The following is a 70944-nucleotide window of genomic DNA, read 5'->3' as shown; positions in this document are numbered from 1 at the left end:
CTTGATAGAATTTATGAAAATTGGCTTGAAACAATATCTTTGAGTCAAGGTATTTCCTCATGCATATTGTCAGGATTGAATTATCATGTTTTCTACTTTACTAATTAGTATCTTGGAATCTGAAACCTTTTTCAAGGAAAGAGAAGGGAAGAAATTGAGAACTTTCTTAATTCTGGAGTTTATCAAGTTGAAAAACTTAAAGAAGAAGGTTGGATAACGAACATAATGTATGATGATGAGGTGAAGGTTTCTGACTGGCCAATTAATTATCTATACATGAGTTGCATGAAATAGTATCTTCAAAAGTCCTTTTTGATAAATCTTATTATTTTGTTAGTTTAATATTATTTAATTAGTAATCCTTCTAAGATCAATGTCTAGACTACAGTGATCAGTTTTCAAAGTGAGGTAGGTATCAACATAACTTTTGAACTGCTTTTCTGTGATTAAATTTACTTATTTTTTAAGTAGTGAGACTGCTAAAATGCATATCCATTGTTTTAGAGTTTTACCTCTTATCAGCATGCATTATGGAGGCACTTGGAGAATTCTTTATTTCCATAGAATAATTTTTCATCTTGATTATCTAGTTGTGGTTTATGATAAACTTTCTGTTTAATGGGCTTCTATGGTTTGGTCCTACATGTGGATCTATGTGATATTCTTTTGTCAAGACTCCTTTCAAAATGCTCTAATATATCAAGTTGCTAGCTCAGCAATTTAATTTAAATATTTGTTAATAATGTTGTATTTTGATCAAACAGAACGTACGTTTTTATGCCTTTTTCTAAATTTAATTTAAATGTTTGTTCAGAATTTTGTCTTTTGATTACATAAAATGTATGTTTTCTAGCTTAGGATGCAAGCATGATTTACTTCACTAGACGAACTGTAGAAATTTATAAATATCTTATGAAACTTCTAACTATTTTCTATAAAATAATCATCTAATACCAAATGTGAAAAGATACGGGCTTAGAAATACTTAAGCAAACTTACAAGTATAGAAAAATTATGTCACACGCCAGGTAGCTAACACTAATAAGTTATTATCAAACATATCTTTTATGACATCATTATAATTAATGGATATTCCTTTCTTCTTGAAACCGTGTTAAAAGGGTCAGCTTGCCAGCAGCCTGACTCAGCTTGATACATGATGGTCCATGCTATGCCTGACATAGCCCCAAGAACATAAGCCCAACCAAGTCAGCAGCCAGCAGCCAGCAGCCAGCACCAACAAACACTTCCTAGTATGGGCCTGGACTTGCATCAGGCTAGCACCCTCTTCAAGGCTACATCAGCAACGAACATGAGCCTGAAAGTCACTGAGTTGACATCTCCTGAGGTGATGTGCTCTGGCCAGATCAAGGTTAGGAATGGATCAAGAGCATGACCCAGGTCAATTGCTGGCAAAAAGAACTACAGGAAGAGGCCTCATCAGTTCAGCCTCAAGAAGGATTCCATTGTCTATCTCAACTCTGCTCCTCAGAACTCCACTCCAATTCCAAGAAGCATTGCTTCTACTCATTCCATAGTGACGTGGATTGCACCATCACAATCCTTAAATAGAACATAGCTATCTAATGTGCACTGCTCAGTCACAATTTGTAGCATTAAGATTGTTGCTGTTAATCTTACTTCTAATGACAGACTGTTTTCATGACTTAATCTAACTGGTAATCATTAAATTTAGTGTATTGTCAAGGATAATTGAATCAAACATTTTCATGATGGGTAAATTAAGTTGTCAAAATTACTGAATCAGGACATGCATCAATCTAATTATCAAATTTTGTTTGTAATGATCAATTTTCTTGCCTTTCTTGTAGACCTTCCACTTTAACATGTTTGTGTCTTCTCAAAATTGTTAAGTTATCTTTGAAGTTAATTTTACCTTGTATTTTGGTTTCAAATATATGATTGTTATTGCTACAGAGTTGTCAACCTTAATCCCATGTTTTTTTGCTGGCCTCCAACATTGGAGTGATACCTCTATCAAATATAGTTGTGATGTCTTCATTAAAGGAAGGCCCTTACATAGAAGGATGTTACCGACCAGGAGACATCACAAATGGTTGTGTATCTCCAATATGGAAGGTCCTTACAGAGAACGATGTGTGTGGGTCAGGAGACATAAAAAATCATTACAGTACATATTGTAATGGATTTATTTTAGGGATAACATGTAAAATTGTCTTTTCCATCTCATTGGCCTTGGAATAATTTGAATCACAAGCTGATCCTGGTATTACAGATATTTCCAACTTAGCTATCTCTTTCAGGAAGATGTATTATTCTTTATTCCAGTGGATAGGCTAGCAGAAAATTTTCTATATCTATTATAGTGATGTCAATCAATGTTAATTTTCCAGCTACAGAGGTTGTTGAAGGTAATAAGGGACCAGTCAAGGAATTTCTTTTGACAATCTCAAAAACGTTTGTTCTTCTTTACCATAAACTTTGGTCACTTTACGATGCTTGAACTAAGGAAAAGTTTCATGTTCTATGAAAAATTATTGAGATTTTAAACTTCAAGCTTATGGAAAGTTACCCAAACAGTATGAGTTAGTATTACTCCTATATTTCCAATGAAAAATGCTTTTCATCTTTTAGTTGCATCCATTCCATCTTAGATTAATGTACAAGCATCTTTTATATAACTCCTGTATCCAGAGTTCAAACAACTATGGAATTAAGTTTACAATATTCTAACAGTTTTTTCCTTTTTCTATTTGCTTTCTTCAATTTAAAGAATTTTTCTTAGTAAATTCAATGATTTTTTATGACATGAGGTAGGTCTTGTCAATGCTAAAGGAGAGATTGGGCCAAAAGCATAAGAAAAAGCTTCTTTTGGTGGGCTATAGGTAACAAAAATCTTCAAGAACATTTATGTTTTACTCTGGTTGGATTGCACTAGGTGTTCTTATATGTCAAACATAGTGTAGATGGTCACAACTTGCTCAACAATATGGAAATCATGAAAATAATAATTGTGGATACATAATTTTGTTTCTAATGTAATGTCTCTTTCTGTCCAACAATTGCAAGCGGAAACCAATTTGTATTATTTCCTTGAGATGAATATGCTAAAAGAGAGTTACACTGTTATGGTCTTTTCACTGTTTCAGTATTATTTCATTGTTATTATTTTTACTAACTGCGAACTAATGTTGTCCCCCTGGGGTCAATATTGCTTTCTTTTCATCTTGAAGCTTTGTTTCAAGCAGTGAAAGCAGTCATTTTTATTCTTTGTTGTTGCAGCTTTCACTGGACCATCTTAGAACTTATAGTTGTTGGGGTGCTTGGGGCTGTACTACTTAGACAATTAATAAGAATAACACATTGCCTAACCAACTAATCATACAAGTGTTTAATTTGTTGCTTCAACAGCAAATACGTGAGAGTAAGAAAATCAACTCTTGGTTTAGATGGCGGTAAAGAGGCAATCGCCATAATCAGAGCTTCTGGGGCCATTACCCGTACTAGAAACCCTTTCAGTTTTGCTAGTTCTGGCATCATTGCTGAACAACTAATTGAGAAGATTCGCAGTGTTAGAGGTTGGTTCACTAGCTGCGTGTTCTTATGCCAAGTTGTGAAATTATTGCTCTTTGTTTTGCAACACTATTTCACGCTTGTAAATTTAAAGGATTTATCTGTATATTTTAACTTTTTGCCTATCAAGCTGCCTACTTTTCATTTTTAATGGATTTAACTTTTCTTCATTTTTTTGCCAATTTATGTTGCCAGCATTTTTCGTTAGATAGCATTTGAGTGAATTAAGACTTCTATCATACACCAAACTCTTTTATTCAAGTTATGGGTTCAAGTTGAAATATCTTTACCACCTAGACTTCTGGATTCTGGTGCAAAGCTGGAAAATTAGCTTCAAGCGTGTCTATTGAGCTTCACATTCGTTATTCAAACAAACAAACAAAAAACTTTGTTTAGTCAAGTTTAGCTTTGTTGAAACTTGAGAGCTCAGGCTGGAATTCATGTCTATGATTATTCTAGTTTATGTTTCAAACTACTGTGTATGAATCCTGGATGATGGATAGTGTCAGCTTTAAAGAAAATTTGCATTTTTTTTTACTTTTGATCAATGTGAATATTAATGATTTTTTATGGATACATAATCTATGGTTCTTAAGTGGGAGCAATTTCTTTCTTTTCTTGCAGAGTCAAATAAGTTCAAAGCTGTTATTTTAAGAATTGACAGCCCTGGTGGTGATGCTCTTGCTTCTGATCTGTAAGTATTTATGGATAAACCTTTTTTAGTTTTACCTTTGTAGCACTATTGCTAACAGAAACTGTCATCAATAATAGAAAAAACACCACAAAAGTTGTTCAAGAACCTAGATAGTTGGCATAATTTTGTCAAAATCCTCATGGACATGGATCTTAGGCTACGTTTGTTTGGGTGTGATGTAATGGAGCTTGTAATGTAATCAAATTTGTAATGTAATGTAATGTAATCTTGATTACATTACTACGTTTGGTAATATAATGTATGTAATCTTTGATTACAAGGGTGATTACATTCTTTTGTTTGGTGTCCATTATTTTTTATAAGGAATGTAATTCATATTATTATAAAATGACAAAAATATCCTGCGACTTTTACCGACGGGCCGTCGCACCTCTGTCGAAGCTTGCGGCAGCCACCGGCAACTAGCGACGTCACCACTGGTCGCTGCCGGCGGCGGGCGGGCGGGCGGTCGGCGGGTGGGCAAGCGGCGGGCGGGCGGCGATCCGCGGCGATGGCGGGGGGCGGCAGTTGATTAGGGGTATATTCGGCATTTAAATTTTAGTTAAGCAGTGACCTCGTAATGTAATCGGATTACATAGTATTTACTTTGTAATCCAGATTACAAAACTTCACTACTTTTTGTAATCGAGATTACATTACATTACAAGTTTAAAGTTAAAACAAACAAAATAATCAACCTTGTAATGTAATCTACAAGGCAGATTACACCCTACCAAACGTAGCCTTAGTTATATTTATTACAAGTCTAGGATGTCACCAACAACCTTCATTATGCGGGTGCTATGATTTACCTCATTCGTGTTGGTACTGGAACGGATTGGCGGGGGTGCTGGGGGCGAGCGTATTGACCTTTTGCCATTATGATATAAAAAGGATGGACTTGAAGGCGCCCTACAAATGATAGATCACATGCACTTTGATGCATGATAAAAAAAGGGTTCTTAAATTGTTGTGGGCCAAGGTCCATCATTATAAGATTATATAGTATCTTGGAATAGAGGTACAGTTTCAGGAAATGGATTAGAATATGTAGATATGATGTTTAAGAGAAGAGTAGGCATAATATTGCAAGTTTTTAATTATGGTATATATATATATATATCTATATATATATATATATATAGCTTAAATACTATACCCTAAATTCTAAACCCTAAACCTTATGTTCTAAAAAAAATTACACTAGGTGTTCATGGGTGTGCACCATAAGGTGTGCGGCATAACAAAATCCATATATATAGGGGGATGTTATGCCGCACACCTTATGGTGCACAACCCGTGAGCATTTTAGGTATTTTTTTTAAAATTTCTTTTGCTTAAATACTATACCCTAAACCCTAAGCTCTAAAAATAAATTCAAAAAAAAAATTACACTAGGTGCTCACAGGTTGTGCATAAGGAGTGTGGCATAACAAAATCCTATATCTATATATCTATATATATATATATATATAATAGGTGTGCTCTGGTGGGTAAAGATTGTAAGAATAATTTTGTCAATGTTAAGAAAATAATCTAAAATTATAACCTGAAGTCTATTTTTGAAAAAGAGATACTAACTGCCCCTTAAATAGGAATAACTGATCAAGTCAAAATAAAATGAAAAACTGCCACCAATCGAGACTGAAAATATCGTTAGCATTGGGATTTCAATGGAGAAATAAGATCCATATAGCATATAGTAGAGAAACTTAATAGTTGATACTCAACGTTGTTATTTGTTGTTCTAAGTTAATGGAAATAGAAAATACATGATGAACTCATATGTCATCCTGTCAGACGTTAGTTGTAAGGCTGACATAGGACATTAGTTTTTGTTGATCACATACAATATCAAAACTAGAGTAAACAAGTTATTCTACAGTTAGCAATATATTTGTAGATGACAAGACCTATTCCAGAACAAAAATGGACCATGTCTTTTTCAATAACTCACTATACCTCTTGCAGTTGATAGTCAATGATCGCTCATATTAATGAACAAGAAATTGTGAAATTTTGTTTGGATCAATACATGAATAATGTATGTGCATGATGCAGTATGACTGACAAGTGACTATGATTTGTCAATTTCTTCTAATTGGTTATCATTTTTTCTCTCTTATTTTTTTGTTTGATAATGTCAGATGTCATGTTCAGTTAGTTGTCTAATATGATTTCTCTTCTCCCAGAATTTGGAGGGAGATCAAGCTACTTGCTGCTTCTAAACCTGTGATTGCATCAATGTCTGATGTTGCAGCAAGTGGAGGATACTACATGGCTATGGCAGCAGGAACCATCTTAGCTGAGAATCTCACTTTAACCGCTTCAATTGGAGTTGTCAAAGGTGATTTTACTGCTTTACACACCCCTGTTGTCTATCTAGGAAGGTATTGCTATGCTGTTGAAAAATTTATTTTAGAATACGCCTACACTGGAGATTCGGACTCCACCCAGGTAAATTGGGCAGGCATCTATGATCTCCAAAAGAAAGTAGGTGTGCTAATCCCTAGCACTTGCAGGGAGGTTTAGTTTACACAAACTGTATGGAAGGATTGACTTGAACAAGGAGATTCTGTCTAGGGGTCATTATGCGGAGCTTAATGTTGCTGATCAGCGTCCTCTTAGGTGAGAATTTGTCACTTTTAAAACACAATTTTAAGTGCTCCATTGTGAGAGAGGTATTGAGTGACGACAAAGAAAGAAGTTCAAGAGATTCAGAAATTAGTTTCAATTATTGACGACTTACCATGTTTGGATTGCAATCACAACTATATTTATCATTATTTCTATATTTGTTATTACCATAGTTATCGTAAAATATTATCATATTTATCATAATATTTTTTTATATATTATTTGACTATCTGTATAAATAGACTTCTTAGCCTATGACAATTATCAATAAGAAAGCAATTGTCTTCTCTCTATTCTTGCTATGTCTCTATGTTTCAACATGGTATCAGAGTCATATTTCTCTTTATTCTTATTTTTTCTCCTTAAATATTTTTGGCCTTTTCGAAGAGTTTCATCTGCTTCAACACCACCACCTACTTTCTGCCTATTTCCGACATTGTTATAAATCTCTCTCTCTCTCTCTCAAAAGAACAAGTTTGTCATCACCTCCTTCTTCCTCACTGCTCTCTCTCTTTTCTTTTCCTTTTTATTCTCCTTCTTCCTTCCGCAAGAGTCTTCTACTAGAAAATTTCTTCCTCTTAATCTTTTTCTCCCCAAATCAGCAACAAGTTGCTCTAAAACTCCTTCCTTCTCTGTCTTCCTCTCATTTTCTTCTCCTTCTACCTCTTTTGCAATAGCCGCTTTGCAAGTAGTATTTCCTCCATCAAGTGTTGTCTTTGTTTTAGCCATCTTCTAGTTGTCCAATGGCAAGCTTTTTCTAATTTTTTGATCAGCATACAACAACAAATTTTCTTCCTCTGCTCCCGTATATTCAACCACCAAATTGTAGTCCTATGCTCCAATATATTCAGCCACCAAATTATAGTCTTCTTTCTTTGCTGCTCTTTTTTTGACAACAGATCAAATTCCAGCCTTTAAATGACAACTCCTCATCTCCTTATAGTTGTTGTCTTCTTTCATTAAAGACAAAGTTCAATAGATCTATCGTATTGTTGATCATACTAATGATCTTTGCTCTAGAAGATTTGATTGGTCATTGACAACCAGACTTAACGTTCAATATCTTTTGGTTTCAATTACTAATGACTTACCATGTTTGGATATAGTTATTGTAATATGTTACTATGTTTATCATAATATTTTTTCATAATTATTTTGACCATTTGTATAAATAGATATGTATAAATAAGCTTATTAGCCTATGACAATTATCAATAAGAAAGCAATTGTCCTCTCTCTATTCTTCTTATGTCTCTATGTTACAACGTTGAGTGCGTAGCTAGATAATGGACATTTTAAGTTGAAATCTCACCAGCCTAAAGTTGGGAGATGTTTTTTTTTTTATGTATAGTATCATGTCTTATTAGTGATAGCTATTCGGTGGCAGAAAAATATGTCATATTTAATGTAGGTACAGACGAATTTGTATTTTAATAGTTAAAATATACTTTATAACAATGTTACAAGATGGCCTTGTGATATGGGGTCTTCACCTTCTTGTGAAAATGTTATAGTTTCAACTCCATTTGGTTTCTTTTGCGATTTTAATTTATTTGGGATGACATTGACACAGACCAGATGAAGCAGAACTCTTTGCAAAGTCCACGCAGTATGCTTACAAGCAATTCCGTGACAAAGCTGCTTCATCACGATCAATGACCGTAATGATTTTGGCACATCCATTGTCCAGCATATTGCTTTTCATTGCCCTGTTACCTTCACTAAGAGATGTTCTGTGACCAGATAGATCAGATGGAGGAGGTTGCACAAGGTAGGGTATGGACAGGCAAAGATGCAGCTCCTCGAGGATTGGTCGATGCTATTGGTGGATTCTCACGAGCAATTGCCATTGCAAAATTCAAAGCTAACATTGATCCTGATAGTGAGGTTTGCTTCACTAATTTCATGATTCAGTCATTAGTTCCTTGGTACCATAAAATTGAGTGCCATTTTCACCTGAATATCTTGTGTTTTCACTAAAAGGTTCCTGATCGAATAGTTAGTTGAAGTAATTCTTTGTTAACTCTATAACGATTGGTCTTTGCCAATGGTATGCCCTTGAACCCCCTACATAGTTTTTGTTTCAGAGAAGCCACCATTGTTTTTTTTTTTTCAAATTTTACTGACATATCTTCTTTCTTTGTCAAAGTGTGGTATATAATTTCTTCACTTCTGAATATCTGGAACCAGTGAAAATGATCCTTAATTTAATCGCAGACTCATCCGCCTCAGTTTGATACATAACTATCACCTAAAAACTTTACCGTCAACTGATGGCAACATCTGTTCTTCCATCCTCTATTCATATTGCAGGTTAGATTAGTTGAAGTGTCAAGGCCTTCACCGACATTAACAGAAAGATTCAGCGCCATAAAAAATTCTCTGTTTGGGCTGGACATAGCAGTGAATGAAGTATTGCAGAATCTGAGGAACTCTGGCGAGGTTCAAGCACGAATGGATGACGTTTTGCTTGATTTAACAGATAGCACAGCAGAAGCTAAACGCCTACCACACCTGATAAAGGATTGTTTTGGCTAATTATATTCTGGATCTTCCACAAGTGCTCAAGTTGTGGAGGCACGAGCATATCAGGTTCGAAAACTATGATTTCATACATATGCTATAGGTCAACATTGTGGAGGAAATAAAGATTATTCACAGGACATCACATCTTTGGGGAAAACCTTTAAAAGCCATACAAGCTGTGAACTCACTCTGGCATACGTTTGTCTAAAACTGTTATATATAATGGGTGATGTCTTCCAATGCATGATTGACATCAAACATAGTGAATTGGTTAACAATTGTCGATTTGTCACAAGTATAGAAAGATAGCATGCCAGCATTAAATATTGCATCAATAAATTAGCTAATTTGTATTCTACAAAAGGTAGATACAGACCTCAAATATTTACGTATCTTTGGCGCTAAAATCTTCCGGTCTCTAGAGGATAGGTTTTGTTGCTACTATAAAAGCAATCCAAAGAACAGATAATACCTTACATTAAATGGCCATTGTGCTACTCGCATAGCACTCGCTGCATTAACAGATCTTTAAGCTTCAGGTACACTGGGCTGCAACACCTCGTCCCCCTCCTCAGTTGCCGCCGCCCTCATCTCCTTCCAGCTCTCATACTGAAGATCATCCGTCGGCAGCTCGAACCGGCAAAGGGGGCACGAATTCCGAATTGCCAACCACGGCAAGAGGCATTCCTTGTGTTACAGGTGAGAGCAAGATAGCCGCTTGAGTCTTTCGTTCACCAAGAACTCGTCTTTGCACACTGCGCACATTGCAATGGATCTGGCGATGTCCTCCGCCGTGAAGAACACAGACGGAAGACTTTCGACTACCGATTTGGCTGCAGGAGGGCAGGCCTTGATGCCGACGTCTTCCATCAGTACTTCATAGGAGTCTAAATCCGAGGCCGCCTCGTCGGGGTAGTACGTCATCTCGTCTTCGATCGTGCTGCCACCTAAGTCGTCGACGTCAGAGAGCATCTCCCATGCTGCGTCGTAGACGTGGTGCTCGAGTTCTCTAATCGTTGCAAATCACTCGTAGTCCCCGACGAGCGAAATGCGGATCGAGCTCCTTCCCTCGACGCGAGTATCCACCTCCTCCCACTAGAACTCCTCGATGGGGAGCTGCGCGCCCAGTTCAAGATCATCGGCGGCTTGATCTCGTCCTTTTCTGTCGTCTACATCCGCGATTGCCAAGATCTGCTGGTTGACAGAGTCAGAGACAGATTTGGACCCGGCGGCGCACGGCACTTGCGAATCAACCGGGAAAGGCACGGAGAACTCCGTCGAAGCAGATGGGATGCCCATCCTCCGGCCGTTTGAGAACTCGTCGAGTGACCAATCGATCTCGCGCTCCTCCCACTCGGACATTAACCCTGACATCGAGGGGAGGCAACCGGAGCCGATCTCTTGCGCCGACGCCCCGGAAACCCTAAATCTATACAAGTTAGGATTCCTGGGTAAGAAGTAGGAGGCCAGATCTTCGGAGCAGAGTGTCGGTGGGAGCGGCTGAAGGAATGCCTAAGAAGCGTCCGCCATGGATGACGATGAACCGTTTGGACAAGGGGACCAGGGCAAGGCATCTGTTTGCAAGAGAATGGTCACGCAGTTGGCCCGCAAACTTATATATAGAGGATCGGTTGCCCGTCTGTTTTGTTTTTTTTTTTGTTTTATTTTTTTTTAATTCAAATTAGTTTTTAATCAGGAAATTCTCATGGAGACGTAATCAGGTAAGTATTATTAGACCCACTTCTCTAATTTCTTACTGAAACGAAAAAAAATATCTACAGGGTTAGTGTAGTGTAGGTTTTTCCGTAATTATAATGTATTTATAAAAAAATTTCTTTTAAATGGAATACTTAATTAACAGATGCTGAATTTCTAGAATGTTTCTTCTATTCATTTTTTTTTATTTATCTGGATGATCAATGAAAAAAATTTATGTGCCAAATCGATCATCTCAAGATTTTGAGATTAATTAATGAGGTCAATTAAATTTATCATATTATTAAAGAAATTTATCATTTGTTACCTGAAGAAAAAATAATGTCTAAGTTGAAATTCGAATCCATTGATTATCTATTGAACGTCTAACCAAGTGGAGATTCTATTAATTTACTGTTCAAATTGAACTTTGGTCTTACGTCACCCACTCAGCGGATCATAGCGGCTCCGAACCTGAAGGTATTAGCGGATCACTGGCATGCATCGCTGACGCAAGTCGCTGAGATTTATCTGGATGAAAATAGGAGAAAAATAGAAATAAAAATACGAAATATGATGTTCAATCTTTATTATTTAGTTAAGAAGGAAATACAAATTAACATAAAATTCAATTTTTAAAAATTATTTTAAGCAAAAGTTAAAGTTATTTTCAATCGTCCAATGATGTCACTTTGAATCACTCTATGGTTTAGTTGTTCAGAAATCCAATTAAATAGTTGTGTATATATATATATATATTTATTGAATTTAAGAAAGTGCAACTATTTAATTGGATTTCTGGTAAAAAATCCTTTGATAAAATATAGTAAACTTTTCCTGTCTCTCTTCTGTTGATAGTTTTTGGCCCGTTGGATGTTTTTCTTTTTTAATAATTCAGGTACTTTCCAATCTCTCGGGAGGATCTGAAAGGCCATCCACGTCACCGACAACCAACGGATTTACGTGGGGCCAACCCGCGATGTGTCCGGGTACACGAGGCGGATGACAATGGTTCGAATCGGAGGGATCGTTTTGGGCCGCACTTCCCTTCCTCTTGCACCCGCTCAACCCGCAACGCCGCTCACCTCCACGGCCACGTTGCTGTCTCGGCCGCCGAACTCGGCCCTGACCAACTACCCCTCCCGCCAATATAAACTAAACCCTCCGTATTCGTCTCCATCTCCCATTTTTTTTTTAAACTTGTAATATTCCCGTCCGCCATCGATTTCGCCGGAAAATGTATCGCGCCGCCGTGATTGCCGTCCTCTTCGTGACCGCGGCCGGATTCGCCGCCGCCGCAGACGTCCCCGCGCCTGGTCCAAGCTCGAATCCCGATCACGCTGGGCCTATTCATTCTCCGGAGAAATCCCCCTCGTCCGCCGTCCCCGCTCACTCCCCTGCCTCCGCCGTTCCTGCTCACTCCCCTGCCCTCGCCGTCCCCGCTCGCTCCCCTGACTCCGCCGTTCCTGCTCACTCCCCTTCCCTCGCCGTCCCAGCTCACTCCCCTGCCAACGCCCCTGCTGCCTCGAGGGGCCCCGTCGCGGCCAAGGCTCCATCCCTTTCAACTGATGCTCCGGCGAGTGACGCCTCGCCGTCGTCCTCCCCAGCAGCAGCGCCGGGCATGGACTCCGACGACTTGGATGACGAAATCCTGACTGACGCTCCGCTTGCAGGAAGTCCATCGGAGCCACCCACTGACGAATCCCCGGAAGAGGCCATGAGCCCGGAGGGAGATGAAAGTAGCGGAGCGAGTGCACATGGGGCTGCCGCCGGCGCCGCCCTTGGCGCTCTCTCCGCCGTTTTCCTAGCGTTTATCGCTTAAATTAGGGGACACGTTACTCCACATAAATTAAAAAAAAAAACAAATGGCGGGAAATGTTCCTTTAAATTCTGTAACAACTTGATGAGAATTGTCGAATGATTTCATTCATTCAATATATTGTTAAATTTTTTCATAAATCAGAATGGGCGAATAAACCAAAATAACTCAAGTCAAAAAGTGAGGAACTGCTAAAAGGAATCGAATTCAGGAGAGGTATCAAGCCCTTTCTCATTGCTAATGCTAGCAGGTTCAGCCTTCTCTTTTCTTGACGACGAAGGCTGTGAAAACCTTCGAGTATCGAACGGCCTTGGGATTTCCGGGGGACTTTCGCACCGTATTAATGCCCAATTTATGCCGTCGAAGAATGGATGCTGCTTGATTTCCGCAGAGCCACGCTTGTATGCGAGCCTGTACTGTGGTTCTTTCACAAGTAGCTTCCTTATGAGGTCCCTTGCAGAGAAGCTCACCATTGGGGAGTCGGGGAAGCGCAATGGCTGCCCTACGACATTGAACAATGTGGCCCTGTTGCCCGATCCCTTGAACGGGGTCTTTCCGAACAAAAGCTCATACAAGAAGATGCCAAAGGTCCACCAATCGACAGCACTGCCATGGCCCTCGCCCTTGATGATCTCCGGGGCTAAATACTCATGTGTGCCGACGAAGGACATAGACCGAGCATCTGTGGGCTCTGCTACAAGCTCTCGCAAGGGAGTCACCTGGTTCCCTGTGTCAGTTTTAACTTTGTGGCTCTTCTTGGACTTGGAAAAGAAACGAGGTCCGAAGCATGTTGCCGGAGCAATACAAGAAGGTTGGACACACGATGTCGGTGGTTCGATGCAGGCAAGGTTGTTCCCCCGTGATGTTTCAGATTTGAAGTTGGATTTTCTGATCAATGATGGGCTAAATGCACATTGGAGGGAAAGGTCGAAGTCGGAAAGCATGATGTGCCCGTCCTCCCTAACCAGGACGTTTTCCGGCTTGAGGTCGCGGTATATGACGCCGAGCATGTGTAGGTATTCAAGTGCAAGGAGGACCTCCGCTACATAGAATCTGCAACATAGTTAAAAAGCCATACATTGGACATCAATCAAAACAAATCAAAGAACGCAAATGATAAAAAAAAATTCAATCCCAAAAGACATTTATAGGGACTTACTTGGTTGCTTGCTCAGAAAAATGTTTCTCAGGCTGCCTTTGCCGTAAGGTGTGCAAATCTCCCCCTGGACAGAACTCCATCACCAAACATGAGAATTTTTCAGTCTCGAAGTGTGAATACAATGTGGGAAGAAAGGGATGGTCCAAGCATTGTAATATCTCCCTCTCTGTCTGAGCTCTTAGAAGTTTCTTACGACTCGTTAAGTGTTCCTTGTCCATGACCTTCATGGCGAAATAATTCTTTGTCCCAATCAGTTCTGACAGATAGACACTGCCTATATCTCCATATCCCAACTTTGTTAACAGCCTGAAATGGTTTAAACCAAGAACAGTAGCTCTAGCACGCACAGTTTGAATTGCTTCCCACCTCAAATCATTTGCCTTGTGGGGTTTGCTGAGGCTACAACTCAAGCTACTGTGTGAGCTCTCATCACTGTTAATGCTTGTGCTGGGCTTGCCCGAGCTACTTTTTCTGTTCTCAGTAGCATCTGCTTTGTCATTAGGCTTAGCACTTCCGACGATCTTTGTTAGATCCTCACTTGTACTGTATTCCCGGCTGTTTCTTTGGTCTCCATTACATTCCAAGATCATGAACATGTTTGGCTCTACTAAAGCTGCAAGATCTTTTGATCGGTTATTACTACAAGTTGAAGGTGCATCATTAATTTCTAATGAGAGGACAGCCATGGATGGAACCTTTTCTGCAGCAGGAACAAGAGATACTTCGGAAACTTGTATCTCAACATGATCGATTGTGTTGTCTGCAACGGCCGGTGGTCTTTTTGATGGACCATATTTAGTAGCATGAATATTTAGCTCTGCTTTGTGATTGCTAGGTAGCTTCAATTGTTTCTCTGGGATGGAGATAGACCTTGAAGCCATCAATCGACAACGTGCCAAACCAGCTGAATGACCGAAAACTTATTTTGCTATCTATATGAACATTCCATTACAGAAGCAAGGATTCTCCACAACTACATGAAACCAGTATCTGACATCAAAAAACACAAATATAAAATCTGCATGAAACCGCCACTACAGTTTGTATTAAAATTAAACAAACAAATATACAACAATTGCAAGATCTACATATGTAAATGAGTAGAACAATGTATAGAGACTGAGTAATCAAGATGAATTACATGAAAAAGCACCTTTCGGAAACGAGTAAACCAAATGAAAACTAAAGCACCATGCATCAACGATCGTGTCGTCGAAAGACTTGTCACTGAAAGGAAATAGCATCGGATCCGAAGCAAGGAACTCACCAGAAAAAACTAAATCCGAGAGCCGACGCGAACACAGCTAGCGCTCCCAAATGGAACGACACTGGAGAAACTAATCAAAGTCCAATAAAAAAAACACGACAAAGCGAAAAAAACAAACACGAATTTGGAGGTCTCAAAACGCAAAAGCTGATCGACTTGCCTGGGAATCGACAATCGAAGGTAAGCAGGAAGCAGCTGTTGGGGAGCAGGTCGCTGAGGGTAGAACGGAAAGGAGATGGAGGTTTTTAATTCATGTGTTGGGTGGCAGCTTTTGTCCCTCTGTGCTGGACGTGGTTAATAAATAGTCAGTCCTTAGAGTTAGTGGGGAAGCATTAGAGAAAGCATGAGATAGAGGGAGAATTAGCAGGAAGTAATTCCTTTAGAAAATGATTTGCAGAATAGAATTCATATAATCAAACAAGTAATTGAAATACAATATTTTGTTAATTTAATATTTTTGTTATGGCTTGATTTACTTTAAAACGATAGGTATAATACTTTAAATGTTATAATATTTCATTTATTTTAGATGTGGCAATGGATCGAGTCTAATTCTGTACAACGGCCCCACTTAGTCCAGATGACTCTGACTCGATTCGACTCGACTCGGTCTGTGTTAATTATGTCCTAACATAAATCAGTTGCCTCTAATCATGCCTGGCAAGCCCATGAGTATCACGTGCTGAGCTAACCAAATCTAATAGTTTAGAAGGAAAACAAAATTAAATATATCCACAATTTGACTTTTAATTAACAGAACTAAATATATTAGCCATTGCTTTCATGTGCAAAGATGCTCTTCAATGATGGAATGCACTGGATTCCGACAAGAAACAGAGCATTTAATTATTACAAAAAAAAAAAGAATAAAAAAGAGGCAAATCAGCAGCTTAATATCCAGGCAATACAATAATTTGAATGTTCAATATGTTCCACAATCAAGTCTTAGAGCTTAGCCAGTATAGGAAAAAGTAACACAAACTCTTAAAAACTTTCATGTGAAGGCTGGAGCAGGGACGAAGGTGGTCTCATCAACATGCTAGCTAGGAGTGCAAGGTGTTTTTGATCTTGTCGAAGCCATGGGAGAAGATGCCGAACCCGAAGAAGAAACCAATAGCAATGGTCGCCAGGACCAGCAAGATCACGAAGCAGCAACACCTCAAAGGGAAACACATCTCAGACCTCCTCCAAGTTTACTTGCAGAAACTTAGAAGCCTTTTCACAATGCCTTGTTTAATCTTGAAGAGGAAGGTGGGAGAGAAGAGAAGAGAAGAGAAGAGAAGATATATTATTGCAGTTAATTTATTTGTTGTTTGGTTACACTTAGCATTGGTACTGGACAATTCAACCACTTGAAAGGAATGATTGGCCTATGAATAGTTGACCAAACCTCCTAAACTTTTTTAAATGACAATTACAGTTGATAAAGGCATCATATCTCTAGGTGTACCAACTGGAGAAGGGAAAGAAGGTGAAGTGCAAGTCAAGGTTAGTAGCATCATCCCATTCCTCTTCCAAATCTCATTTGGAGGAACCATTTCACTCTATTCACAATGAAATAATTGTCTGGTTCAATTTCTGTGTAACCAAGAATGCAACGAGACCTGTATATAGCCCTCGGGCAAAAAAAGGAAAATTAACATGAGGACTACGTCTCGATTAATCGACCCTAATTTGAGTTTCAAACAGCATGCATGAGGACTAAAAGTTTTGGCCAAGTAGAGGGAGATGATAAATCAATAGAAAAGAACATCACATTTCAAAATAATTTCACCATTAAGTCTTCACATTTTTTATTTTATTAAGATATTCTTTTGTGAAGTAGCTACAACAGTCAACAGAGGGAAGAAAAAAAGGGTTTCGATTCATGTACCAATCCTACTCAATTTGCACAACTTTGAAGGTTGATCGACAAAGAACACTTGGCTATTCTATAACAGTGGAGACTTAGTATACACTTTATAGATAGAGAAAGATTATAGTCTCAAGCTTCCTGATAAATTACTCGTCTCTTAGCTGGATGTCAAAGGTCCAAATAGGGATATTTTTTTTTGAATTTCTAGACTATTTTTCAAACCAGGATAACATATATAATTTAGAATAGCAATGAGCATGGTATCAGCCAACTGATACGGCTAATAATGTGAGGTTCCTGGAGTCGGGGTCAAAGTTAAGGAAGACGGATGAAGTGACGGTCAAAGTTGGGGAGGAGTTAATAGTCGTGGCCAGCACGATCATAAGTCTTGACCGAGTGGATAAGCTAATCGGGTCGCTGGCCCGATCATGTCTTAGGTCCCTTCGAGTCGGGAGCACCCCGAGCAAGGTCAGCGCCATTTAGAGCCGGTCTTTTGGGCCACTCAGAGATACCTTGTTTGAATAGTGATTCTATCTGAAAACTGTAGAGATGATGCGTTGGGCCGCGATTCACATCTCAATCGATCAACCGATCGATTGGGCCTTCCCACAATCGCAACACACACCAATCGATCGACTGATCGATTGGACCCTGGTTCAATCGATTGCCCGATCGATTGATCAGCCTGGACTTGACTCAACTCAAGTCCAAAGCCTCCAACCCAACTCCCGGTCAACCGTGACCTGTTGGGTCTCCGTGCCTAGTATTTGGCCACACCCGACCAACCTCGAACTAGCCTTCTAACCTCCTCCATCAGCCTTGCGTCTCTCGGATATCTCTCATCCTTCACACCTTGCCTTTAGGAGCTTCCTTTGGCCTTATCCTAGTTGTCGGATTATACCACCACACTCGACTAACCTCGAACTAGCCTTCTTGCCTCCTCCATCAGCCTTGCGTCCCTCGGATATCTCTCCATCCTTCACGCCTTGCCTTCAAGAGCTTCCTTCGGCCTCATCCTAGTTATCGAGTTCTTCTTGCCAAGTCACACTAGGACTTACCTTGCCAAGACCACATGCTTGGACTTACAACCTGTGTCAAGATCACACTTGCACTTTCCAAATGCCTGGCTCCTCACCAGGACTTTCTCACTTGCCAAGATCACACTTGGACTTTCCACCCTTTGCCAAGATCACACTTGGACTTTCCAATTGCCTAGCCTCCAGTTAGGACTTCCACTATTGCCTAAACTCCAGTTAGGACTTCCACCACTGTCTAAACTCCAATTAGGACTTCCATACGCCTAACCTCCAGTTAGGACTTCCATACGCCTAACCTCCAGTTAGGACTTCCATACGCCTAACTTCTAGTTAGAACTTTCCCAGTCAAGTCTCCTGTCAACCTTGACCTACTTGACTTGTATTCTCATCAACCTGGTCAACCCTTTGATCATCTACATAACCGGACGATTGCCTTAGCAATCTCTATATATTGTCAAATATCAAAACTCAAACCCCGACTCAAGCTTGACTCAACTCAAGCTTAGTCAAACTGGTCAACCTTGACCAAGGGAAATTGCCCCAACAGAATCTGCTCTGTTGTGTATTATATACCGCATGTATCTTGGCCGGTTAGTAAGGCCAGTCGCCTTTATATCTATCTTTGCATTAAGCCGCTCAATTATATTTTGTGCAGTTTTGAGATATTCGTTCAGAGAATAATATAATGTCTTGGTTATGCTAGGAATCTACTTGAAAAATAATATGATGCCTTAGACACATTCAGAGTCTGTTTAAGAAACAATATAATAACTTGTGCGTGCTAGAAATCCATTCGGTCTACAATATGAAGCTAAGCGCCTTAGACCTGACCGATATTTTGTCTGATTTGACGCGTATAATGAGCCTATAGAGAAATACTATATTCTGAGAGGTTCGGTCAATATTCTGAGCAAAAGTGTCTTATGCCCGGTCAACCTTTCGTCCAGTCGGGAGTATAATAACTTGTAGGTAAAGTGCATCCGACTGTCTAACCAGATTTATAAAGCTATCCCACTTATACATAGAAGAGATGTGTATGGAGTCATATAAACTTGATCAGTTCTACTATTGAACAGATACCCATAAAGCTGACCAGTGATCAGATAGACCAGGCATATGTAAAGATGCTCCTACAAAGTAATGAGTTTGTCCCTCTCTTTGACCAGGTCTATGGCTGGTCAAATGTGAGGTAGGTCGATTATTCCAGCCAACCTATAAGGGCGGCCGTCCTTAAACTTGATCAGCTATTGAGTGACCAGACACGCTGCTTCTTTAGTTCAAAGGTGAAACACTGAAACCTTATGTCTGACCGGCTTAAGGGTCGGTCGACCTTTTTTCCACACGGCTCGAAATCCGGCCAAACCCTTCCAACGAGCCCTAACACCAGGCAGTCAATTAGAGCTAGATGGGGAGAAGTTCTCCTTCGTTGACTTTGACTGCCACGTTATCTTGACTTTGACCGCCACATTACCTTGACTTTGATTGTCACATTATCTCCTGAGTCCACTCGTTATAACCCATATCAATTAACTTGGTCTAGTGGTCTATTCGATCGGACCATAAGTCCGATTGAACATTCTGGACATATGGTCTGACAAGACTCTTTAGCCATGTGGAGAGGTCGAGCTAGCGAGGGTCGAGTTCAGGAGTGTGACATCATTCCTTTGTTGACCTGACCCTCGTTTGCAAATAGGTCCAATCAGACGATAGGGGGCTCGGTCTCCTGCCACAAAAGTATATCAAGGGTCCATAAACCCAATGGATTAATGCTCCTTTTTGGCATTTAGCATAACTGCCGTGCGGGCCTATTTTAGGAAAGATATCATAGTATCATAATAGTTGGTCATTTTTTGGAAAATACCTCAAGATTCATGCACAAAGGAAAGATACACTATAAAAGGGGTCTCTATCTACAGGCGCAGGTACTCGAGATTACGTTGGTGCACTCCTTTTCTACTATTCACTACCTTGCATCTTTCCTCTCGGACATCTGTCTGACTTGAGCGTCGAAGTGACTGCGCCGAGGACCACTCGCTGGCCCAATTAATAACACTATCTTTCTCTACTCTCTATTTTTGGCACGCAGGATTGATTGGTTTTGTCAGTGCAGAGTATTTTTCACAGATTGATCAGTATCATCAGCGTAGAGTCTTTTTCATAGTCAACATTAGAGTCACGTATCCTGTTGGTGTTGCAAGGTTGCAAACATAATCTGACATTGAAAACATATGGAAAAGATCATGAGTTTATAAAGAGAAAGATATCTCCATTGGCATGAGGCATTTTGGGGAGAGCCCAAGAACAAAACCATGAGGGCTTAGGCCCAAAGTGGATAATATCATGTCATTGTGGAGATATCTAAATTCTTTTCGATCCTACAATTGGTATCAGAGCCCAGATTGCTAGAAGGTTTAACCGTCGACTGTGCACAAGAGCTATGGTCTGATTGAGCCATGTGAGTATAATATTGACCTTGAACAAAGAAAGTGGGGACTCCTATATTCGGATCAAGAGGACCAGACACCAGACAGGAAGTCCTAGTTGCGGCTAGGCAAGTAAGTCCTAGTAGGTCGGGTGGACCGAGGGGCAGGAAGACCTGGTAGGTCGAGGATCGGACATGGGAAGCCTGTGGTTCTTTGTTTGAGGGGGGATTGTTGGTGTTGCAAGGTTGCAAATATAGTCCCACATTGAAAACACATGGGAAAGATCATGGGTTTATAAAGAGAAAGATATCTCCATTGGCATGAGGCCTTTTGGGGAGAGCCCAAGAATAAAACCATGAGGGCTTAGGCCCAAAGTGAACAATATCATGTCATTGTGGAGATATCTAAATTCTTTTCGATCCTACATATCCTGTTTCATCTCCCCCAATTCTAGACAGGATCATCAACTATGATTTAGTATTCAAAATCTTGTCAAATGGGAGCAATGACACTAGAAGATAGGCAAATATCCTGTTTCATCTCCCCCAATTCTAGACAGGATCACCAACTATGATTTAGTATTCAAAATCTTGTCAACGTTTGGGAAGAAACGCCATTGTAAATTCTTATTAATCAAAAACTTCCTTACATCAACTCAAATATTGTTTATATAGACACCAAACCCAAAAACACACAAAAAAGAATGATCCTTCTACATCATTCTCTCTCTCCATGATGGAGAAAATTCACCCTCAAATTGTTAATCATATCATCATCAAAAGTGTTGTCGACATTTTGATGTCTTCTTGGTTTGATGCAACAAAAAGTCATTGAATGCATTGATTCACACGTTAATATTGTTAGGATCCTTCGTACGGCTAGAGAGGGGGGTGTGAATAGCCGACCCCAATCTTTCGCGTTTCTTCCTACGATTGGGTTAGTGCAGCGGAAATACAACGTAGAAAGAAAACAGGAGAAGAAAGACAAACCATATAACGAGGTTCGGAGATGAACTCCTACTCCTCGGCGTGTCCGTAAGGTGGACGAAGCCTACCAATCCGTCGGTGGATGAGTCCCCGGAAACCCGGCTAATAGATACTCCTTGTGGGTGGAGAAACCTCACCACAATCTTTGCAACAGCAATAGGAGTACAAATAGGAACAAGAAAACAAGAACAGAAATGTAAACAACACTTGCTTGCCTTCTTGAAGTCAGCAGGAACCCTGGTGAAGCAGCAGCTTCTCGGATCCAAGCCTAGCTAGAAAACCAGCAACAGGAAGAAGCTCACGCGAAGCTTTAGCACCCAACGAGCTCAACAAAGCTCAGCAGGAAGAAGAAGCAGAAGCTTCAGGCAGGAGAGAACTTCCAGAAGGAAGAAGAAGTAGCTGCGGAGAGATCTTTCACTGAAGTCCTGTAGCCCTCTTTTATACCTGCGAAGAAGAAGAGCAGAGAACTAGCCGTTGCGTCGCAACGGCTAGATTCCTGATCGGTCCATGGACCGATCAGGGAACCTCCTGATCGGTCCACAGACCGATCAGGCTTCGGTCCCTCGTCTGATCGGCGTCTCCTGATCGGTCCATAGACCGATCAGGCTTCGGTTCTTCCGCCACTGATCTATGCCTGATCGGTCTGCCAGACCGATCAGGCCATGGGTGGATCGGTCAGCAGACCGATCCACGGCTTTCTTCTCGCGAGGTTGCGTTGCCTCCTGATCGGTCTCCAGACCGATTACTGATCTGATTCTGATCGGTCACCAGACCGATCAGGGAAAACGCAGTATCACTGGATCGATCACCAGACCGATCCAAACTTCTCAGCCCTAAACCTAAGGCTTCCACACCAACATCCGGTCAACCTTGACCTGTTGGTACATCATCCCTAGCATCTGGTCACTCCCTTGACCTGCTAGCACTCCCTGCTAAGTGTCCGGTCAATCCCTTTGACCCACTTAGACTTTTCCACACCAGATGTCCGATCATCCCTGATCCATCTGGATTTTCCTCTTCGTGCCAAGTATCCGATCAGTCCTATGACCTACTTGGACTTCCCATCACCAGATGTCCGATCACCCTTGATCCATCTGGATTTTCCCTTGCCCGGCTTCACTCACCAGGACTTTCACCTAGCTTCACTCACTAGGGTTTTTACACTGCCTAACATCCCAGTTAGGAGTTTCTCACTGCCTGGCTTCACTCACCAGGACTTTCCAACTGCCTAACATCCCAGTTAGGACTTTCTCACTGCCTGGCTTCACTCACCAAACATCCCAGTTAGGACTTTCCCACTGCCTGGCTTCACTCACCAGGACTTTCCACACTGCCTAACATCCCAGTTAGGACTTTTCCGTGCCAAGTCTCCATACTTGGACTTTTCCTGTGCCAAGTCTCCATACTTGGACTTTTCCAGTGCCAAGTCTCTATACTTGGACTTTCCATGTGCCAAGTCTCCATACTTGGACTTTTCCAGTGCCAAGTCTCTATACTTGGACTTTCCATGTGCCAAGTCTCCATACTTGGACTTTTCGCGTGCCAAGCTCCCTGCTTGAACTTTTCCAGTGCCAAGTCTCCATACTTCGACTTTTCTAGTGCCAAGCTCCCTGCTTGGACTTTTCCGTTGCCAAGTCTCCATACTTGGACTTTTTCCCGAATCAGGTCAACCAGGTCAACCTTGACCTACAGTTGCACCAATAATCTCCCAAACATCTATTCTTGTCCCATATCAAGAATACAACTCTTCCACGAGTGTCAAACATCAAAATATAACTCAACTAGGTCAACCTTGACCTAAGGTTGCACCAACAATCTTCCTAAGTCAAACATCAAAATACAACTCGAGTCAGGTCAACTCGAGTCAGGTCAACCAGGTCAACCTTGACCTAAGGTTGCACCAACAATCTCCCCCTTTTTGATGTTTGACAAAACCCATAATCAAGTTAGGTTAACCCGACAACCTAACTTAGGTTTTCCAACCATCTTCCAATGTCCAATGTTCTTTCCTTGAACATTCTCTGGACATTCTCCCCTTAGGTTAACCCGATAACCTAACTTGGGTTCTCCAATAATTCTCCCCTTTTTTGACACACATCAAAAAGAATTCCAATGTTCTTCCTTGAACATTCCTTGACATTCTTCCCCTAGCTTAGGTTAATCCGATAACCTAACTTGGGTTTCTCCAATAATTCTCCAATGAACACTCTCCCCTTTTTGACACACATCAAAAAGAAAAAGGAGGCTATCAAGGTCAAAAATTTCTTCCTAATGAAAGTCCCATACCTTTCATTGAAACTCTTAATTTCCCCCTTGATACTAAACTCAACAATCAACTTAGTGATAATCTCATATCACTAATCCTCAAAAGTCTTAAGGAGTAAAAACTCCCCCTAAAAGTCAACTCCCCCTTGACAATTAGGTAAAACTCCCCCTAAAGGTCAACTCCCCCTTTGACCATTGCACCAACAATGTCTTTGAGAGTTCCAAACCTTTAAAATCCAAAAACACCACTTCCATAACTGAAATTTCAGACAATAGCTGAAAAATCAGAAATTCGGCACGCCCTGATCGGTCCCCAAATCGATCAGCCCTTCACCAGATCGCACTCGTGCTACTGGAACTCACTGGATCGGTCTGCAGACCGATCCACAATACTCTGGATCGGTCCGCAGACCGATCAGATCTTCCCTGGATCGGTCCCCGGACCGATCCAGCCACTGAAATCAGAGATTTCTGATTTTCTCTCCGGGAGAAGTTCAGAAACTCATAGAAAATTACAGAAAATTCCAAAAATTACGAAACTTTGAGGATACATTCCTCATATCATACACTATCAAGGAAAAATAGTTTTATATGAATATAGTTTCCATTTTTCAATCTTGATACAAAGTTCAAAAACTTTGAAATAGTTCAAGTTTAACTCAACTTTGTATCACAATGTTCAATGATGAATGCTATCACTAGGAAAGCTTCATCAAGGTTTTTCAAATCAATTTTAAAATGCTTTTAAAACCATTTGAATTTAGGACCATAATCTTAGGGCTAGATGTACATGACTTGTACACAAGCTTTCCCTATGATCCTTAATTTCTTGAATTAGGGTCATCTAGGTACAAGGACAATGCACCTTGATCCTAACTCATGATCCTAATATCTCACACACATCTAAGGTGTATCAAACCACATTCAAGTCAATTTGATGTGAGATATGGGTTAAGGTCAACTTAGGCTAAGTTCTCATGCATTTTCTAAACACCAATTTGATCTCAATATCAAATTATATGTTTGTCCTCAAATCAATTTCATTGATTATAATGCAAGAGATGATGACATGGCATATAATGATATCATAAGTAAAAACATGTGCCAATGTCATGATGTCATGGCATAAAGTTTGAAAACTTAAATAAAGCATGACATATAAACTAGCCTAAGCATTATCATGACATTTCAAATGATAATAAAATGAATATGATGTCATGGCATGGCATATGGCAACCAATCATGGCAAGTTAGCACAAATAAAATACCTAAATTCCCTATCTAAGTATCCTTAGCCTTAGCTAACTTAAAATCTAACCCTAGATTGCCCATATATCCCTAAGAGAAAACCAAAATCCCAATTATGGTATTTCTCTAGGTTTTATTAAATTGTGCCAAATAAGATTAAAATCGATATTTTTCAAATATGGCACAATTTACTCTTCAAGGAGTAAATAATAATTCTTTTTCATTTTCAAAGGTTATCAAAACCTTGAAAATGCTCCTTGAGTGTCAATTTCCTCAAAGTTGGGTTAACTACCCTTCTAATTGGAGTTGACACTCTCTAACCCATCTATGGGATAGAGAAGATACTCCTAGGAACCCAATATCTATGTGAGCTCATTGGGTTCACTAAATATTCACTAGGGATGACTTCCCTAGCAACCCTCCTAATAACCCTCCTAGGCTTTGAAGCCTTGGTCATTTGGGACTCATCAAGATCAACTCTAGGGGTGACTCCCCTTGTGACCTTGGTGGTGGTCTTCCTAGCCCTAGGTTTTGTTCCATAATCGAATGGAACACTATGATAAGTGGGCTTGACCACTTGGGACTTAGGTTTGTGACCCAAACCTTTCTTGTCCTTGGACTTGGGTTTTTGACTCTTAAACCCTAGAGATGACTTCTCCATGTTTTTAAGAGCCTTTTCTAAATTATCAAGTCTTGACCTCAAGACTTGATTTTCCCTCTCTAATACCTCAAGTGTTAATTTGTCATTTTTCTTTGAGGTATTCCTAGGCATATGTCTAGATGATTTGGGATTTCTACCTAGATTTTCCTTAGCCTTAGATGAGTTAATTCTAGGGTTGGCTTTCCTAGTGTTATCCTTATCTAGGCTCACATGTTTGGCACCTAAGCATGTGTATCGATTTCTATAATTAACATGCTTATCATTTCTTGACAATAGCAATAAGGCTACTAGCATGCATCCTACTAAAATTGCAAGAATGTGCCTTAGAGATTACCTTAGGGTTTGCCCTAGCTCCCCCTATACATGTGCTCGATCTCTTGTCCTTGTGAGATTGCCTCCCTCTCGGACATTGGCTCCGATAATGTCCCCTTCGCTTGCATTGGAAGCACACCACGTGCTCCTTGCCCTTGCGTGTTGGGACTCCGGCTTCCTTGACCTTTGGTGCCGGTGGAGTCTTTCTAACCCTCTTTGGACATTTACTCTTGTAATGTCCATACTCCCTACACTCAAAGCACATTATGTGTAATTTATTTGAAATTGAAATGCTTGAGTTACCTAGGGTTGAGGTGGGATGTATGCTTTCTTCTTCATCCCTTCCGGAGATAGAAGCTTCTTCCTCTTGCTCCATTCTTGAAGAAGAACTCTCCTCCTCTTCTTCCTAATATGTTGAGTAGCCCTCAACTTCTAATTCCTCTTCTCCATGATGTGAGCTACTTGGCTCACTTGACTCCTCTTCATGGCTTGAAGTGGAGTTCCCCTCATGGAACTTAGCCAAGTTGTTCCACAACTCCTTGGCATTGTTGTATCCATCTTTCCTACACAATATATCGTTAGGTAATGAGAATTCAAATATTTTCATTACCTCGTCGTTGATTGTGGATTGGTGGATTTGCTCCTTCGTCCACTTCTTCTTCTCAAAAGGTTTTCCTTCTTTATCCATCGGAAGAGTGAAACCTAATTGTACACAAGTCCAATTTTCAATGTTAGTCATAAGGAAATACTTCATCCTTACCTTCCAATACGCGAAGTCGTCGCGATCGTAGAAGGGTGGAATGGTGATGTCTTCTCCGAGTTGATCCATCTCTAGCTTGTGCTCCCTCGGGTGTTAATCCGGCGAAGAGCGACCTTGCTCTGATACCACTTGTTAGGATCCTTCGTACGGCTAGAGAGGGGGGTGTGAATAGCCGACCCCAATCTTTCGCGTTTCTTCCTACGATTGGGTTAGTGCAGCGAAAATACAACGTAGAAAGAAAACAGGAGAAGAAAGACAAACCATATAACGAGGTTCGGAGATGAACTCCTACTCCTCGGCGTGTCCGTAAGGTGGACGAAGCCTACCAATCCGTCGGTGGATGAGTCCCCGGAAACCCGGCTAATAGATACTCCTTGTGGGTGGAGAAACCTCACCACAATCTTTGCAACAGCAATAGGAGTACAAATAGGAACAAGAAAACAAGAACAGAAATGTAAACAACACTTGCTTGCCTTCTTGAAGTCAGCAGGAACCCTGGTGAAGCAGCAGCTTCTCGGATCCAAGCCTAGCTAGAAAACCAGCAACAGGAAGAAGCTCACGCGAAGCTTTAGCACCCAACGAGCTCAACAAAGCTCAGCAGGAAGAAGAAGCAGAAGCTTCAGGCAGGAGAGAACTTCCAGAAGGAAGAAGAAGTAGCTGCGGAGGAGTTCTTTCACTGAAGTCCTGTAGCCCTCTTTTATACCTGCGAAGAAGAAGAGCAGAGAACTAGCCGTTGCGATGCAACGGCTAGATTCCTGATCGGTCCATGGACCGATCAGGGAACCTCCTGATCGGTCCACAGACCGATCAGGGAACCTCCCGATCGGTCCATAGACCGATCGAGCTTTTCTTCCGCCATCGATCTATGCATGATCGATGCGCGGACCGATCGGGCCATCAGGTGGATCGGTCGGCGAGACCGATCCACGGCTTTCTTCTCGCGAGGTTGCGTTGCCTCGATCGGTCTCGGGCCGATCGATCGATGAGCCCGATCGATTACGATCGGTCACCGACCGATCGTGAAAACGATATCCGGATCGATCACCAGACCGATCCAAACTTCTCAGCCCTAAACCTAAGGCTTCCACACCAACATCCGGTCAACCTTGACCTGTTGGTACATCATCCCTAGCATCTGGTCACTCCCTTGACCTGCTAGCACTCCCTGCTAAGTGTCCGGTCAATCCCTTTGACCCACTTAGACTTTTCCACACCAGATGTCCGATCATCCCTGATCCATCTGGATTTTCCTCTTCGTGCCAAGTATCCGATCAGTCCTGTGACCTACTTGGACTTCCCATCACCAGATGTCCGATCACCGTTGATCCATCTGGATTTTCCCTTGCCCGACTTCACTCACCAGGACTTTCACCTAGCTTCACTCACTAGGGTTTTTACACTGCCTAACATCCCAGTTAGGACTTTCTCACTGCCTGGCTTCACTCACCAGGACTTTCCAACTGCCTAACATCCCAGTTAGGACTTTCCCACTGCCTGGCTTCACTCACCAGGACTTTCCAACTGCCTAACATCCCAGTTAGGACTTTCCCACTGCCTGGCTTCACTCACCAGGACTTTCCACACTGCCTAACATCCCAGTTAGGACTTTTCCGTGCCAAGTCTCCATACTTGGACTTTTCCTGTGCCAAGTCTCCATACTTGGACTTTCCCTGTGCCAAGTCTCCATACTTGAACTTTTCGCGTGCCAAGCTCCCTGCTTGGACTTTTCCAGTGCCAAGTCTCCATACTTGGACTTTTCTAGTGCCAAGCTCCCTGCTTGGACTTTTCCGTTGCCAAGCCTCCATACTTGGACTTTTTCCCGAATCAGGTCAACCAGGTCAACCTTGACCTACGGTTGCACCAATAATCTCCCAAACATCTATTCTTGTCCCATATCAAGAATACAACTCTTCCACGAGTATCAAACATCAAAATACAACTCAACTAGGTCAACCTTGACCTAAGGTTGCACCAACAATCTTCCTAAGTCAAACATCAAAATACAACTCGAGTCAGGTCAACTCGAGTCAGGTCAACCAGGTCAACCTTGACCTAAGGTTGCACCAACAAATATCAGAAGTAATTTTTGAAATCTTGTTGATTTTCCCACGAATACTAGGAAATAGAAAAACAAAACTCATAGTTCCTAAAGAACGAGACGACGACTAACTCCACAAGATCAACCTCACTCTGATACCAACTGACATAACGAATACTATAGGATTTGTTGATTCGTGCACAAATACCAGAAGTAATCTTCTAAACCTTATTGATTCCACAGAATGTCAAGAGATAGACAACCAAACCGTTTGAAAAAATGACAGGATCACATATTCTTATTAATCAAAAACTTCATTACATCAACCCAGACAATTGTTTATAGACTCTAAACCCTAACACGCAAAGAAAGGAAAAAAAATACTAACATAAAAAAAATTATAAACATACTAAAAATTTAAAATTATTTTAAATAGACTCAAAATCTAAATATATAAAAAAATAGAAATTACCAAAAATATCTTAAATACCAAAAAAAACTCTAAATATCAAAAACTCAAAAAATACTAAAAATAATAATAATATATTCAGATCCTGTATTATTCTCCTCATGGTGGAGAAAATGTGCCCTCAAATTGTTGTTCATATTATCATCAGAAGTGTTATCGATGTGTTGATGTCTTCTTGGTGTGATGCAACAGAAATCTATTGAATCTTTTGATTCACGAATACCAGAAAATAGAAAAACAAAACTCGTCGTTTCTATAGAAGAAGACGACAACTAACTCCAGAAGATCAATCTTGCTCTGATACCAACTTACGCATCGGATAACTATCAGATTCATTGATTCGCACATGAATGATAGAAGTGATCTTTTAAACCCTATTAATTCTGTAGAATACTAAGAGATAGACAACTAAACTCAACGTCTAGAAAGAAACGACACAAGTCTATGGCCTGTGTACCTGCATGAACCTCCCTCCATATCCGTGGGGCCGGCACTAGGGGGGCCGCTAAGGTAGCGGATCTACCTTTTAGAAAGAAACGACACAACTACAAATTCTTATTAATAAAAAACTTCCTTACATCAACTCAAATAATTATTTATATAGAATCTAAACCCCGTGCGATCAAGAAAAGAAAGAAATAATGATATAAAGGAAAATTTAACATACTAAAAATCTAAAATATCCTAAATAAACTCAAAATTTAAAAATATAAAAAATAAAAATAATTAAAAATACCCTAAATATCAAAAATAATTTAAATATCAAAAAACTCTAAAACTACTAAAAAAATAAAAAGATATTTGGATCCTTCTTTAAAAAGATTTTGCGGAACAACAAATCTTTTTAGTGGAATATCACATAGTCAAAGCGCTTGCACTAAAAATATGGATTTAGGGGAAAACATGGAGGTTATGTCCTCTGATCAAGAAGGAACAATTTCTAGTGCCACGGGATGTAATTGGCTCATGTTGTAAATGTTGGCGCAGCAGGGGCCGACAAGAGGGGGTGAATTGCCTGTAAAATTAAAGATACCCTCCTCAAGACTTTCAACTCAAAATAAATAGCAATAATAATAAAGTAATAAGGCGAAAAGAATCAGAGAAGACCAGAAGTTGACTTGGTTACAACCAAGATGATTGTTAATCCAAGATGATGAAAAGCGCACTAACGATCTCCTTCTCTGAAGGCGGAGAAGCCTTTTACATACTAAAAGTTCAGAACTATTGTTAGAAATGAATATAGAGTTGATTGCATGAATTAGTGAAAAGATCTGGACCAAGGCTTTATTTATAGCCTTGGTCGGAGCGCCTTGAAAGGTTTCGGGCGCCCTGGGGGGATAAAATTTTATCCCCCAACATTCAGATCGAGTTTTGACTCGATCTGGTCAAAATTCAACTCCGGGTGCCCCGGGCTGTTCCGGGCGCCCGGACATGAAAGTCAACTCAGGTTTGACTTTTGGTCCAGGCCTTCTGCTCCGTTTTCAGCTCGCCTCGGTCCGGGTCTTTTCCGCTCCAGCTCCGTTTGCTTGAGTGATCTCCGCTATCCGGAATATGACTCACCTGAACCCATCTTCCGGTCTTTTCCTCGAGCAAGCTTCCATCCCGGCTTCTCGTCCCTTGAACGCTGCGCACGTTCTTCTCATCCACCGGAGTACTCTTCCGCAGCTCTCTTGTCCTTCGAACGCACCGAGCTAGTCGGCTCCCTTCCCGTGTCGTCCTTCTCACTAGCTGCGTCTTCCGCTCAACTTTCTGCGCTCCTAAGTTCCTGCACACTTAGACACAGGGATCAAATAACAAGCAGGACCTAACCTAACTTGGTTGATCACATCAAAACAACCACGGGGTTCAACAGTAAATATCTCAGATGGTTTTGATGTGATCAATCGAGTTAAGTTTAGGGCATGTGTTGTTTAGATACCTTGTGTCTAAGTGTGTAGGAACTTAGAAACATGAGAAGTTAAGCGGAACACACAACGAGCAAGAAGGGTGGTATGGGAAACGAGTCGACGGGCTCAATGCATTCGATGGATAAAAAGTTACGAAAGAGTACACGGTGGAAGTGCGCGAAGCGTTCAAAGGATGAGAAGCCGAGAAGGAAGCCTGCTAAAGGAGAAGATCGGAGTTGAGTTCAGGTGAACTCAAATCCAGATGATTGGAGTATCACTCAAGCGCTTTGAGTTGTTCATTCTCGGATGAACAGTGCTCGAAGTTCTTCCATCATGGTTGGAGGCGCCCTCGTGCCTCTTGATGGAGGCACCCTTGCGTCTCTTGATGGAAGTGTCTTGATGAAGGCTAGAGACACCCTCCCCCCTCTCTTGGAGGCGCCTTGGAGCTTCTATAGAGGTACTTCCAATGAACAATAATCGTTAGTTGACCATTGAAAAGTGGATAAACTGTATTCACTTGGAGGCACCCTGAATGACTTTGGAGGCGCCTCTAAGCAATGATAATTTATCCCATGAGGCTATAAAAAACCTCCTGAAGCTTGGAATTAAATAACAACTCTTGTATTAATTTCTTAAGTAATTCCTAAGTGTTCAAAGTCTATAAAAGGCTATTTCACCTTTACGAAGGAGTCTTTTTAGTGGAGCTTTCCAACTTATTGGATTAACAACGACTAGGTTGCCTTCTTATTTTTTAAGTTATTACTTTGATGTCAATTGCTTATTTTTAATACTGTGTCCTTGCTCTATTCAAAAGCAAGAAAAATTTCAAACTTGTTTTCAAGGCTATCCACCCTCTCTAACTGACCTACATAGACCTACACATGTAAGGGTGTTGTTGTCAATAAGTTTGAGATCGACTCCAAGCAGGTGTGAAATGATCTGTTGGTTATCTAAACTCCTCCTTGCATGCACTAATATTGTTGGACGAAATCTCTCATGATTTACCTCCCTTCCAGATAGTGGAGTACCCTGAAGTAGTCGTCGAGGTAATAGTTTTACCTTTTGCTGCCAAAGAAGGGACGATTTCTAGCATCGATCAGAATACTCCAAAACTAGAAGTAATCAAACCAGAAAAAACAAAACTTTAACAACATAAAAAAAATCATCTGAAATCGCTTGATGAACCATAATAAGTATTTCGACCGAAATCGATTGATAGACCTAGAGAGATCAAAATAATATGAAATCAAGTCTTATGTATTTGTCTAGTTCTTCTGATTATATATATGCCTTTAAGTATCAATTTAACATAATATATTGAGAGCGATGATTTTTTAAATACAAATCAAATTTTTAATCATTTTAAAAAAGAAAATAGGTTTAAATCGATTGCCACCCGGTAGCAATCAATTAAAGTTGTTTTCAAATAATGAATAGTAAGATCAATTTCTATATATTTCTTTAGTTTTTCTAATTATATTACTACTTTCAAATACATTGATTTTTTTTAATGTGAATTAGATTTTTCGAACATATTGTCTTTAAAAAATTACTACTCTCAATATATTATGTTAAATTAATATTTGAAGATATATATATATATATATATATATATATATATATATATATATATATATATATATATATATATATATATATAATCAGGAGAACTAGAATAACACATAGAATCTGACTGATTTTGATCGATTTCGGAAAAAATTAGTAGATAGACTTAGAAAACTCGGAATGATCTAAAATCATATTTTATGCGTTCTTTTAGTTCTCCTGATTATATCCATACTCTCAAATTCCAATTTGACCCAATATACCGAGTACAATGATTTTTTAATACAAATTAGATTTTTCAGATATATTCATGTTTAAAAAATTATTGCTCTCAATATATTATGCGAAATTAATGTTTGAAGGCATATATATAATTAAGAAAACTAGACGAATATATAGAAATTAGTTTCATATCATTCCAATCTCTAGATCCATAGTCGGTGTTGACTGAAATTTACTGATGAATATAAAAATCTCAGAATGATATGAAATTAATTTTTATGTATTCGTTTAGTTCTTATATATACACACTCAGATATTAATTTGGCATAATAGGTTGAAAGCACTAAAAATATCTGTGTATTTTAAAAAATAAAAAAATAACTTAATGTAGCACTCTATTGGGATAAACATATGAAGGGGTAAAATGAATATTTGATACATGATTTAATAATTTCAAAAGTAGAATACATAATTTAAATATTTAGCAAAGTTAACTGCGTGATTGGATTAAAAAAATGTTAACTCTCCTTCTTTAATTGAGATTCCATTTCTCAGGTATTACTAAATTTTTAAACGGTAGAGTAAAGTTTTTCAACTTTGCAGACACACAGCACGGTGCCCAGTCCTTTCCAAGGCTCCTATTTCCCCAATAAATGCATTGGCTTTGCGCTGCCATCTCCACGTGCCGCACTGCTACAATATTTCACCAATCCCGACACATGCTTGTGTTTTGTTACTGTTCGATTTTGGTCCTTTATGCCCTACATATATTTAAGTATGGTTTTTACCAATACAAGGCTCATCCCCCTCATCGGGGGACAATCAGGAAAGTCACTTGAGGATAAAAAACAAGCACAAGGAGAAAGTAACATTTGCATCTTCAGTTAATAAATTTAACAAGTTTAATTAAATGGTAACATTTAACAATTTAGAAACCCATTAAATTTAAAAATAGTTGTTAATTTGAAACAATGAATTGAATATTCATGAATAAATTTAATATTTGATTTGTTAAAAATTTATATATGATCGTTCAATATATAAAAATAATTAAATAAATAAGTTTGAATAATTTATTAAACTAAATAAATAAATTTGAATATATATATGTTTGACTTATTAACATTCATGTACAACCCCATCTTAAAATTTAGTTTGATTTGATTTGATTCAGCTTGACTTACTTAAAATTATACCTTGAATGTAGTTAGAAATGGATATATATATTTTCTCCTAATCATTTGACGGTTGACTATAATTTAATTTTATGATTTATCTCTCTTTATATAATTTAAAGATAAATTACGAAAGACCTTCAGACATTTCTTTTAAACTTTTGCTATAATTTAGAGGAAAAATGATATGCTCAAGGAAAAAAACTCAAGGAAAAACTCAAGGATATTGAGTTTTTTCCTTGAGCATATCATTGCTCAATTTAGAGCGACATGTAGTCCTAAGTACTGCAAATCTCTAAGTATACATCTCTTTCCGACTTCCCACGAATGAAAGCCGCACAAAAGCCTAAAATCCTAGGCAAGAGCCGAAAAGATGATTTTGATCGTATTATTTGGATAGATAGAATATTGTACGTCACAAGGTTATGAGGTTGAGTCAATTTCACCTCAAAGGACGCAACAGCGATGATCAGGACTAGTCATTTATTGTGCCAAGTGGGCTCTGTGAAGTAGCATGTATTCGACCTTAGCCAAAATTTATAGAGTCAACTATTCGTATTTTTTTATAATAATTTTGAAGTAGTCCAGTCACTTTAACTTTAATGGTTGAACATGAAATTTATGTTCCCTGTAGCATTAATGTGCATGAAACCAATAGCAGTTACGCTACTTTTTGTCTTCACCTTGCTGTGTACTTGCTGCCGGGGAAAAAAAAGACGATCACTCGTGATAAAATAAAATAAAAGCTTGACGAATTAATTTATTTTTATTTGTTAAATAATTGCCCTTCACCGATAACCATGCAGAATAATAAGGTTATTTTATTTATTGGATTTTCAACGTTGGAGAATATGGCATTAAATGCTCCAATTATTTGGTGATGAGTAGATGTGCCGGTATATTCTCCGGCGACAAAATAGTGTTTCGTAGCAATAAGTCTGCTTTCGACTTTTTCACGAATACTTATTTAACGTTTTCTTCAAATTGTGTATACTCAATATTGAAAGTTTAGCAAAATAGGCCTCCTAAACTTTTGAATTTTAACATTTGATAAGGCATATTTATATTTTTTCGGGAAAAATATATTGAATATGTAAATATTAAAAATGGAAAACAAAAAACATGCTAGAGCCTAGATGGAGAAGATAACAGCTACAGCAATGGCATAGCTAACCTCTATCCTAACCCTCTTCCTTCGAGCCTTTACATTACTCTGACTCCTCGATTCCTCCCCTCCTTCTCTCTCTCAAACCACAAAAAGGAGCAAGCAAGTAACTTCAGGAAAGCAGACGAAACCCATCCCCGAGAAGCAGTGGAACCAGAGGAGCAGGAGGAGGAACTGCAGGAGAAGGAGAAACGGGTGGTGAGATCTTAACTGATCTTCCTGTTACATTCTAGAATCTTCGCCGATCCTTCGATAAGGTAGAGATCACATCCCGAGATTCGAGGTTTAGGTTTCGGATTTCGATTGCTGCGAATGGGTTCGCGTTGCAATGTACGTTGGATTTTGTAGTTCGCTTATTATGTTGGACGGGGCCACATTTGTTTGATCAGAGGGTGTGGTGTTCGATGAGGGTTTTTTTTTTTTTTTTTTGAGTTTCGGATTCGATTTACGTTGAGTCATTGAACCATGAAAAGAGAATAAGTTACTGAATCAATTCTGGTTGTGACAGTCCTACTTTAGTGAAAATTAATGCTTGTTTATTTTGAGTTATCTGGTCTTGAGGTATTTAAGCTTTTTCCTTTTCCTCGGTGTTGTTCAGTTCTTTCCCAAAAAAACAAGACGATTCAAGATGACTTCTAGCCTCTAGGCGTCTAAAATTTTGATTGTGGAATTTGTATCAGTGTTCGATCTTTGCGTTTGCTGAGTTCGATGAGTCTTTGTTTCTGCATTCGACCTCTTTTCCTTAAGGTAAATGTATTCCCGCCGATTTATGATTTTTGAGAATATATTGTTTGATGATTGACTTGTTCTCCTGGTTTCATGTGCAGTTAATATCTTAAAAGAGTTCTTGTTGAGTTGTTGTGCCTCCAGTGAAAATGATAGGTAGTTTTGTTTTCTTGTCTGATAAGTTCTCACAACAGTGAAATAACACTATCGGTTTTGCTAACCAATCTTCTATTCAGATTTTGTTGAAGGCTCACGCAGTTACGAGGGGAGTAAAGAAAGGAGATCAGATATGGAGAACTCCGAGGACGAGAGATGGCAGACAAGAATGGGGTCCCTGAAGAAAAAAGCGCTGAATGCTTCCTGCAGATTTACCCACTCTCTAAAGAAACGGGGGAGGAGGAGAGTCAATTTCAGAATTCCTTCGGTGTCTATTGAGGATGTGAGAGATGCAGAAGAGGAGCAAGCTGTCCATTTATTCCGGAGGCAACTCATTGATATGGCCTTGCTGCCTAATCAACATGATGACTATCACACATTACTGAGGTTAGAATCATTTAGTGATTTGCTGGTCCTTTGGTCAAAGAGTTGATGCAACTACTGAGTGAGCTTTGATTGCTAAGTCGTACTCCTTATGTTACATGGGGTTTCCTAATTATTCTTGTTGAACAGATTCCTCAAGGCAAGAAAATTTGACTATGAGAAAGCAACTCATATGTGGGCTGACATGCTTCAGTGGAGAAAAGAATTTGGAGCAGACAGAATTCTGGAGGTAGAGCATTATTAAATTTTTAGAAGCAATTAGACATGGTGGGCTACTGTACCTTGTGGGGAGCTGAAATTTCACTTGTTTTTTGCTTTATGGCTTTCTGCAATGTTACTGGAAGTACTATTTTTTTTTTTCATTCCAAACTCCAAAGAACTTTAGGCGTAATAAAATTTCTTCCCGTAAATGAGTTTCTTTTTATTATTGAACATTATTTTTTAAAAGAGTAAAAAAGGCAATGGAAGTACTTCAAACTGATTTTTTCTTGTCATATTTTGATGCAAGATATTGGTTACAAGGACTAAATCTTAGCCAGTAACGGCAGCATGTTAATGTAGCACATGAATTTTCTACTTAGAAAAATTTTAGTATGTTTTAATAAACAAAATTGTTGGTAGATTATCAAAAACTCGTAAATTTCAGTTTTCAATATATTTCAGAAGGGCTCTTATGGTGAACAAGTTGGCTGTGGTTTTCTGCCAGCAAATTCTTATGATGCCAGGCACCTAAAAGCTTATCCTTCGGGCCAAAAGACCAGCTACTGAAGTGCAACTAATGAATTTTAGTCATTGTCTAATCACGGTCCATGTACATAATAAAAAAAAAGTGGCTCTAATACATGGAGTACATTGCACCACATCCACTCATCAAGTGGTGTCTTGAATCAATGATGTACATTGGTTTCATCACAATCACAGGACACACTACACCAAAGGTGTCTACAAGTAACTAGTATAAAAAAAGCCAGTGATATCTTTGGTTTCACAGAAAGATAATCAGAAAATGTGTAAATTGGTTGGTCCAATTTTGCTTTTGAGGATATTTCCATTTATTTAATTATATGTAGTATCTGATGGATCGCATAACTCTTCTCTTTGTTTTTAATTTTTATGTGCTTTTCCACATCAATTTATACTGCATGACATCGGCAGATATCAGTAAAGTGTGCATGTCTCTATATTCATGTCTTCAATATGACTGATTCTTTCTATCATGTCCCGAAAGAATTGTTTATGGATGCTTTCTGACTGATCATGCTGCTGAAATCTCTTGAGTTAGGACTTCAAATTTGAAGAAATTGAGGGAGTTTTACGCTATTATCCACAAGGGTACCATGGAGTTGACAAAGAGGGTAGGCCAATCTACATTGAGAGGCTTGGGAAGGCTGAGCCAAATAAGCTTATGCACATAACAACAGTTGAGCGATACTTAAAGTATCATGTACAAGAATTTGAGAAAGTCCTGGCTGAGAAATTTCCTGCATGCTCAATTGCCGCCAAGAGACATATCGGTTCATCTACAACAATTTTGGATGTACAAGGAGTGGTATTCTTCTCTCAACAACAACCTATAAAGTTTGGCTTTGGTCATTTCTTTAAGGTCAATGTTAAGCGCTCATGATCAAAATTATTTTCTTGGATGCAGGGGTTGAAGAATTTTAGCAAGACAGCCAGAGATCTCTTGCTCAATATACAGAAAATAGATGGTGATTATTATCCTGAGGTACCTTTGTTTAATCTGCTTTCCATTTTGCTTTTTCTGTGCGTTATTTTTTCACTATTTTATTTTCACAGACACTACATCAGATGTTTATTGTTAATGCTGGCCATGGATTTAAGCTTCTTTGGAATACTGTAAAAGGCTTTCTTGATCCTAAAACTACTTCAAAGATACATGTAAGAAACTTGTCTATCATAAAAAATATACCTAAAACTTTATTTCTTGTCTCTTCAATTATTTACAAAGTTTGGAGTTGCAGGTTCTAGGAACTAAGTACCAGAGTAGACTTCTTGAAGCAGTTGATGCAGGGTTGATGTTCTTGACCATATGTTTTCATTTATTTTTTTCTCTACCTTATACTGTTTAATCCATCATATTATATGCTTGCAGCCAACTTCCAGAATTTCTTGGCGGTTCATGTACATGTTATTATGATGGGGGATGTCTTAGATCTAATAAAGGCCCCTGGAAGGATCCAGTTATCATAAAGGTAGGATCTCACTGAACTGATCTAGTGAAACATTAAATTAATATATCATAGCATGTTTGTCAGCCAAGGAAGAAAAATAGTTTTTGACATTGTTTCACCTGTAGCTTGTGCAAGGTGTTGATGCAGCCTACCTGATGGCAAGAAAACATGCTTGTGATGGAGAAAAAATTGTAACCCCTTGTACAAGGCTGCATTGCTTGAAGGCAAGATTACGAGTTTCCGAGCATCGCAACAACTGTTAAAAAGCTTTCTGTTATAAGTTTGGTGTTTCTAATTACAGGGAATATATAGTGATACTTCTGCAGCTGAATCTGTTTCTGATGTTGATATTGGCTCTCCTGTGATATCAGGGTCTTTTGAGTATGCTTCAGCTCATAAAGTGAGTTTGAATTAACAAACACTTCACCTTTTTGTTTACTCTGTTTTCTTAGTGAACTGCGTGTTGCTGAGTATGCACATCTATTTAGAGTTCAAGAGTTTGAGATGCCTTAAAATTGATAAAAGCAAAATATATCAACCAAGTTTTGTTAAGGGAAAGATTTAGGGAGGAGAGAGCTGCCCCAAGCCCCTTGGTTTGACTCTGATAGATCCAATTCCTGGTAATTGGATTTTTATTATTTTTTTTTTTTTTCAACTTCTTGTTCTAAAACAGTTCCTTGTCAACAATAATTAAAGGAAAATCTACTCACTCAGGAGTTAGGACAAAACTTAGATTTGTTCCTGCCAACTCCTACATCCAAGTGGTAAAGCGAATGATTATTAGGGAATCAAATGAAGAAAATATGTTCACTAGAAAAAATCATTAGGACCTTGATTATTTTGGAATCAAAATTTAGATTGTACAGAAACTCAATCAACATCCCTCTGATCAATAAAATTATAAAGTAAAATTACAAACCAACCAGATGCAAACGGAAGGGCTAGCTTATGGTCCTAAGTCAAAGACTGGATCGTAGTACAGATGATTTTGGTCCTAGCTTACAGTCCTAATTACAAAGAGTAAGTTGGCCAAATTAGTTTGTCAAAGACTCATGACAAACTAATTTAACCAACTTACTATTCTTGAGAAAGAACAAGTTGTTTTATTCTTAAATTAATTCAGATATAAAGAGTGAAGAAAATCTTAAGGATAAGGCCTCTCCCTAAAATGAAACAACAAATTATAACAAAAAGCAGTCACTCTGATTGGACATGAGATAAGATATTAAAGCTTTGAGTTAATGGGCTATCTCAACTTAGAAGTTCTAGATTTACTTGTACCTCTATACAAATTAAGAAATATTTGTTTAATTTATAGGAAAAGGGTGTGAAATATTTTGATTATGAGGTATTTAATGACGTTTGTGCTTTTGAAGAATACTGTAAATGGCATATCAAACTATGAAGTTCTCTGCGAAGTAATACTGGTTCGCTTGCAGATTTGACACACAAATGTAGGTCTATTTTGATTTGTTGTGCACTCTTATCAAATTATGCTAATTTTTTATGGATATAATTAGTGTTAGATAAATTTTTTTTAGAACAATGACTACATAGATATTCACATAGGACCTGAACACCCCATGCATTTTGGGGTGAGATTAAAACATGTTGCCTACAAATATTTCTTATAGCCTATTATTTTGTAATTCATTTTTCCATTATTGGATTTGGCAGGTTGGGGAAGTTAATCATGGCGAATATCAGAATTGCAATGAACTTTTTTTCAAGGTTGATAAAGATATACACGTTGCTCAAGCTGGATGCCAGCTTTCTGTGAAGACATCAAAAGCAATAAAAGACCTTGCAAATGCACCCACAAGCGCACTGCCAAATTCATTTGGTACTGACCATTGTAATTTGACTAGACAGTAGTGGTACGAGTCACACCTAGTCAAGGACATGCAATGCATACTACTTCTGATCATTTTCTATACTACAAAGATTCCCATGACTTTAAGTTGATGTTCAACCTTGTAACCATAGAAATAAACAAAAGATGCTAATTAACCCTTCTATTCAGAATTTCCTATTTCTCTTTGATTGTACTATAAATTTCAAGTTATTTCATTTGTTAAATTCAGGGAATGCTGCTGTTGATAGACACAACATCAAGGATCATTTAGATGAGGGAAAACTACACTGTTTTGCAAGAATGTTGACTTCATTTCTTGTAAAAGTTCTATCCTTTTTGCGTACATTAAGGTCTAGGCATGATACAAGCTCAGAGAATATTCATTCATTAGAAGCATTGGACTTGGCACACAATAAAAACTCTACTGCAGAAACCATCAAGAAAGATTATGTCACTGCTTGCATGAACCGTCTTCAAAAGGTTGAGTTGATGCTGAATGAACTTAGCAGTAAGCCAGCAGAGATTCCTCCAGAAAAAGAGCGGATGATAATGGATTTGATAGACAGGATAAAGTCTGTAGAGTTTGATGTTCCCAAAACAAATAAAGTAAGATTATTCTGGAATCTTCTCTGAAAAAAGACAAACTATTAGCACTATATACTGCATGTTGACAAATCATTGTGCATTATGATTTTCTCTTTGCAACGAGTTGTGAAGTTTATTGGGGTAATACCAATGCACTTGGCTCCAGCTCATTTCGTGTCTATGTTTATTCTTCATTCTATTTTATAAATGAGTAATGAAATTTTTCTTTGTACTTCTATTTTTCCTGCATTGGCTACTGTATTTCAGTCACATTTTCTTCATTCAGGTACTGCAAGCAACATTGATGAAGCAAATGGAGCTTGAAGCAACTTTAGAAGCTTTGAAAGACTCTATCAACCGCGTAAGTAGAAACAAACTAAAATGTGTCTTGATGTCTGTTTTCCACCATGTCTAATCAGATAGATAGGAAAAACTTGTCAGATATTATAGACATACCTTCATCTTGTGATAAGTGAGTATTATGAATGTGTACAGTTAACAAGTGTAAATCAATAATGGAAGAAGAGTTGGTTAGACTCTAGGAACTTTTACTTAAATTTACTGTAATCACTCCTAAGAAGTATTTGGCCTCCATCATATATTTTGGAATGAGGACATAACAGCATGCCTTTCGATCTTCTATCCATTTTACTTCTAATTACTTGGTCATATTTCTACCTAGTCATTTTTATAACAGAGGAATATCCTTAAATGCAACTATAAATTTCTGATTTTCATATCTTGCTCAGCTGAGGTATATCTATAAGTTACAATTCACTTTTTTTCCTTTGGTACAAAGACCATACTACTATATTTACTTCAACAACATACTTGAGATATTGCATGCTTTGGGTGCTAACAACAATTATGATGTAGTATTTTGCAAGCTTGGAGTTGCGTTCTTCTCCATTTGACCGAAGTTGGTCATGATATAAGCTTACCTTTTTTCTTTTTCTTTTTATTTATTATTATTATTATTATTATTTTGCAGAGGAGAATATTTTGTTGATTGACGGAGGACAGAGTAGCTGTAGACGGATGAGATTTGCTGCAAAGAATACTTCCATACTTCATCCTCTTCTCTTTTGGCCATCATGGAAAAAATGGAAACAAAGTGTCAGAAAAATAGATTTCAGAAAGAGCTGCAGGCATTTGTGCAAAAGTGACCGCATTGTGATTTTTTTTGATAGTAGCATTTCCAGTATTACTTTTCAAGTGCTATAAGAATACGAGAGAAAGGTTTGGTTAAAGTGCCGCAATGGTTTATGATTTACCAAACTATCAGTGCTTGTAATTTGTGTTATGTATCGCGTACATTTTGATAGCTATAAACTCCCTATGTATACTAGGTTGTGTAAAGGGGAAGATATTTAAAAGGCAAGTGCTTGAACTATGATTGAGCTTTAGAGAAATCATCTCATCTTACAATAGTTTACGGTAGGGCAAAAGCTTAGTAACCTATTTGTTCTGTGTCTTGATCTTTTTTGGTTCTATTTTCCTGCACTCATGATTCATGCGTGTTTCAAAATAACAACAAAGCAATTATTTCCCCCAAAATTCCCACATTTTTAAGAGTATTTTTTATTTCTTTTCCTCGGGTCATATTTATTGAAAATACTTGTGCATTTATCATAGTCAATACTTACAACGTTTTGACAAGAAAAACTCCTGAAGAGTCGGGAAACATGGATTAGGGCAGTCGTTTCTTAAATGATTCATATCACCTTTTCAACTGAATTTTGTCCACGCAACTTCTAAAAAAAGTGTATTAAATGCGCATTGGGTTCGGTTCGATAGTCTCAAATTGATTCGGTTCAGTTTAAACCAATTGATTCGGTCGGTTCGGGTCCGTTGCCTCTATGTGACAGCACTGACAGGGGAGTGAACTTGTTTGTTGATAGTAGACGACCAATAAGTAACCGCCATTATTTACTCACGGTTTGGCCCACTGCGCGCCGCGTAGTAGGCCCCACTGGAACAACGAATAGAAGGGAGAGTGAATATGGTTTCGCCTTTCGCGGATTGCAGAAGAGAGAAATGAAGGGGCGGCGAGTCTACTCGCTCCTCGGCATCCTCCTCCTCGTCGCCGTGGGCTACCTCAACTGGTCGTCCGGCGGAGGCGGCGGGATTCGGGTCCCGATCCCGTGGCTGCAGCCGCGAATGGGGTTCGTCGGCCGGAATGGGACCCAGTTCGTTGACCTCGACGACGGGTCGCCGATCTACGTCAACGGTTGGAACTCCTACTGGCTGATGGTATCCGAATCCGGATATTGGATGGTAGAGATGCTAAGGCGCGGGCGCGCCATGGGGATGTCGGTGTGTCGGACGTGGGCGTTCAGTGACGGTGGCCCTAATGCGCTTCAGATCTCCCCCGGACGCTTCGACGAAAGGAAGTTCCAGGTTGGTGATTTTTTGATTCTCCTGTAAAGTTCAGATATTTCGACTGGAATGCGGCCTTTGGATGGAAAAGGTTTCATTCGGTTTTGTTCATTCAGTTAATAAAAACCATAACCTTAATTAGGCTGTAAAAAGGACTAAAACTACAAATTTCTCCTATAATAAAATCACTATATTGGTGGGTTTTTTACGATTTTCAAACAGTTACTGACTGTTAGAATTGTCGCTATGTAATCTGGTTAAGCATGTTTTTCTCACAGTGAGAGAAATGCGCGATCAGTTTTGGGGTTTCTAACTATTATATTATCTACTGGAATGGGATTTTTATTAGCAACATCAAATTTCATAGCATAAAAACTACTAGAAATAACATTTTAGCTATACTAGCTTGTTTTGTCTAAAAGGAGCTGATATTTGTGAGTTACTACCACTTTCATATCAGGCGTTGGATCTTGTCATATACGAATCAAGGAAAAATGGCATCAGGTTAATTCTTAGCCTTGTCAATAATCTCAAAGCATTTGGCGGGAAAGCTCAGTATGTCAGGTGGGCACAAGCTGCTGGGGTTAATGTGTCAACTTCCTTAGATCCATTCTTCTCGGATTCAACCATCAAGGGATACTACAAAGACTTTCTCAAGGTATGCTGGTAATTTCTAGTGTAAATGTTGTTGAAGTTCATTCGATAAAGATGCTACAGGTCTTTGTTATGCAATGTTAAGCACAAGTTCCTTGGTTACCCAATTCGGATTTTATAATTAAGAGCTTAAGAACAAACTTAAAGGTGAACAATAAATTTAGATAGTTAGCTATTATAATTTAAGTTTAAGCATTTTATGGCAGCGGTTGAGCTTAGTCTAGTTCTCTTTATTGGGGTGTGATAAAAGAGGGTTTGTATGCTTAGACAAGTGAACTACTATTATAACGGGCTAAGTATTTTGGACCAATGGTTGGGACTACAAAAAGGTTAATGTACAAGTTCTAGTAAAAAATGTTCATGTGAAAATTATCTCATTTGGGAAGCAGGTTGTGGTATATCCTCCTTTGAAATTGGATGGCTTTATTATTATTTGTGCAAAATAAATAACTATGTTGACCTAGTTCCTATGTAGCACGAATACTATGATTTTTTTTTTTGAAGTATCGAACATGGATACGACACAGATACGGATACGATACGCAAATACACGTATCAGATACGACAAAAAACGTGTCGTGGACTTTTTTGAGGTTTGACCATGTGGATACATTTTGGACACAACAAGGACACTACAAGGATATGGTTAGGATACGTTTTTCCGGATACATTTGGCCAAAATTGCAAATATTTAAAATTTTTAGGGGTTAATTGAAAAAACTTGGAAATTTTCTAGGACTAATTGGAAAATAATTAATAAAAATGAACTGGGTTGTGGGCTTTTAAACCCTAAACCTTAATCTTTTCTGCTCACCTCTCATCTTATTCGCCTCTTTGACGTCGTCAGCCAACCGCCATACTCGCTATGTAAATCATAAATTATTATTTCTGATTTCTGCTTCACTCCTCTAAAGTGCTTAAACCCTAATCATTTTGTTAAAAAGATTTGGTTTAGAAATTTGAATATAAGCCCTAATCTTTCAGTCTCCTTTTTCTTCTTTTTTGCTTTCAATTGTTTTGATGAATAATATCTAAAAGTCTCGGTTTTGATCATCTTTCATGATCTTTCAATACTATATAATATATTTTAATGATTGTTGTATCCTAGTCGTATCGTATCTTATTCGACACGATACCCGTACCCATATCCATGCAACATAGCCTAGTTCATATGTTATTCATTTGTTTATATTGTACTTGTACAGGCAATCATTTCCAGAAAGAACTCCTACAGTGGAGTCAGATACTCTGATGAACCTGCCATATTTGCTTGGGAACTAATAAATGAACCTCGATGTGATTCCAACTCATCCAGCTCACTTCTTCAGGTTTTGAATTATTTTTCTCACACATTATTACCTTTTCACTCAGTTGAGCATGATGAATTTTCATAGGATAACAGCCATTGAAGTAAATGCATATGTCTATGCTCTGACTTATAGATGCCTAGTCCTGAAATTCTTAGCTCATCAAGCTGTTCTTACAGGAATGGATTGCTGAGATGGCATCATATGTAAAGAGTTTAGATGAGAAACATCTTGTCACAGTGGGGCTTGAAGGGTTTTATGGACCTGGAAGAACAGAACGGTTGGGGATAAACCCAGGGGCATGGGCAGCTTCACTTGGTTCCGACTTTATAAAGAACTCAGCAATTGAGAATATAGATTTTGCTTCTGTGCACGCATATCCTGATAGCTGGTTTCTAACCTTCTTCACTCAGCTAAAATATTAAATGTTTCATGCTTGCTATATTACACATGGGGCTAACTTTGATCATGCCCACTAAAGTTTAACATGACTCTTCGTATGTTTAGGCCTTTGTTTTAAGTATTCAATCTCAATGCAACACTTTCCATTTAAATCATGCATGATTAATTTGTTAGAAACAATTTACTCTAGATCTGATGGTGGAAAATTTATGAATTTTTTATTCTGTCTATTTTGTTTTCTAAAAATTTCCATTTAAAAGAGATCAGTTGTGATACTTGAAAATCACATTTTCAAATTGGCAATCCAATAGATTTCAGAAGAGTAAACTGAAACCTCCCCTTTAATAACTTTCTTGTTTCATGTCTTCTTGTAGGATACCAAAGGCAACGCTGGAAGAAAAAGTAAAGTATCTCTCAAGTTGGGTTGATTCTCATATCAATGATAGTGAGCATTTGCTGAAGAAACCAGTCTTGTTCTCAGAGGTTGGTTCACAATTGCATGTTAAGAAAAATGGGTCATACGACAGAGACATATTACTAAAAATAGTTTATGATAAAGTGTATGAGTCAGCCAGTAAGGGGCATGCTGGAGCTGGTGCTCTCATTTGGCAATTGGTTGTTGAAGGAATGCAAAGATATCATGACGAATTTTCTCTAGTAGCAAGGGAGCACCCCTCCACATATAAGCTGATATTGCAACAATCTTGTAGATTACAGAACTCGCTTAAGAAAAACGAAAATGCTAGTCGAGAAATCAACCATATCTGCATGGATTTGCCACCCTAAGAACTTGGAACGTTGTTTGTTTCCTTAATCATTGCAATTCCAAGGATGATCAAAGGCATTAAATTGACAGAGAAGACTTTTTGCAACATGGAGAAGCTACCGTGGAAATTTGCTTATCATACTGAAAATGATCATTGCTTGCTTATTCCAAATGAAATTTACCTTCAAATTCATGTTTTGTGAATCTGAGCTGCCACCAAAGTCATTAGAAAAGAAGGATGCAAGATGAAGAGCAGGATGTTTCTGTATGGTATATACGCAATTCTACAATTATTTTTTTTCACACGAAAACATATACATTGTACCTCAAATTGAAAATTCAGTAGTGACTGCTAGTGAACTTTTTCATTGAAAGATGAATTGAAAATTTTGAAGAATTATGCTACTGCTCCATCAGTGTCAACTAACGAGTCAAATATTTTCTCATACATAACAGTTTGTTGCATTATATTGTTGTTTTATGTTTGCCATGTTTTAGGTATCTATTGTGCTATGCAAAAATATGATAGATAGAGAGCATGTGGAAGGAGAGTGGAAATTTCAGATGGTATGACAAACCTTTTTGTGGCTTTGAGCCAGCATGTATCCAAGTTTGTAGTTTCCCAATCTTATATATGTTTGCTTATTATTAACTTAGCAACTAGAGAATAAAACCCATTACTTTAACTAATAGCAGAAGTTTAGGGACCAGAGAAATTTAATCTAACCACTGAAATATAAGTTGTTGACAAGGATAAGGAAATGAATACAGTGAAACCAGATGAGATTGGTATGGCTTTGAACACAGTTTAATTGATACAGAGATAATAATTCACCAATATACATTTAGCTTGAGAATTCAAGGAGTTCATTAGTATTCTGGTCCTAATTGATCCAAGCAAAGAACCAGAGTGGTCCTTATATTCGAGAAGGTATCATAGGAGTACTGTTCTGAAGGTAAGTAGCTGCTGCGCCAACTCCACTTCCTAGCTTGACTGGGTATCCTACATCTTTGAGCACCATTTCCACACCACTCAGGCAACCCAACAATTGAAGCTGCAAGACTCAAAAATGATAGTTAGGTCTGCTAATTTCTATTTCGACTATGGAGCCGGTTATCCCAAAAGCATAAATTGAAACTACTTTGATCAGAAAAAATATAGGGAATCAATACCTCATTAAGGTTGCCCAAGTGCCCTATCCTAAACACTTTGCCTGCCACTTTGTTTAGTCCCAATCCTAAGCTTAAGTTGTATCTCTCCCAAGCTCTCTTCACTATATCAGCACTGTTAATGTAAGAGGGAACTAACACAGCAGTGACAGTATTACTGAACCATTCTTCCTTCTGTGTGCAGTTCTTCAAGCCCCAAGCCTCAACAGCAAGTCTGTGTCAATTTTTTTGATACAAACATCAGAATTTAGCTTATGTTCATTGCAATGAAAGGAATACGAACAATACATGTCAGACAGTTATTGTCTGTTTACCTTGTTGCTTTTCCGAGACGGGTGTGCCTAGATATCACATTGTCAAGACCCTCCTCAAATATGAGGTCGAGGGCAGCTCTAAGTCCATATAGCAGTTGGATGGAAGGCGTGTAGGGCCAGTAAGTTCCCAATTTGTAGAACTTTAAGTAGTCATTCCAGTCGAAGAACACTCTCAGAGACTTAGCAGTCTTGGCGGCTTCAAGAGCTTTAGGACTGGCGCATATAAATCCCATACCAGTAGGCATTGAAAGAGCCTTCTGAGATCCTGTCAAAGCGACATCGACTCCCCATTCGTCCATGCGGAAGTCAAGAGCACAGATTGATGAGACTCCGTCGACAAGGAGCAATGCAGGATGTTTGTACTCATCTGCAGATCCAGATTCATTGAGGGAAATGTGTCTATTAGAAACAAAATCTATACAAGAATTGGAACCCTGATAATTAAGATTTAAAATCTTGTGTGTCAAGACAACATCTGATAATATGCTATTAAGAGAATTATTTTTTGATGACTAGATTGTTTGACATACCAAGCAATTTCCTTACAGTTGCCAAATTGTTGGTAACTCCGGTTGCGGTCTCATTGTGAACAATGCAGACAGCCTTGATCGAATGAGACCAGTCAGCTTGTAGCTTAGAAGCCAATGCATCAAGATTGGCACCTTGCCCCCAATCACTTTCGATTACATCGACATTGAAATTAAGGCGTTTCTGTTGATCAATCCAGAGAAGACTAAATTGTCCAATGAGGAAAGTCACAATCTTATCTCCAGGTGATAGAGTATTAGTAAGTGCACTTTCCCAAGCCCCAGTACCTGATCCAAAGACCTCATTATAAGAAACGATTTGCAAGTCTGAACAATCAATCAAGGCTCAACTTATAATCTAGATTTGTTTTAAGATTATTCGACATAGTTTGGAGTGGTTGTTAAAGTTCAGAATCATCCCACAAGGAAATTTTGTCATTGGCAAAATGAAATGGAGGAAAAAAGAACAAACAAATTATACCTGTTGTTGGGATAATGAATGGTGTTCCAGTAGTCGTCTTGAAGATCTTCTTAACATCCTCAAGAAGAGTCTTTGTCAACGCAGGCACTGCAGGTGAGCGATAGTCCTCATTGTTCCTATTCATTGCCCGTATCACTGGCTCAGGAATATTAACTGGCCCTGGAACAAACAGGTGGTTCCTCCCAGCTCCATAGACGAAGTCCATTTTTTTTCCTGGTGAATCTTTTTTCCACAGAAGGATTACTCTGCTCAGATGGCTGCTATAAGCTCACCTGAAAGTCCACGAGAAGGATGATAAGTTTCTCATTTCTTAGCTCTGCAGTCCAGTGCACGCAATCTTGGTCGTGCAACAAAAGAACAAACAACAATTTTTTTACTTCAATAATTGGTGACAGTCCTTTTTTTATTAAGAAAAAATTATCTTTATGCTTTAGAGGATAACAAAGCTCTCAGATTTAACGGATGAAGCTACCGTCTGTGAGCTTATCTCCTTGAGGAGAAAGGATATAGCAACAATTATCTAAAGGATAATTGTGTAATAGATGTTAGATTATGTTATCCAATAAGAAAACTTGATAGGAATTTAACCTTGGATAACAAAATAAAGGATGGAAATAAACACTTAAACATGAGAGTATAAATTTCCTACATCCTGCACAGGCTGATTCTGAAATATAAGTTCCAAGTATCACAAGTATTTTGGCTTTCACATGTACCAAATTGCAATTAAGTTGGTGCCAGAGTTTGTGGTGTCTGAGAGAAAACATGTTAATTTACTTTTACGATCTTAAACTTCATTTATATTCCATCGTTTCTTTCTTAGAAACTTGGATTTTCATATTCCTGGCGAACAAATCCCTCAGAATTGATTTATTTCTCCCACTACCAACTCTTTTAAATAAACGTTGAGGAAGAAAAAGGACTGAATCAAGAAAACCTTTAACAATTACTGATACGTACCTTTGCGTTTCTTCTTCTTCTTCTTCTTCTTCCTCCAGGTGTGGGTGGAGGGGAGAAAGAAACTTGAGGCGAGAGCAAAAGCAGTGTCTAAATGTTTATAGTAACGGAATGGCGCCTACGCACAGCGCTGTCATCTGGGCCCTGCGCGGTGGATAAGAGGTTCCTGAGCTTTACAAATTAAGTGCGTTTTCGGGAAGAGAAGATAAAGTGGAGGGCTTTAATTTGTAATTTGTATAAACTGTGGCGTTGCTCGTTTGAGGAACGCTGACCACAGCTTCATCATGACTATCTCCTTCCTAATTAACGTGACTTGGAAAAAAAATAAATAAAGCAAAGAAGCAAACAAATCCTGGAAATTAAATTAAATGAAGAGAGTTAAAGGAGTTCCTTTTAATTTGGTCGTCGGATTCTACCAGTATAAAATTAAAAGAGCGATCGTTAACACAGAAGATTAGTGTTTAACCAGATCGTACGGGCAAAAAACAAGCAGTGGATTCTCGTTCCCGTGTTGATGCCTTCCCTGCAATGGGACAAAAGCTCAAATTCCGTTCATCTCAAGTGAGATAACGATGGATCTTAATTTCACGTCGTCCACACAATTAACTGGTGACTTTGAAAACGGGCCCAAATGCTTGGAGAAGATGGCTAATTGAGTCGTGGCAATTGTTGTTGTTGTTGTTGTTGATGATGATGATGAAGAAGAAGAAGAAGAAGAATTGATTTACAGGACCAGACCCATAATATAATCTCTCGACTGCCATACGTTAATTTTTAGGAGATCATAAGTACTGATTAATAATATAATACAAACAAACAACTAAAGGTGTCGTGGTGTAGTTGGTTATCACGTCAGTCTAACACACTGAAGGTCTCCGGTTCGAGTCCGGGCGACGCCAAATTTTTATTACTTGACTTTAATAATTATTATTTACGTTTATTATTTTGAAGTAAAGTTTCCTTATTATTATTATTATGAAGTAAGGCACTGAAGATCTCCGGTTCAAGTCCGGGCGACGCCAAATTTTTATTACTTGACTTTAATAATTATTATTGACGTTTATTATTACGAAGTAAAGTTTCCTAGGGTTGTCCGATTGCCATGCACATGCGGGCAAGTAACCGATCAGGCCATTTACAGCACACAGTCGGCTCGAAATTTTAATTAATTAGCTAAAATTGATTATTTAATTTCTTCTAAACTCCCTATAAATTCTCTTCGCTTCTTTTCATTACTCCTCAAGCTTGAAGGGAGAAAAAAAAAGGGGAAAGAAAAGCTAAGCTCAGCAATGGAGATGAAGAAGCTCCTCAGCGCTGGTCTCATCGTCATGGCCGCCTCCGGCACTGCTGCACTGGCCGTGGAGGCACCGGCTCCGGCCCCCACCAGCGAGTCGTTCACAGTAGTAGCACCGGTCTTCGGCATCGCCTTAGCAACCTCCCTCGCATCCTTTTTCGCTTTCTTCTTGTACTAGATGGTGGTGTTGGAGAAGAATATGTGTGGTGCTTGCCTGTCGTTGTTTGTTACCTTTCTTATTTAGTTGGGATGTCCTTAAACATCGATGCATTTGTTCTTCCAGGAGCTTTAATTGATGCGTACGTTCTTGCTAACTACTGATCATTTTCTTCCAGGAGCTAGGATGTTTCTCCAAAATAATGAATAATTTCATGGCACGCTGTGATTTGCAGATTTTTTTTTTCGCCTTAATTCTTTATGTGCAAATTAAAGAAAACTTACAAATAAGTCTGCAAGAGAATCCAGTCGATTGACCATATGGCCTGGTTCATTTAATCAATTAAGCTTCTGAAAAGCAATCCATTTAAAAGCTATGCAAGCGTAAAAGGTGACTTAAAGTGACCAAGCATCTCAGCTTTGAACTGGCATCTAAAACCTTTACACATAAGCAACAGAGATCATCATTTTTTTTTAGAAAAAAAATAACAATAATAATTGATACGGGGCGGACCCATAGATCGTTGAGGTTTAGTTTGTTTTGTGAATAGTATTTGTATTTTAAAAAATTGCATCCTTTGGTCATCAATCATTTTATAAACAATGTTTAAAATATGAATAATTACATTCCTTTGTGAATAACGGTTTCATTGTAAATGATTATGTCCCTTTGTGAACTAACATGGCTAATCAATAATTATATCTTTTCATGATTAATTGAAAGAACTCTATAAATAAATGTTCTTGTAATCATTTTCTATTCTTACGCAAACAATCAAAGAACTAGATATTTTATTGTCTAAGAATCTATTGTATCCTATAAGAGATTGTCCATTATAATCCGGTCTAGCAAGATAGTGGAGGCAATAAACTCTTTAAGGAAAATGATTCCACGTCTTAGATTTCCTCGGGTTCAGTATCTCGACTTCGGGTCTCGATCTCGGGTCTCTTCCAAAGCCTCTCTGAAGAACTTCTTTCTACGATCCTAAAGAGTTTATTTATTCGTAACCATGGAGTCTACTCAAGAATCTACCATAAAAGTTATGAATCATGACTTTGTCAAACTAGATAGGTTTGATGGGACAGGAACAAATTTCAACCCGTGGAAAGACAAGTTGATAATCTTTCTCACCATATTGAAGGTCTCTTACGTGTTCAACCTTGATCTTCCTGCCATTCCACCACCCACTAATGATGATTCGGAAGAATTAAGGAAGCAACGGGCCAAGCGGGAGGAGGATGAAGTGTTGTGTAGGGATCACATCCTCAACACACTTTCAGACACGTTCTATGATCTGTTCACGGTGGCGAAGAATCCAAGAGAGATCTGGACAACTTTGGAGAATGAATATGCCACTCAAAAACAAGGATCATATAAGTTTCTTATTAAAAAATATTTTTAGTTTTAAGCTAGATGATAATTCTCCTCCAATGGATCAAATTCACAATCTGCAAGTGATAGTTTCAAAATTTAAAGACTATGGAGTAAAAATTTCAGAATCTATGCAAGTAGGTGCTATAATTGCTAAGTTGTCATCTTTATGGAATGATTATCAAAAGAAATTACTTCATACTTATGAAATTTTGACCATATCTTGTATGTTGAAACATCTTAGAATTGAATAAGGTGCTATGATCTTGCATAAGAAAGAAAAGGGAAATTATCCTGGAGTGAATTTGGTTGAGGAAACTAGATTTAATAAAAGAAAGAAATTTGAAAATGTCTTTTCTAGTAACAAGAAGAAGAGTAGAGTTTGTTACAATTGTGGCAAAAAGGGACATTACAAGGCTAAATGTAGGGCCAAAAAGAAATAAAAAATTAATAATGCTCCTAGTGCTAATGCTATTGAAAGTGCAAAAAATATTGTAGCAATGGTTACACTTGGTGTGTCAACCGAACTTCACATGGAAACACCTTCCTCATCAAAGGATTAGTGGTATGACTCAGGTGCAATCATACATATATGCAGTGAAAAAGATCAATTCAAGACATATGAAGTGTTTGAATGACATGAAGTGATTATGGCAAATGGTACAAGAGCCAAGGTGCTTGGCAAGAGTGATGTGCATCTTCAATTCACATCCGACAAAAAATTTGGTCCTTACCAATGTGCTTCATGTCCCTAGTATAATCAAGAATTTTATCTATGCGAATATCCTTAACAAGAAAGGATTGAAGGCTATAATAGAGTCAAACAATGCAATCTTGTCTAAGAATGATATTTTTGTAGGAAAGACATATGCTTGTAATAGTATGTTTAAGTTGAGTATTAATGAAAAAAACAATATTTCTATTTATATGCTTGATTCTTTTTATTGTGTATGTCATGGTAGATTAGAATATGTTAGCCATAAAGTGTTAAAATTTATGTCTAAAAATGGACTAATCAACTATAGTGATCATAGAACATCAAATAAGTGTGAAACATGCATACAAGCAAAAATAACTAGATTGTTTTTTCCTAAAGTTGAAAAAATAAATCAAGTTCTTGAGTTAATTCATTTGGATGTGTGTGAACTTAATGGTTTACTAACAAGAGGGGGTAATAAATACTTCATTACATTCATAGATGATTTTTCAAGAAATCAAAGGATGAAGCATTTAACCTTTTTTAGACCTATAAAGCTCTTGTAGAAAGCTAAATAAGCCAAAAGATTAAAATTTTGAGAAGCGATAGAGGAGGTGAATATCTCTCAAATTTGAGCACCAACACTAAGAACTTCCATCTTTTCAGAAACCTTCCAGAGACACAAGTTTAAGCACAAGAATACAACAACAACCAAGCATTTTCCCACTAGGTGGGGTCGGCTGTATGAATCTTTTTACACCATTGAGCTATATCTTCTATTATATCATCATCTATATTTAAATAAATTTTATCTTGTTTTATTGTTGCTAACCAAGTCTTTTTTGGTCTTCCTCTTCCTCTTTTGATATGCATATTTATCATAGTTTCACATCGCCTAATTGGAGCATTTATTGGTCATTTAAGTACATATCCGTACCATCTTAAACGTGTCTCACGGAGTTTTTCCTCAATAGATGCAACTCCGACTTTCTCTCTAATGCTCTCATTTCTTATTTTGTCCATCTTCGTATGTCCACACATCCACATTAACATCCTTATCTTTACAACTCTCATCTTCTGCTCATGTGCTCGAGTCATAGCCCAACATTCAGCTCCATATAACATAGCAGGTCTAACTGCGGTTTTATAGAACTTATCTTTAAGTTTAAGAGGTACTTTACGGTCACATAAAACACTCGGCGCTCCTCTCCATTTCACCTATCCTGCTTGTATTCTATGTAAGACATCTCTCTCAATCCCTCCATCATTTTGTAAAAATGATCTTAAATATTTAAATCTCTTGGTTTCGGACAACTCGTCCTCTTCTATCTTAACAATTGTTTCATTACTTCTAATTTTGCTAAACTTAAATTCCATATATTCTGTCTTTAATCTACTAAGCTTAAAATCTTTCCCTTCTAGTGTTTCCCTCCAAGATTCTAGCTTAGCATTTACTTCTTCACATGTCTCATCTACCAAAATAATATCATCTGCAAAATAATATCATTTGCAAACAACATGCACCACGGTACTGTGTCTTGAATGTGCGCAGTGAGTTCGTCCATAATTAGTGTAAAACGATAGGGACTTAGAGCTGATCCTTGATGTAAGCATATCTTTATTGAAAATGCTTCAGTTACTCCGCCTGAAGTCTTTACTCTGGTTGTTACATCCTCATACATATCCTTAATTAGTTCAATATATGTTATGCTAACACCTCTCTTTTCTAAAATTCTCCATATAATTTCTCTTGGAACTCTATCATAAGTTTTTTCTAAGTCAATGAATACCATGTGTAGATCTTATTTTTGCTCCCGATATTTTTCAATTAATTGTCTAAGAAGATGTATATTTCTATTGTTGACCTACCAGGCATGACCCCAAATTGATTTTTTGTCACTGTGGTCTCCTTCCTTAATCTTTTTTCTATTATTTTTTTCCAAAGTTTCATAGTATGACTTACTAGTTTAATACCCCTATAGTTTGCATAATTTTGTATGTCTCCCTTGTTCTTATATAAGGGAACTAGAGTACTTATCCTTCATTGATCAGACATTTTTTTCGTTTTCAATATCATGTTAAATAATTTTGTAAGCATTCAATACCTTGTTTCCCTAAGCACTTCCATACCTCTATCGGAATATCATCTGGTCCAACGACTTTTCCATTGTGCATCTCATTTAAAGTTTGTTTTACTTCTGAAGTTTGAATTCTACGATAAAAATTAAAATTTCTATGCTCATTTGACCTAATTAAATTACCTAAGTTAAATTGGTCACCTAAACCTTCATTAAAAAGTTGATAAAAATATCTCTTCCACCGCTCTTTTATTTCTCCATCGTTTACTAATACCCTATTACATTCATCTTTAATACATTTTATTTGGCTATGATCTCTTGTTTTCCTTTCTCTCACTTTAGCTATTCTATAAATGTCTCTTTCTCCTTATTTTGTATCCAATTTTTTATATAACCGTTCAAAAGTTTCATTTTTTACTTCACTCACTACTTTCTTAGCTTCTTTCTTGGCTATTGTATATTTTTTTAAGTTTTCCTCGTTATTACAAATATATAATTCCTTATAAGCTATTAGTTTTTCCTTTACGTTCTCTTGTACTTTCTCATTCCACCACTAAGATTCTTTACTTAGTGGCATAATTTGTAGAATCGCGATCCTACATAGAATCGATTTAGGGTCAGGATCGGATCGGTCAGGATCGGATCGTAGAATCGTACGATCCTACCAAAAACCCTTAAAATCTTATCATACATGATTAATAATTAGAAAAAATACTTAAAAAACTCATTTACATATAAATAGATAACTAATTTTGCATATATATGCAATCATTTACACTCAACACCTTAGATTACATTACTACATGTACAAATTTAAATTAACTAGTAATTTAACTACTATTCTCACATAGTAATAATATTTATATTTTCATATCATAAAATCAAAGAATATAAAATTTCTATTAACACAATAATAATAACACATTCAACGTCAAAAATATTTCCTTGGTTTATAAGATGATCCAATTTAAATGCCAATAAAGCACCTAACGTACATAACAAAAGTTATTGGATCCTTTGATTCAAATATGAACGTCGAAAATAATCTTCTAAAGATTGGTTGATGTCACACAATACTAGACAATAGACATCCAAAAATTCATCATTTTGGGGGGAAAATGACAGAATATTATTGATAAAAAACTAACTCAAAAATAATTAAATATATGTTTAAATAATTTTAAACCCTAACAAGATGAAAAAATATAATAATAAAAAATAAAATCTTCTAGGCATCCGAAAAGGATTTAAATAATATTTTTTGGGTTTGAAATAGGGTGGTTAAGGATAAACTTTGAAATTTATTAAAGATCTCTGAACGAGCTTTGATTTGATATATTATAGGCCCCGTGGTTCAATCCGAGTCAAAAGTTATGACCTCTCAAAGCTTCCACCGATCCTGCTCTGATTCTGCTCCGATCCTGTTACGATCCTATCGATCCTGTTCCGATCCTACCGATCCTGCTGCGATCCTGCTGCAAAACTCGATTCTGCACGATCCTGGATCGATTTTGGGTCTTAGGATCGTAGGATCGTACGATCCTACGATCCGGATCGCGATTTTACAAACTATGCTTAGTGGTGCATGCCCCTTTGACTCACCGAGTACACTCTTAGCTACTATTTTCAACTTTGATATCATCTTATCCCATGTTGTATTAGAGTCATCGTATATTTCACCTAATATTTGTACTTCTACATTCTCCTTAAATATATTTTGCTTCCCATCCTTTAACTTCCACTACTTAATTCTAGGAATTGTATATATTTTCTTTCTATTGATACTATGTTTAAGGCATATATCCAACACTATTACCCTATGTTGGGTAGTTAAGCTTTCTCCAGGGATGACTTTACAATCTTTACAAATCCTTCTATCCTTCTTCCTAACCATAAGAAAGTCAATTTATGATTTATTATTCCTACTTTTGAATGTGACTAAGTGTTCTTCTCTTTTCTTAAAAAACGTATTAGCTAATATAAGGTCATATGCTATCGCAAAATCTAATATAGTTTTCCCTTCCTCATTCCTCGTTCCAAACCCATAACTCCCATGTACTCTCTCATATTCCTCATTTTTCAATCCGACATGCCCATTTAGATCACCTCCTATTAAAATCATTTCATTTGATGAAATATTTTGTAATATTTCATCTAAGTCCTCCCAAAATCTTGATTTGGTAGCTTCATCTAATCCTACTTGTGGTGCATATACGCTAATTATGTTCATAGTTTCTTTCACCACTATTATCTTAAGGGATATACTTCTATCCCCTTTTCTAACTACTCCTACAACTTCATCATTTAACAAACTATCTACAATAATACCCACTCAATTTCTTGCTTTACTCTTTTCAATGTAGCATAACTTAAAATCCGAGTTCTCTATCATCTTTGCCTTCTCGCCTGTCCATTTTGTCTCTTGTACACACAAAATACTAATTTTTCTCCTAATCATCATATCTACTACTTCTATTGATTTACCAGTGAGAGTTCCTATGTTTCATGTTCCAAATCTTAGATTATTAGTTTTCCTATCATATTTGTTCTTATCTAACCTATGGTGTGAGAACTCTTGCCTATTTAACACTACACCCAAGTTCTTATGGAGATGTAGCGGTCTTTGCTGAGACATTACAATCGGATCCTGTAACGCGAACTCTTGCATATTTATCACTACACCTGAGTTCTGGAGATGTAGCGGTCCTTGTCGAGACGTTACAGTCGGACCCTGTAACGCGTTCCTTCCGGAGAACAACCTAGCATTAGCATAATAGTTTAATGGATTCATTCATTGAATATTTGTCATAGTTTGACGCTGGCTGGCAACCTAACGCAACTCTCCTCCTTTATCCGAGCTTGGGACCGGCCATGATCAGTCGTCATGGGCGGAGTTTGAGCACAAGAATACAACAAGAATGAAAAGATAAACGAAATCAAAAATAATTTTACAATGAAGAACATTGCTTTACTTGCTCTTTTCTTACTTTTGATTGCCTCTTAGTGGTAGGAAATGCAACAACACTTTCTTTCTAAACTCTCAAGAACCGACTCTGAAAAAACTCCACAAAATCCCTTCTTATTTAGCCTTTAGGTCGAGGTTGATTTTCACCTATCAATCGACTGATCTTATCCATCAGTCAATTTATATGATATTTGACCATTGAATGACCTCTGAACTGTTGGATCAGAAAGACGTTAGGGGGGTGAATAGTTTTTGTCGAAAATCTTGTTTTAAAACAAGTCACGTAGCGGAAAAGAGAGAACAAAAGCACACGTTAATACAAGTAATTTTTACTTGGTTCGGAGCCTTCAACGATTCCTACTCCAAGGCTCGCACTCATTGAGTGCTTTCATTGGCCAATTTACTAATAGTTCGAAAAATTACAATAATAAAGTACAAGAACTATAATGAAGGTTATCGATGACAAAGAAAAATAAATAGAGCTTGATGTGCGGTTGTCGGTGGAACGTTACAACGTCTTAGGAGCTTTTCCAGAGTAGCGCGTAGGAACGAAAGTTGTAACAGATGTTGTTCTGAAGCAGTTGGTCGAAGGTCTTTATATACACTCATTTCAGACGCCTGGAACCCCTCTCAGCGTCTGGACTGCTGTTGATATGACAATTTCTCATTAAAACTTGATCCGTTAAGTTTATCCACCTTCGGGTGCCCGAACCCCCTCTGGGCACCTGGACTGTTGATGTGGGTTCGGCCAGTCATTGCGCTCCAACTCAACTTCTGGATAACTTTTCTGCTCCGGGGGCCTGAACTAGCTCCGGGTGCCCAGACCACCCGGGTGCTTGCCCAGGCCGCCCGAGCAAAGATGCTTCGGGCGCTTAGACCAATTCCTGGTGCCTGGATCATCCGAGCGCTTGGATCTCTCCAGGCGCTTGGACGCCCTCTTTTTAGCCTCTTTTCTCTCATTTCTCTCTTTTCTTACAACAAGGTTAGCAAACAAACAATAATAGGAAAAAGGAAAAGTACTAATTTAACAATTTTCGGACTGTCCGACCCTGACCTTCAGTTTTGCTGAAACCCCTGGGTTAGACCGATGCCTACTTTCTCTCAATCGGGAACGCGTCCTCACTGATCTCTCCTCTGGTTATTTATCTCTTACTTACCACTACAATTGCTTGACTTGCCTTTAACCCACTAGGTCTTCCCGCAGTTGTCAGGTCCGCAAATCTAATTGGACTTTCTCCAGTTGTCAGGTGCCGCAGACCCAATTGGACTTCTCGCTTGATATCGGGTCCCGTGGATCTATCTGAATTTCGCACCAACTATCGAGTCTCACAAACCTAGCTGGATTTTAGCTAGTGTTAAGTCCTTTAGACCCGTCAACTCCTGCACACTTGGTAAAGTAATTAGAGCACAAATACTCTAGTTTTAATTCACTTGTCATTCATCAAAATTTAAGTTAGATCATTAATGTAAATTGTATCAACAATCTCTCCATTTTTGATGCAATGACAACTAGCGTTAAAGTTAGAAAAAAATAATATTGAAAGGCAATATACAAAATACAAACAAATGATCTAAGTTAGTTTTGCATTTGACTTACTTTATCAAGTTTGTTTATTATTTTTCTACATTAACTCTTACCCTTCCCCTTTGGTATTCATAAAAAAACCAAGGTAAAAGAATAACAAGCATAAAATAAGTAATATCAGACATTAATATTAAAATAGAACTGAAAGTATACACTTTGTATATATCAGACTTAGACAGAGGTTTTGAACAAAAGTTCAATTTAGGAAAAAAAAATCCAAATATTTGTAAGAGCATTTTCGAAGTCAAAACTATGTTCCAAGTAATGCCTTAAAAAACTTTTAAGTAAATTTTGTCAAAAATTTTTGAGTAATTTGTTTCCAAGTAAACTTTTAAAAAAAAATTGATTAAGCTTTTCCAAACATTTCTAAGTACAAAAATTTCTAAAAACTTTTCTAAGTAAACTTTCTCAAAAATATCTGGAAAAAATTTCTATGTAAATTTTCTCAAAAATTTCTATTTAAAAAATTGAATAAACTTTATTAAAAATTTCTAAGTAAACTTTCTTAAAATTTCTTGTGTTCTTAAGTTTTTAGACACTTAAGCATAATACATCAAATACACAGAACCTAACTTAATTCAGTTGATCAACATCAAAACTAACACAAGATACTTAATATCTTCCTATTTGATGTGTATCAACCCGAGTTAAAATTTGACATAACAAACAAGTAATTGCAGAAAAAAATAATTTTACAATTATAACATCAATTTTTATAATTAAGCCCTCCCCTAAAATTAACACTTATTAATTTTCCTTCTTTAATTACATAAAAAATATGGAAAAAACTAAAGTAGCATATAAAAAAATTTGAAAAAAAAATCGAGGGGATGTACATATGTGATGCAAGTCTGTCTATTTGTTCATAAATATTTTTCAAATAAAATAATTTCTAAGAATTATGCTCAATTTTTCCAAATAAAATCTAAAAAATATCTTGAATTATTTAAAAATTCTGAAATTTTTTATTGAGATATGGCATATTTTTCTTTTAGCGAAAATAAATATTTTCTTATAGACATAGTTATTTTGAAAGTAAATGCTTAAAAATAGATTTTAATACCAAAATAACTTATTGATTTTTCTAACCATTCAAAATATAATGTTTATCTTTAGAAAAATTAAAACTTTCAAAATCAATCTCCAAAAATTTTTAAAATTTTTATTTTTTTAAAATCATAAAAAATATTTAATCGTCGAAGAGTCTCGAAAATTTTTCTACTAACGGATAACATATTTATTTATCAAGAATTTTCATGGAATGTCATTTTTTTATCCTTTTATGATTTGACTTCAATGATTTTTTAAATATCAATTTAGTCCATTATATAGGTGTTGGACAATTGAATTTGGACATATAGAATCTTTTCTTAATTTCACTGTTCTATTTGTTCTTTTAATTTCTTGCTTTCATTTTTCATTTCTTCAATTCTTTCTTGGAAGCATGCATTATCTTTCTTTGTATCAATATGCTCAGTCCTCAATTTATATAGTGAATGATATACTTAAAATTTTAATAACTTCATACAATTTATCGGAGGGTAAAAGTCATATCTCACTTATCATGTTAGACTCGTAGGAAGATGCTTTATCAATGCTCTCCTCTAAAGTGCTTTCGTCGTCTTCTTCTTGGTGATTGATTATTAGTGCTAGTCCGACATATTCTTCCATCTTGAACTCAGATGATGACGATCCGCTCAGCGTCGCTTTAAGGTTCTTTTGCCTGGACTTTCTTGATCTTTTGTCCTTTTTTTTCCTTTGTTTTTTAATTTTGGACAGTTGTCCTTGATATGTCCTTCTTTATTGCAATTGTAACACCTTATTTTTTTTCTTCGTAGAAGCTTCTTAGCTTGTGTCTTATCAATATTATTAGAATTAAAAAAATTTTAAACTTTCTTATCATAAATGCTTCTTCATCTTTGTCGAGAGATGACTCTGAATCTGGTTCGTTCTTCTTAGCTTTTAGCACTAGGTTTTGATTCGACTCTTTTTCTTTTCTTAGTTTTGTACATCAAAATTCATGAAATTTTAAAGTTAAAACAAATTTTATAAACTACTTACTGTAAATACTCCGGGATAGTTTTGATGTGGGCAATCGAGTTAAGTTATGTTATGTTATGTCTGATCCTTATCTTTAAGTGTGCAAAAACTTAAGAACACAAGAGGTTGAGCAGAAGACGCAGCTAGCGAGAAGGATGACATAGGAAGTGAGTAGACAGGCTCGGTGCATCTAAGGGACGAGGTGCTGTGGAAGAGTACACTGACGGACGAGAAGGATGCGCGAGGCACTTCCTAGGGACGAGAAGCTGGAATGGAAGAATACTCGAGGAGAAGATCGGAGTTGGGTTCAGGTGAGCTCAACTCTAGATGGCTAGAGAATCACCTAAGCGATCGAAGTAGGAGTCGGGCAAGTCAACATGAAGTTGACTTGTCTAGGTGCCTAGACCAAGTCCAAGCACCCGAACTCCAAGCCCCTGGACCAGCCTAGTACAGCGCAGGCACCTCTTTGGACCGTTGCGACGAGGATAGCTCTCGGAGTCCACATCAACACCAATCTAGTTGCTCGGTCCAATCCAAGCGCTCGGGCAAGGATAAAATGTTGTCATCAAGTTGTTGAAGAGTCGTTACGAAGTAGATAATGTGCATTGCTATGGGTGCCCGAACTTGCTCCAGGTGCCCAGAGCTACACATCAGCCCATGGATAAATTCGACCAATAGGTTATAAATAGAGTCATGGTCTTAGGAGTTTAATACAAGACTTGTAAACGAATTTAGTGCTTTCTCATCTTTTTAGTCTGTAATTTCTTTACTGAGCTTTCAGTGTTTGAAAGAGGTTTTTTCGCCTTCCAAGAAAGAGATCTTTAGTGTTTTCGTTGCCTTGGATTAGCAATCTCTCCAGTTGCAAATCAACTAAAACATTCTTGCCTCTTCTTTATTCTACGCTTTTATTACTAACTAATTAAAGTGTTTGTCTTTGTTAAATAGAAAGCAAAAGAAAGTGTATTTTTAATTGTAGGGTTATTCACCCCCCTCTAATCGGCCTACACGAGATCTACAAGTGATATCAGAGTGAGGTTATTTTAGAAGGACCAATCGTTGTCTAAAGCACAAATGGCTAGAGCGAGCATTCAGCCACCAAAGTTTGAGGGGGATTTCACCAATTAGAAAAGAAAAATAGAGGTAATTTTTAAAACTGACTTTGATATTTTATTAACTATTAAGTGTGGTTTTGTAGCATCCAACGATAAGAACAACGATGAAAAGAAGAAAGTCACTGGACCAAGAAGGAGCAAGCGGACTTTTACAGCTAATGACAAAGCAAAGTTCCATCTTATCAACGTTATGCAACCCCAAGAAGTTAATCGGATCTGAGCCTAGGAGTCAGCCAAAGAACTCTGCGCGAAGTTCCTGGAGTTGTACGAAGGAACCTTGGAGGCTAAGCTAACAAAAAAGGATCTGCTCTAGAATCAACTGACAACCCCCCGGATGTAAAAGGGAAAAACAATGGCTAAGCTGCACACGAAGATCAAGCCACTGATCACCGGACTTAGCAACGTCGGAGAAGTGGTAACAAATAGAGATTCAATAAGGTATGCTTTAAATGCATTTCCGAGAACTCTCGAATGGACCACGATAATAGATGCCTACTACATTTCAAGGACTTCGAGGTAAGTAGTTTAGAAAATTTATTTTCTACCTTTGAATTACATGAATCTAGATGTGCAAACATAAAAAAGGCCAAGGAGTCAAACAACAATGTCGCCCTGAACACGAGAAATGTTGAATCGGATTTTGACTCATCTCTCGACGAAGATGAAAAAGCTTACATGGTAAGAAAATTTTCAAAGTTCTTTAAAACTAACAAATTCAACAAGTCTCGGGCTAAAAAGCTTCCACGAAACAAGAGAAGAGTATGATGCTACAACTGCAATGAGGAAGGACACATAAAAGAAAGCTATCCGAAATTAGAAGGCAAAGACAAAGGATCAAGCGAGTTGAAACAAAGGAACCTCAAAGTAACGTGGGATGTTGGTTTTGACTGTTCGATGTGCAACGGAAGATGTGAAAAATAGATTAAACGTCTTTTAAAATTTTTTCACAACAAAACAATTTTGTTTAGATCGAACAAGTGATCTTGTTTAATTATAAGAACTATTATAAATTCTCTTATAATTTAACATACAAATATTATAATATTTTATTTACAATTCTCTAAAAAAAAATTAGAATCATTACCTTGAGTTCGTGTCTAAGATTTACAGGTCGCCGAAGTTCTTTCAACTCCATGATCTTCCTCACCAATTCTTCGAATCAACCGATGGACAAAAGTGTAGGCTAACTCTCCTAACTTTTCTCGCAAAAATCAACTATAGAATTTTTTACCAAAAATTCTCTTCCCCTTCCAGGGAGAGAGAGAGATGTGTATTATATAGCACAAGAGGGAGGGGAACGTGTATATAAAAGTGGGAGAGAAAGAGGGGAACGTATTATATTATAAAGTGGGAGAGAAAAAAAGGGGAACGTGTATTATATTTTGTGAGAATATTTATAATATTGTCAAATATTTGATTTCTCTCTTTTATATTTTATTTGTAATCAAATTACAAATAGAATATCTAAATATTTGATTTCTCTCTCATATATATTTTATTTGTAATCAAATTACAAATAACATATCCAAACATTTGATTTCTCTCTTTTATATTTTATTTGTAATCAAATTACAAATAGAATATTCCCTTTAGTTAAAATAATAAATAATTTTATTAGTTAATTAATTTTGTGAGAATAAATAATTAATCAAATTAATTATTTAAAAGTATCCATCATGATTATATGAAGATGGTTTGGGGACCATGGACCCATAATTTCAAGCTCCAATAAATTTAGATAAAATTAATTAAAGCTCTTTAATTAATTATCTAATTTATCAACTCCAAGATTATTCCACTAAAATCCGGAATTGCACTCTTGAGAATTATGGAATATATTTACTCAAAAGATTTGAACAGACCATTGACATAATCATTACATGTCGATCAACCCTCCGTTCATGGTTCACAAATAGAGTTGGGTGAAATTACCGTTTTACCTCTCTGTTTGTATCTAAAATCTTAAGTACCATTGATTCACTAGTGAACAGTTAATTCATAATCTAATTATGAATTTGAGCGCTCAAACTATTCAGTGCTAGAATAAACACTTAAGAGAACCATTTTAGCATCCTTTCGGAAGTTACGGATTCCGTATCTATAAATCATATTCCCAGCTGAATGTATAACTGAGTCTCCAAAATGTAAGTGTTACACCTATTATTTAAAATAGGTTTTAACAAACAAATCAAGAGACCTGTTAATACAAACAAGGAGTATATGACAACTCAGGATTTAGATTGATCTACATATGATCATCTTAGCGATATTGATTCGAGTCTTTGTAATGGTACTTAAACATAGACACTTAAATCACATCTGGTCCTTGTCCTATATAATCATATTATATAAAATGTCTCTGCTTAGTGTCATTACACTGACTGCCCGGATAAGACTATCATATTCATAATGTCAGCAGACTACATTTATGATTACCAATTAAAGATCCATACTTTAATTAATCATGGACATTTTAAATATATTATCTATGATTTTAATCCTCTTGTATATAACAATCTTATATACTAAAATCATAGTTACAACAATATATTATGGATTTTATATAGATATTCATTTTTATATAAGTAAGCATAAAACAATCAAACAATAAAATAAATGATTCTTTTATTTAATTCAGTAATTAATAATAAATATCTATTTTATGGGCATATTCCCAACAGATGAGTCATCAGAAGAGTCCGAACTCGAGAAATATGTCGAACTAGAATTAATGGTGAGTCACCAAACGGAGAGTATCAATGAAGGAGGAGCTACATCAAAAGATAGCAGCGATGAAGAGGGAGAATTCAGCTTCAGATAAGATATGATAAGTGAGGTATGTCTTCTACCTCCTGATCAGTTATATTCTGATATAACTGTAATGTCTAGATCAATGTGTAAACTCAAGTCTAAAAATAATACATTGAAAAGAAAAAAATATTGATTTGAAAAGAAAATTAGCTAATGTACGTTCATTAGAACTTTTTGACAAAGATCAAATGGAAAATTTTAAGTTAAAAGAACAAATAGAATCATTAAAAAAGAATAATACAGGTTCAAAATTTTCAAATTTCAAAAATTATAATGGACTTAATTGGTATATTAGAAATCATAGAGGACAAATTATAAAAGTAGATAGAAAATATATAAATCTAGTAGGTAGAAATTTATTTTAGGTTCCTAAATCATGCTTAATTTAAATTTTTATGTATGTCAAATATAAATTTAGTTCAACTTTTTTGCTGGCAAAATTCAATTATTTCGTATAATTACTGTTCACAATTTGAGTTGAAATTTTTTTATGTGCTACTAGATGATATTTCTTCTACTAATCAAAAAAAAAATTACTTCTATATAATTTTTAAAAATTCTTGATTGGAAAAATAAATTTCAATGATTAAAAAATATTGTAAAAAATTATTTTTCAAATTTTCTATTATAGTGAATCAGATGTTCTGTTAGAATATTTTTTTTTCAAAATTTTTTAACAGTTAAATGATTTTTTATTTATAAAAAAATATAATTTAAATTTTAAAATTCTTTTAAAGATAAATTTTAAAATTTTTTATTTTTTAGGAGATTATCGTTATATTTTGAGTGTTGAGAAAAACTAGTCAGATTTTGAGACCTAGAAAACTACTTTTAAAATTTTAATTTTAAAAATAATTCTATATGTTCAAAAAGATTTATTACATTCAAAATTAATATTTATTTTTACTAAAAAAAATTATTCCTAATCATATTGTTTAAGGTTGAGTTTGACAAAAAAAATTACATAATTTTTCGATACATAAAAGTAATTTTAAATTTATTTTTGTTAAAATAGCAAATTAATTGATTAACATATTATCTTTTTGAAAAATATTTCCAATAAAAAAAGTTATTTACTGAAACTTTGTTCCAACACCCTAGAAAAAGTTTTCATATTTTTCTAACTATTTTTTCAATTATTTATCTGATATGTTTTGTTTATGTGATCAAAGAAAGAGTAATATAAGGATTAAATTTAAGGGAAGATTTTTACTATAATTTTTTTTGTTAAATTCATGGTTTAATTGTTATTTTATTTCACAAAATAAAATATCATGTCTTTGTTTAATTTACCCTAACTTTAACTTGGGTTGATGCACATAAAAAATGAGAAGATTATAAGTATTCCATGATAGTTTTGATATTGTCAACCGAGTTAAGTTAGGTCATGTTGTGTTTGATCCTTGTGTTTAAGTGTACAAGAACTTAAGAACACAAGAAGTAGAACGGAAGACGCAGCTAGCGAGAAAGATAGTACAGGTAGCGAGTTGACGAGCTCAGTGCATTCGAGAGACGAGATATTGTGGAAGAGTACACCAGTGGATGAGAATGATGCGCATAACACTTCCGAGGGAGGAGAAGCCAGAGCGGAAGACTGTTCGAGGAGAAGGTTGGAGTTGGGTTTGGGTGAGTTCAACTCTGGATGGCCAGAGAATCACCCAAGCGACCGGAGCAGCAGACGGAGTTGGATTTGGCACGTGGACCAAGTCTAGGCACCCAAACTTCAAGTGCTTGGACCAGCCTGGTACAACGTAGGTGCCTCTTTAGACCATTGCGGTGAGGATAACTCTCGGAATCTACGTCAACACCAATCCAAGCGCCCGGACCAATCCAAGCACCCCGACGAGGATAAAATATTATCATCAAGTCGTTGAAGAGCCATTGCAAAGCAGATAAGGTGCACCGCTGGGGGTGCCCAGACCTTCTCCAGGTGCCCAGAGCTACCACGTCAGCCAACAGATAAATTCGACCAGTAGACTATAAATAGAGCAATGGTCCTAAGAGTTTAGTACAAGACTTGTAAACGAATTTAATGCTTTCATCTCTTTAATCTGTAATTTCTGTAGTGAGCTTTCAACGTCTGGAAAAGGCTTCTCCGTCTTCCAAGAAGGAGATCTTTAGTATTTTCACTATCTTGGATTAGCAATCACCCTGGTTGCAAAGCAAAAAAAAAGCTTCTTACCTCTTCTTTATTCTATGTTTTAATTACTAACTAATTAAAGTGCTTGTCTTTGCTAAATAGAAAGCAAAAGAAAGTATGTTTTAAATTGCAGGGCTATTCACCCGCCTCCTTTGTCGGCCTACACGGGACCTACACTTACCTCAAGGCCTTTGGAGATGTAGCAGAAATCTAAATTGATGTTCATTCCAGGGTTCTTGGAAATGTGTTTAATACTTACCTTAGTGAATCTTTGTTTGCTACCAATTCATCAAGGTTGTTGAGTCCTGTGATTACCTCATTTAGCTTGGCATGTAGCTGAGCATCCGTTTCTCTTTTTTTAAGTCGGAGGTTGCTGAGTTGGTTTCTGAGTAGATCTCTTCTAGTTAGTTTTGCTTCAGATGTACCTTCATATAATTCTAGGAATTTCTTCTAAAGATCCTTGGCAGAGTTGTAGGTGCTGATTCGATTGACCTCTTGAGGTAGTAGTACACTCAAAAGATGGAACTCGGCCTTATCGTTTGTCATGAACTCGATCTGCTTCTTTTTATTCCATTGGTGCTCTTCCCTTTTTTCTCCATTCTCGTCTTTGGGTGTTTCAAAATCATATTTAATTGTTAATAACATACCAAAACCTGTTTTGAAATACCTCCATTTGATGCTTCCAGAGCGTGAACTCTCTCTCGAACTTTGATGGGTAGATGCTTGATCCGCCTATCTTCCTTGTTGCTTGAGTTGGTTGTTAGTCTTTCTAAAACGGTCAGGTTCTAATACCACTTGTTGGATCGGGTGAACCAGCTAGGAGGGTGAATAGTCTGCAAGTTAGAATTATAATATCTTACTAGCTTACTTTAGCAAGGATATGTAGGACCAGTGGCATTAATCGTGGGGGGTGAATATTGACTCGTCACTTTTCTTTTACTTGTTTTGTCATGTTCGTTCTATCAAAGTTAGTCGTAGTAGAATATAATAAAAACAATAATGGATGAAAAGAGATGTGCAAATTTACTTGGTTCCTAACCCCCCCAGGGTCAATACATACAGGATGTGCTCATCCACTAGTTTTTCTCCTTTCCAAAATTTTTTCGGAGGCGGAGAAACCGCTTACACATTTAAATCACAAGCACAAAGATAATAAGATAAAATATGACTTGTAAATACAAACAAACTTAGTCGATGACCAATCTAGAAGTCCTGAGCACAATGCACCCTCCTGGAGTTTCCCCAATCATAGAGCTTCACTTTGCTATCTTTTCTTTCGAGCATGGAGATGGAGTAGTGGAAGAATGATTTTCTTATATGTAGAGCCTTCGTCTCATTTTATAGAGTTGAATCATATTCTTATCTAGATCTACTCTTATTTGAATGAAGTCTTATCTGGATCAACTCTTATCTAGATGAAGTTATATCTAGATCAAGGTTTATCTTTATCCACATCATCTGACTTATCCTTATCCTCATTGACATCAAAAAGTTGAACCTGATCAACTTTTATATCAACATTTTTGACAACTCAGCAATCTAGAACAGAACCCAGTCGACCTATCGAACCGCTGGTTCAGTCTACTAAATCAATTTGGGTCTGGTTCGACCTGAGTCAAGTCCAGTTCACTCATTTATGTTTGTCTACTCTCTATTTTGCTTCCAGCTCCAAGTTCTTGTAAAACAAGCATACAACAACAAACAAGCAACCTAAGCCTTAATCCTGTAAGTCTACCTAACCTACCAGGCTTACATTTTACTTGAAGGTCTCTCTTCCAAGTCTATCACCTAAGGGTCATTCCCTTAGGATTAAGTCGCACTCCTATATGTCTACCCGGCCTACTAAGCTTTATACTTGGACTACATCCAAGACTTTACTACCTAAGGCTTACTCCTTAGGATCTCACCACCCAGATTCACTCCCTCATGATTTTCCTTTATCAAGCATCCGATCACCTATGACATGTTTGGACTTACCCTTGCCAAACATCCGATCCTAAAAACTTGCTTGGACTTTATCGTACCTAACATCCAATTAGGACTTGTCCTTTCCAGACATTCGGTCTTGCAAACCTGCCTGAACTTTGTCTTGTCTAACCTCCAGTTAGTACTTGCCCTTGCCAGACATCGAACCCTACAAACTTGCCTAGACTTTGTCTTACCTAACCTCTAGTTAGGACTTACCCTTGCTAGTCATTCTGACTAGACTTTTCTCTTCCAAACATCAAGTATTGTTTGGATTAATCATTGGTCAAACTGACCAGATTTAGGTACATTATTAAACATCGAAATCCTAAAGGCTGATTGCGCCAACAAGACACACTATTAATTAAATCAAAAATAAATGACATAAAAGTAAAGTAAAAGGCAGGGCTTTTACTTGGTTACAACCAGGGTGGTTGTTATCCAAGACAATCAT

General features: G+C 37.4%; 6 protein-coding genes and 1 non-coding gene across 10 annotated transcripts in view; 5 read left to right on the top strand and 2 right to left on the bottom strand.

Moving 5' to 3' along the window:
- LOC122014654 (serine protease SPPA, chloroplastic-like) overlaps window positions 1-9759 on the top strand; it is a 12798-nt gene extending 3039 nt beyond the window's left edge. The window contains exons 4-13 of the mRNA XM_042570985.1: window positions 1-49; window positions 137-240; window positions 2800-2867; window positions 3394-3560; window positions 4180-4249; window positions 6442-6596; window positions 6772-6877; window positions 8460-8547; window positions 8630-8773; window positions 9200-9759. The exon at window positions 1-49 is cut by the window's left edge and continues 122 nt beyond it. Of these exons, the coding sequence (XP_042426919.1) occupies window positions 1-49; window positions 137-240; window positions 2800-2867; window positions 3394-3560; window positions 4180-4249; window positions 6442-6596; window positions 6772-6877; window positions 8460-8547; window positions 8630-8773; window positions 9200-9424 (1176 nt within the window). The 3' untranslated portion in view covers window positions 9425-9759. The remainder of the gene's footprint in view (window positions 50-136; window positions 241-2799; window positions 2868-3393; window positions 3561-4179; window positions 4250-6441; window positions 6597-6771; window positions 6878-8459; window positions 8548-8629; window positions 8774-9199) is intronic.
- A 2585-nt stretch (window positions 9760-12344) lies between these two features.
- On the top strand, window positions 12345-12929 carry LOC122013479 (mucin-1-like). The gene has a single exon (XM_042569757.1). The coding sequence runs from the start codon at window positions 12345-12347 to the stop codon at window positions 12927-12929; it is 585 nt and encodes a 194-aa protein (XP_042425691.1).
- A 78-nt stretch (window positions 12930-13007) lies between these two features.
- On the bottom strand, window positions 13008-15682 carry LOC122017914 (serine/threonine-protein kinase D6PK-like). The gene is made up of 3 exons (XM_042575632.1): window positions 15353-15682; window positions 14086-15075; window positions 13008-13979 (listed from the first exon to the last, which is right to left on the bottom strand). Exons 2-3 carry the CDS (start codon window positions 14964-14966, stop codon window positions 13118-13120), a joined length of 1743 nt encoding a protein of 580 aa, XP_042431566.1. The 5' UTR covers window positions 14967-15075; window positions 15353-15682; the 3' UTR covers window positions 13008-13117.
- A 19709-nt stretch (window positions 15683-35391) lies between these two features.
- On the top strand, window positions 35392-42730 carry LOC122015896 (phosphatidylinositol/phosphatidylcholine transfer protein SFH13-like). 4 transcript variants are annotated; one of them, XM_042572982.1, is made up of 16 exons: window positions 35393-35618; window positions 36101-36167; window positions 36248-36302; window positions 36383-36689; window positions 36816-36915; window positions 37969-38235; window positions 38335-38412; window positions 38484-38585; window positions 38669-38718; window positions 38800-38899; window positions 39004-39102; window positions 39180-39278; window positions 40556-40721; window positions 40963-41339; window positions 41605-41679; window positions 42310-42730. In XM_042572982.1, the coding sequence occupies exons 3-16, from the start codon at window positions 36296-36298 to the stop codon at window positions 42325-42327; spliced, it is 1845 nt and encodes a 614-aa protein (XP_042428916.1). In that variant the 5' UTR covers window positions 35393-35618; window positions 36101-36167; window positions 36248-36295; the 3' UTR covers window positions 42328-42730. The 4 variants fall into 4 exon arrangements, with proteins under 4 accessions (XP_042428918.1, XP_042428916.1, XP_042428915.1 ...); XM_042572981.1 differs by having other exon boundaries at window positions 35393-35677; XM_042572984.1 differs by lacking the exon at window positions 36101-36167 and having other exon boundaries at window positions 35392-35618.
- LOC122013478 (mannan endo-1,4-beta-mannosidase 6-like) lies at window positions 42577-47231 on the top strand. The gene is made up of 6 exons (XM_042569756.1): window positions 42577-42608; window positions 43187-43718; window positions 44158-44355; window positions 45557-45679; window positions 45838-46049; window positions 46435-47231. The coding sequence occupies exons 1-6, from the start codon at window positions 42577-42579 to the stop codon at window positions 46844-46846; spliced, it is 1509 nt and encodes a 502-aa protein (XP_042425690.1). The 3' UTR covers window positions 46847-47231.
- A 357-nt stretch (window positions 47232-47588) lies between these two features.
- LOC122017250 (serine--glyoxylate aminotransferase) lies at window positions 47589-50443 on the bottom strand. Its single transcript, XM_042574809.1, has 6 exons — window positions 50279-50443; window positions 49319-49590; window positions 48841-49125; window positions 48311-48677; window positions 48000-48210; window positions 47589-47881 (listed from the first exon to the last, which is right to left on the bottom strand). The coding sequence occupies exons 2-6, from the start codon at window positions 49521-49523 to the stop codon at window positions 47744-47746; spliced, it is 1206 nt and encodes a 401-aa protein (XP_042430743.1). The 5' UTR covers window positions 49524-49590; window positions 50279-50443; the 3' UTR covers window positions 47589-47743.
- Window positions 50444-51100: 657 nt separating this feature from the next.
- On the top strand, window positions 51101-51174 carry TRNAV-AAC. Its single transcript has one exon. It is a non-coding gene; the product is annotated as a tRNA-Val (tRNA).
- Window positions 51175-70944: the final 19770 nt, after the last annotated feature.

This window comes from Zingiber officinale, chromosome 8B, assembly GCF_018446385.1.
Source record: "Zingiber officinale cultivar Zhangliang chromosome 8B, Zo_v1.1, whole genome shotgun sequence".
Lineage (NCBI taxonomy): Eukaryota > Viridiplantae > Streptophyta > Magnoliopsida > Zingiberales > Zingiberaceae > Zingiber > Zingiber officinale.
Note: the sequence above shows the minus strand (reverse complement) of the source record. Positions and strands in the feature narration are given on the sequence as shown.

Coding starts and splice junctions, on each gene's coding strand:
- LOC122013479 (XM_042569757.1), top strand. CDS start 12,345: ATGTATCGCGCCGCCGTGATTGCCGTCCTCTTCGTGACCGCGGCCGGA.
- LOC122017914 (XM_042575632.1), bottom strand. CDS start 14,966: ATGGCTTCAAGGTCTATCTCCATCCCAGAGAAACAATTGAAGCTACCT. Junction 13,980..14,085: donor TTTTCTGAGCAAGCAACCAA/GTAAGTCCCTAT, acceptor ACTATGTTGCAG/ATTCTATGTAGCGGAGGTCC.
- LOC122015896 (XM_042572984.1), top strand. Junction 36,916..37,968: donor GAGCAGACAGAATTCTGGAG/GTAGAGCATTAT, acceptor CTCTTGAGTTAG/GACTTCAAATTTGAAGAAAT. Junction 41,340..41,604: donor ATGTTCCCAAAACAAATAAA/GTAAGATTATTC, acceptor TTCTTCATTCAG/GTACTGCAAGCAACATTGAT.
- LOC122013478 (XM_042569756.1), top strand. CDS start 42,577: ATGGTTTATGATTTACCAAACTATCAGTGCTT. Junction 44,356..45,556: donor ACTACAAAGACTTTCTCAAG/GTATGCTGGTAA, acceptor GTACTTGTACAG/GCAATCATTTCCAGAAAGAA. Junction 45,680..45,837: donor CATCCAGCTCACTTCTTCAG/GTTTTGAATTAT, acceptor CTGTTCTTACAG/GAATGGATTGCTGAGATGGC.
- LOC122017250 (XM_042574809.1), bottom strand. CDS start 49,523: ATGGACTTCGTCTATGGAGCTGGGAGGAACCACCTGTTTGTTCCAGGG. Junction 49,126..49,318: donor ATTCATTATCCCAACAACAG/GTATAATTTGTT, acceptor TCTTTGGATCAG/GTACTGGGGCTTGGGAAAGT. Junction 48,678..48,840: donor AACTGTAAGGAAATTGCTTG/GTATGTCAAACA, acceptor CTGGATCTGCAG/ATGAGTACAAACATCCTGCA.